The sequence below is a fragment of the Mobula hypostoma genome, chromosome 21 (genome assembly GCF_963921235.1).
Source record: "Mobula hypostoma chromosome 21, sMobHyp1.1, whole genome shotgun sequence".
NCBI classification, from domain to species: Eukaryota; Metazoa; Chordata; class Chondrichthyes; order Myliobatiformes; family Myliobatidae; genus Mobula; species Mobula hypostoma.
Genome location: NC_086117.1, coordinates 52,071,474 through 52,128,772, shown reverse-complemented (window position 1 = coordinate 52,128,772; position 57,299 = coordinate 52,071,474). Strand labels below are relative to the sequence as shown.

The 57,299-nt window shown below is 43.9% G+C and overlaps 1 protein-coding gene across 2 annotated transcripts; it reads left to right on the top strand.

Moving 5' to 3' along the window:
* Positions 1 to 29,087: 29,087 nt before the first annotated feature.
* Positions 29,088 to 56,870, top strand: tmed2 (transmembrane p24 trafficking protein 2). Of its 2 annotated transcripts, XM_063074009.1 has the most exons (5): positions 29,088 to 29,389; positions 42,885 to 43,077; positions 49,715 to 49,735; positions 50,856 to 50,963; positions 52,374 to 56,870. In XM_063074009.1, the coding sequence occupies exons 1-5, from the start codon at positions 29,204 to 29,206 to the stop codon at positions 52,496 to 52,498; spliced, it is 633 nt and encodes a 210-aa protein (XP_062930079.1). In that variant the 5' UTR covers positions 29,088 to 29,203; the 3' UTR covers positions 52,499 to 56,870. The 2 variants fall into 2 exon arrangements, with proteins under 2 accessions (XP_062930079.1, XP_062930080.1); XM_063074010.1 differs by lacking the exon at positions 49,715 to 49,735 and having other exon boundaries at positions 29,111 to 29,389; positions 52,374 to 56,866.
* The last annotated feature ends 429 nt before the right edge of the window (positions 56,871 to 57,299 follow it).

Genomic DNA, 57,299 nt, shown 5'->3' with positions numbered 1-57,299 from the left:
GAAGGCTGAAATTACGTCAGCAGATGCTAGACACACTCAGCAGTTCGGGTAGTTTCAGTAATCACGGCGTTAATGTGGGTTAAATATCGCCACATTTCGAAATGGTCCCACTGAATCTGCAAAGGTACTGTAGTAATAGGTAACTCCTTGTTCTCCAACAGTGGAGTTCTTTCTCTTTGAAACATCCACGGTGTCAAGACCCTGCAAAATGTAACATGTTTCATTCGAGTTCGCTCTCAGTGCTCTATGTTCCAAATTCGGCATGTCCAGCCTTCCCACCTCGGTCAACCTGCCCATTCCTAGTGTTACCATACCAAACCTTTCAAAACCTGTATCAACATCCTACTGTAAGTATTGTGACCAGTGGCTTCCACAGTATTTTCGATGTGATCCTACCAGTGCCCAATCTAACAGAAGTCCAATTCCCCCAATAATTTATTTCTCACAATACCTGTCTTTTGTAAGTCTTAACCTAAGCTACCAAGATTCCTATGCAAGAGCTGTCTTGGAAACTCATATGATTTAGATAATCCACCTTTTAAAAAAAAAGTCTTGGTAAAATGGACATTTTTACATTTTCCCCACACTATTCACCATTTGCCAGATCTTTTCCCACACTCAGAATAAATCAAGTTTAAGATCACCGGCACATGTCATGAAATTTGTTGTTTTGCAGCAGCAGTACAGTGCATTACATAAAAATTATTCTAAATTACAATAAAAATATATATTTAAAATCATGCAACAGGAGAGCAGAATAGTGAGGTAGGGTACCTGGGCTCGTTGTCCTGTGGAGCTGCAGCTCCTGACAGACCGTGTTAAGGAACTGGAGCTGCAGCTTGATAACCTTTGGCTCATACGGGAGACTGAGGAGGTGATAGATAGGAGCCACAGGGAGGAAACCTGAGGTCGCAGGAGGCCGGTTACTGGGTGACTGTCAGGAGAGGGAAAGGGAATAGGCAGCCAGGTAGAGTACCCCTGTCGCTGTTCCTCTCAATAATAAATGTACAACTTTAGAGACCGTTGAGGTATACCACCCGCTGGAGGGAGCCACAGCGACCAGGTCTCTGGCAATGAGTTTGGTGCTGTGGCTCAGGAGATCAGAGACGTGAAGCGGACTGCAGTGTTGATCGGAGACTCCATAGACAAGGTTCTGTGGGCACGATAGAGACACTCAGATGCTATGTTGCCTCCCAGGTGCCAGGGTCAGGGATGTCTCTGATTGGGTCCATGGCATTCTCAAGGGGAAGGGTGAGCATCCAGTAGTCTTGGTGTATACTGGCACCAATGACATGGGTAGACAAGGTGCAGAGGTCCTGAAGAGAGACTTTAGGGAGCTAGGTAGAAAGCTGAGAAACAGGGCCCCCAGGATAGTAATCTCATGCCACGCACCAGTGAGGGTAAGAACAGGATGGTATGGTAGATGAATGTGTGGCTGAGGAACTGGTGCAGGGGGCAGAGGTTCAGATTTATGGATCATTGGGATCCCTTCTGTGGAAGTGACAGCCTGTACAAAAGGGACGGGTCATACCTGAATCCAAGGGGAACCAATATCATTGTGGACAAGTTGGCGAGAGTTGTTCAGGAGGGGAATGGGAACTGGAGTGATTGTGCTGAGGATGGGGCAGTTGGTTTAGAAACAGTGGCAAAGTGTAGTGAGACTGGTAGCAAGGAGATGCTGTTAATAGGGCAAAATTGCAGTCAACAGGATGAGCTGCAATATGAAAGACGGACAAAATCCAAAATATGCAAATGAAGCTGTTATATTTGAATGCAAGCAGTATATGGAATAAGGTCGATAAACTTGTAGTGCGGTTACAGATTGGTAAGTATGACGTTGTGGGCATCACTGAATCATGGCTGAAGGATTATATCTGGGAGCTTAATGTCCAAGGATACACATTGTATTGAAAGGACAGGCAAGTAGGCAGAGGGGGTGGCATTGCTCTGTTGATAAAAATTGAAATTAAGTCATAAGAAAGAGGTGACATAGGGTCAGAAGGTGTTGAATCATTCTGGATAGAACTAAGGAACTGCAAGGGTTAAATTACCCTAATGGGAGTTGTATACAGACACCCAAACAGTGGTAAGGATGCGGTATACAAATTACAATGGGAGAAAGAAAATGCATGCCAAAGGGCAATGATACAATAGTCATGGGGGATTTTATTATGCAGGTAGATTGGGAAAATCAGGTTGGTGCTGGATGCCAAGAGGGAGAATTCTAGAGCACCTATGAGATGGTATTTTAGAGCTTCTCATGGTTGAGCCCACTAGTGGATCAACTATTCTGAATTGGGTGTCGGGCAATGAACCAGAATTGATTCAAGAGCTTAAGGGAAAGGAACCCTTAGGAGACAGTGATCATTATAGACCATCAGACATAGGAGCAGAATTAGGCCAGTTGGCCTATTGAGTCTGCTCTGCCATTCAATCATGGCTGATCCTTTTCTCCCCTCCTTAGCCCCACTCCCTGGACTTCTCTCCGTAACCTTTGATACTGTGTCTGATCCAGAACCTATCAATCTCTGTCTCAAATACACCCAACGACCTGACCTCCACAGCTGCCTGTGGTAAGAAATTCCATAAATTCATCACCCTCTGGCTAAAGAAATTTCTCTGCGTCTCTGTTTTAAATAGATGCCCCTCTATCCTGAGTCTGTGTCCTCTTGTCCCCACCACGAGAAACATCCTTTCCACATCTACTCTGTCTAGGCCGTTAGAAAGTTATCAATGAGATACTCTCTCAACCTTCTAAATTCCGGCAAGTACAGACCCAGAGTCATCAAATGTTCCTCGCATGATAACCCTTTCATTCCTGGAATCATCCTTGTGAACCTCCTCTGGACCCTCTCCAATGCCAGCACCTCTCTTCTTAGATGAGGAGCCCAAAACTGTTCACAATACTCAAGGTGAGGCCTCACCAGTATCTTATAAAGCCTCAGCATCACATCCCTGCTCTTGTATTTGAGATCTCTTGACATGAATGCTAACATTGCATTTGCCTTCCTCACCACTGACTCAACCTGCAAGTTAACCTTTAGGGTGTTCTGCACGAGGACTCCCTAGTCCCTTTGCATCTCAGATTCTGGATTTTTTATCCATTTAGAAAATAGTCTGCACATTTATTTCTACTACCAAAGTGCATGAGCATGCATTTTCCAACATTTTATTTCACTTGCCACTTTCTTGCCCACTCTCATAATCCGTCTAAGTCCTTCTGCAGTCTCAAAACTATCTGCCCCTCCACCAATCTTCATATAATCTGCAAACCTGGCAACAAAGCCATCTATTCCATCATCTAAATCATTCATATACAGCATAAAAAGAATTGGTCCCAATACTGACCCATGAGGAACACCACTAGTCACTGAAGCCAACCAAAAAAGGACCCTTTTACTCCTACTTGCTGCCTCCAACCAATCAGCCAAGAGTCTAACCATGCCAGTAACTTTCCTGCAATGTCATTGGCTTTTAACTTGGTAAGCAGACTTGTGTGTGGCCTTCTGAAAGTCTAACTAGACAACATCCACTGCATCCCTTCATCTAACCTACATGTAATCACCTCAAAGATTTCCAACAGGTTTGTCAGACAAGATTTTCCCTGAAGGAAACCATGCTGACTTTGTCCTATTTTGTCCTGTCTCACCAAGTACTCCATAACCTCATCCTTAACAATTGACTCCAACATCCTCCCAACCACTGAGGTCAGGCAAACTGGGCTATAATTTCCTTTCTACTGTCTTCTTCCTTTCTTAAAGAGTGGAATGACATTTAGAATTTTCCAGTCCTCTGGCACCATGCCAGAGTCCAACGATTTTTGAAAGATCATTTTTAATACCTCCACAATCTCTACCACTACCTCCTTCAGAACCTTAGGATGCATTTGATCTGGTCTGGGTGACTCATGTACCTTTAGGTCTTTCAGCTTTTTGAGCACCTTCTGCCCTGTAATAGCAACTGCACTAACTTCTCGTCCCTCACATCTTTCAACATCTGGCACACTGCTGGTGTCTTGCACAGTGAAGACTGATGGAAAATACTTATTCGGTTCACTTGCTATTCCCCTGACATCCTCATTTTCAAGTGGTCCTATATCCACTCTCATTTTCCTTTATTTTTTACAGACTTGAAAAAGCTTTTACTAACCACTTTGATATTGTTTGCCAGCTTGCTTTCATATTTCATCTTTTCCATCCTAATGATTCTTCTAGTTGCTCGCTGTAGGTTTTTTAAAGCTTCCCAATCCTCTATCTTCCTGCTAATTTTTGCTTTGTTGTATGCCCTCTTTTTTGCTTTTACATTAGCTTTGACTTCCCTTATCAGCCACAGTTGTACTATTTTGCTATTTGAGTATTTATTCATTTTTGGAATACATTTATCCTGCACCTTCCTCATTTTTCCCAGAAACTCACACCATTGCTGCTCTGCTGTCAACCCTGCCAGCATCTCCTTCCAATTTACTTTGATCAACTCCTCTCTCTTACCACTATAATTTTCTTTACTCCACTGAAATACTGCTACGTCAGACTTTACTTTCTCCCTATCAAATTTCAAGTTGAACTCAATGATGAACCACTGTCTCCAAAGGGTTCCTTTACCTTCAGCTCCCTAATTTTCTCCAGTTCATTACATAACACCCAATCCAGTACAGCTGATCCCCTAGCAGGCTCAATGACAAACTGTTCTAAAAAGCCATCTTGTAGGCATTCAACAAACTCACTCTTTTGAGATCCATTACCAACCTACATGTTGAAATCTCTCATGACTATACTCTTTTGACACAATTTTCTATTTCCCGTTGTAATCTGTGGTCCACATCCCAGCTACTGTTGGGAGGCCTGTGTATAACTGCCATCAGGGTCCTTTTATCTTTGCAGTTTCTGAACTCAGCACATAAGGATTCAACATCTTCCAATCCTATAACACATCTTTCTAATGATTTGATGCATTCTTTACCAGCAGAGCCACACCATCCCCTCTGCCTACCTTCCTATCCCTCTGATACAAAGTGTAACCTTGAATATTCAGCTCCCAACTACAACATCCTTCAGCCACAATTCAGTGATGGCCACAGCATCATACCCAACAACGTGCAACAAGATCGTCCACCTTATTTCTTATTCTCCATGCATCAAGATATAACACTTATACCATATTTGCTACCCTTTTTGATTCTGCATCCCTAATGCACTGGTATGCACCCTGCTGGCTGCAATTATCTCCTATCATCTACCTGCCATTCCTGACATGATGGCTGCACACCATCTTTGCTTTTTTACCATCCATCCTGTCCCAAGTCCCTTCACTCCGGTTTCTACCCCACTGCCGACAGCTCTAACAAACCTGCCCACAAGAGTATTGGGGGTCCCCCTTGGGTTCAGGTGCTACCCGTCTCTTTTGTACAGGTCATACCTCCCCCAAGAAGATATCCCAATGATCCAAGGACCTGAAGCCCTGACCTCTGCACCAGCTTCTCGGCCACGCTTTAATCTGCCAGATCATCTTGTTTCTACCTTCACTGTTCCAGGCAGCAATCCAGAAATTACTACCTTGCAGGTGCTGCTTCTCAGCTTTCTGCCTCGCCCTCTAAGTTCTCTTTTCTGGACCTCTTCGCTTTTCCTTCCTATATCATTGGTACCAATATGTACCAATATGTACCAAGACATCTGGCTGCTCTCCCTTCCCCTCCAAAATGCTGTTAAAGCAATCCGAGACATCCCTGACCCTGCCACCTGGGAGGCGACATACCATTCGGGTGTCCCGTTCACGTCCACAGAATAATATGATAGAATTCACCCAGCAATTTGAGAAGTTGAAGCTAAAGTCAGATGTATCAGTATTATAGTGGAGTAAGAGGAACTGCAGAGGCATGAGAGAGGAGCTGGGTAAAATTGATTGGAAGGAGACACCAGCAGGGATGATGGCAGAGCAGCAATGGCTGGAATTTCTGGGAGCAATTCAGAAGGCACAGGATAGATCATCCCAAAGAGGAAGACACATTCTAAAACAACAGGAATTCTGCAGATGCTGGAAATTCAAGCAACACACATCAAAGTTGCTGGTGAACGCAGCAGGCCAGGCAGCATCTCTAGGAAGAAGTGCAGTCGATGTTTCAGGCTGAGACCCTTCGTCAGTACTAACTGAAGGAAGAGTGAGTAAGGGATTTGAAAGTTGGAGGGGGAGGGGGAGATCCGAAATGATAGGAGAAGACAGGAGGGGGAGGGATGGAGCCAAGAGCTGGACAGGTGATAGGCAAAAGGGATACGAGAGGATTATGGGACAGGAGGTCCGGGAAGAAAGACAAGGGGGGGGGACCCAGAGGATGGGCAAGGGGTATATTCAGAGGGACAGATGGAGAAAAAGGAGAGAGAGAGAAAGAATGTGTGTATAAAAATAAGTAATAGATGGGGTACGAGGGGGAGGTGGGGCATTAGCGGAAGTTAGAGAATTCGATGTTCATGCCATCAGGTTGGAGGCTACCCAGATGGAATATAAGGTGTTGTTCCTCCAACCTGAGTGTGGCTTCATCTTTACAGTAGAGGAGGCTGTGGATAGACATGTCAGAATGGGAATGGGATGTGGAATTAAAATGTGTGGCCACTGGGAGATCCTACTTTCTCTGGCGGATAGAGCGTAGATGTTCAGCAAAGCGGTCTCCCAGTCTGCGTCGGGTCTCGCCAATATATAGAAGGCCACATCGGGAGCACCGGATGCAGTATATCACCCCAGCCGACTCACAGGTGAAGTGTTGCCTCACCTGGAAGGACTGTTTGGGGCCCTGAATGATGGTAAGGGAGGAAGTGTAAGGGCATGTGTAGCACTTGTTCCGCTTACACGGATAAGTGCCAGGAGGGAGATCAGTGGGGAGGGATGGGGGGGACAAATGGACAAGGGAGTTGCGTAGGGAGCGATCCCTGCGGAATGCAGAGAGAGGAGGGGAGGGAAAGATGTGCTTAGTGGTGGGATCCCATTGGAGGTGGTGGAAGCTACGGAGAATAATATGTTGGACCCGGAGGCTGGTGGGGTGGTAGGTGAGGACCAGGGGAACCCTATTCCTAGTGGGGTGGCGGGAGGATGGAGTGAGAGCAGATGTACGTGAAATAGGGGAGATGCATTTAAGAGCAGAGTTGATAGTGGAGGAAGGGAAGCCCCTTTCTTTAAAAAAGGAAGACATCTCCCTCGTCCTAGAATGAAAAGCCTCATCCTGACAGCAGATGCGGTGGAGACGGAGGAATTGCGAGAAGGGGATGGCGTTTTTGCAAGAGACAGGGTGAGAAGAGGAATAGTCCAGATAGCTGTGAGAGTCAGTAGGCTTATAGTAGACATCAGTGGATAAGCTGTCTCCAGAGACAGAGACAGAAAGATCTAGAAAGGGGAGAGAGGTGTCGGAAATGACCAGGTAAACTTGAGGGCAGGGTGAAAGTTGGAGGCAAAGTTAATAAAGTCAACGAGTTCTGCATGCGTGCAGGAAGCAGTGCCAATGCAGTCGTCGATGTAGCGAAGGAAAAGTGGGGGACAGATACCAGAATAGGCACGGAACATAGATTGTTCCACAAAGCCAACAAAAAGGCAGGCATAGCTAGGACCCATACGGGTGCCCATAGACACATTCTAAAGACAGGATGACACGCCTGTGGCTGACAAGAGAAGTCAAAGCCAACATAAAAGCTAGACAGAGAGCATATAGTAGAGACAAAATTAGTGGGAAGGTAGAGGATTGGAAAGCCTTTAGAAACCAACAGAAGGCAACTAAAAAGTCATAAAAAGGAAAAGAAGGTATGTGAGGGTAAGCTGGCTAGTCACGTTAAAGAGGATACCAAAAGGTTTTCAGATATATAAAGTGTAAAACAGCAGTGAGAGTAGATATTGGACCAGTGGAAAATGATGCTGGAGTGGTAGTAATGGGGGACAAGGAAATAGCAGACAAACTGTTAAGTATTTTGCATCAGTCTTCATTGTGGAAGACACTAGCAGTATGGTGGAAGTTTGAGAGTGCCAAAGGGCAAAGGTGTGTGAAGTTGCCATTATTAGGGGGAAAATTCTTGGGAAATTGAAATGTCTGAAGGGCGCTAAGTCACCTGGAGCAGATGGTATGGACCCTAGGATTCTGAAAGAGTGGCTGAAAAGATTGTAGAGGCATTAGTAATGATCTGTCAAGAATCACTTGATTCTGCAAAGCTTCTAGAAGACTGGAAAATTGTAAATGTCGCTCTGCTCTTCAAGAAGGGAAAGCGGCAGAAGAAAGCACACTATAGGCCAGTTAGTCTGACCTCAGTGGTTGGGAAGATGTTGGAGTCAATTGTTAAGGATGTGGTTTCGGGGTTCCTGGAGGCACATGATAAAATAGGCTGTAGTCAACATGGTTTCCTTAAGGGAAAATCTTGCCTGACAAATCTGTTGGATTTCTTTGAAGAATTAACAAGCAGGCTAGACAAAGCCTGGTTAAAGTTGGCTTTTAACAAGGTGTCACATATGAAGCTGCTTAACAAGGTAAGAGCCCATGGTATTATAGGAAAGATACTAGCATGGATAGAGCATTGGCTGATTGGTAGGAGGCAAAGAGTGGGAATAAAGGGAGTCTTTTCTAATTGGTCACCAGTGGCTAGTGGTGTTCTGCAAGGTAGGTGTTGGGACTGCTTTTTTTATGTTATATGTCAATGATTTGGATTAAGGAATTGATGGCTTTGGGGCCAAGTTTGCAGACAATATGAAGATAGGTAGAGGGGCAGGTAGTTTTGAGGAAGTAGCAGGTACAGAAGAACTTAGACAGATTAGGTGAATGGGCAAAGAAATAGCAGATGGAATACAGTGCTGGGAAGTGTATGATCATGCACTTCAGTAGAAGATATAAAACTGTAGACTACCATATAAATGGTGAGAAAATTCAAAACTCTAAGGTGGGATTCCCTAAAGGTTAATTTGTGGGTTGAGTTGGTGGTGAGGAAGGCAAATGCAATGTTAGCATTCATTTCAAGAGAACTACAATATAAAAGCAAGGATGTAATGTTGAGATTTTATAAAGCACTGGTGAGGACTCACTTGATGTATTGTGAGCATTTCTGGACCCTTTATACAAGAGGGGATGTGCTGACATTGGAGAGGGTTCAAAGGAGGTTCATGAAAATAATTCCGGTATTGAAAGACTTGTCATATGAGGAGCGTTTGATGGCTCCTGCCCTCCACTGGAATTCAGAAGGATGAAACCTATCGAATGGTGAAAGGCCTCGATAGAGTGGATGTGGAGAGGATGTTTCCTATGGTGGGAGTGGCTAAGATCAGAGGACACAGCCTCAGAATAGAGGGGCATCCATTTAGAACAGAGATGAGGAGGAATTTCTTTAGCCAGAGAATGGTGAATATGTGGAATTTGTTGCCATAGATGACTTTGGTGGTCAAGCTATTGGGAATATTTAGAGCAGAGGTTGATAGATTTTTGATTAGTCAGGGCATGAAGGGCTACGGGGAGAAGGCAGGAGATTGGGGCTGAGAGGGAAATGGATCAGCCATGATGAAATGGTGGAGCAGTGTTGATGAGCCAAATGGCCTAATTCTGTTCCTATATCTTATGGTCTTACCCTCCATTCAGAAATCTGATGGCAGAGGGTAAGAAGCTTTTCCTGAAATGTTGAATGTGTGTGCTTTCTGCCTCTTTGGCATAGTAAAGACCGGGTATGTTCTAGATGGTGATGGACCTTCATGATGGATGCCACCTTCCTGAGGCATCACCTTTTGAAGATGCCTGGATGCTGGGAAGGTTAGTGCCCACGTTGGAGCTGTCTGAGTTTACAACTTTCTGCAGCCTATTCCGATCCTATGCAGTGGCCCCTTCCCCCAACCCCCCCCATACCAGACAGTGATACAACCAATTAGAATGCTCTCCATGGTACATCTGTAGAAATTTGCTCAAGTCTTTGATGACATATCAAATGTCCTCAAATTCCTAATGAAATATAGCCACTGCCATGCCTTCCTTGTAATTCTATCAATATACTGGGTTCAGGACAGGTCTTCAGGAACTTGAAGCTACTCACCTTTTCCATCACCGACCACTCAGTACTATCTCCTGACTTCCCCTTTCTGAAGTCCACAATCAACTTCTTGTTGTCACTAATGTTACGTGCAAGGTTGTTGTTGTGACATCATTCAGCCAGCTGATCTATCTTGCTCCTGTATGCCTCCTCATCACCAATTGAGATTTCCCCAACAACAGTTGCATCACTTATGGATGGCATTTGAGCTGTGCCTAGACAAACTCTTAACTGAGCTATGGACCTTTTATAGCTCCTTGCGTGTCAACCATAATTTCATTTTGTTCTTTTACCTGTGCCAGCACCAAATTTAATGATGTACCTTTGGAGCCTTCATCCGTTGAGCACACTGTTTGTTACGATGTCTCGCCAAACTGACAAAAATTCATTATTGAGAATTATTACCTGCAATGTAACCCCCTCACTGGGCTCATAGGCAAACCTTGGCTTGATAGCCAGCTCTGCCAACAGGTGTGAGAAGGCTGCCTTTCATAATCAATCTACATTCAGGGTGGGAACGATTTGGGGTTCAACCAAACAGGAGTGTTGTGATGCTCTGGTTAAATAATTCTCAATTTGGGTGGATGCTGTGTAAACACTGCCCATACACAATTATCAGTCGGCAAGAAATAACAGATCGTACACCGCATAAAATTACAAAGGAAGTATATTTACTAATTTCAGCTTTATCAAACAGTTATTATGAAAAAGAAAATAAAAAGACCCATTACCGTTAAACCAGACCAATGTGCACATAACCATTGGAGCTTGTCCCTTCCAAAACTGGGTAGACAGGGGTCTATCTCTTTCCCCCGCACTGGATCCATGGTCTGTGTGAAAGCACCCGCCACATTTTCGAGCTCCCCTCGAAGACCATCTTGAGCAAGCTGGCTCTCCCTCAGGGGTACTGGCCCTTTTTCCTTGCAGCCATTCATCTGCACAAAGCACTTCTTGCAATGGGGACTCTCCATCCAACTGCATTCTGTGGCGTCTTTCCCTCTGTCCCGCTCCACAGCTCCCGTTAAGAGACCCCCAAACGAGACAACTGTCCTTCAGAAAACTCTCACTGTTCTGCTCTCTCCAGAACTTTCTTCAGATCCCACCATCCTGAATGGCTGACACCACATTCCTAAGTTGAACAGCAGGGCTTCTTATCTTTAGCCGAAACCAAAGCATTCTACCAGCAGGACACACTGCTTTTGCAGAAAACTGCTGAAATGAAATACTTACAGCATAGTAATAGAAACCTTAACCAGGGCATTGCACCCTCCCCCACCAAAACTAGTCATGTCCTCATGACTGTGGAACTTATTAAACCATTAATAACAACACAGTATTCAAATGAATTTCGTGATTTCAGGAACCCTCATCATTTGTAAATGGAGGAAGCATATCTTGCCATGGGAATGGACATAACACTCAGTTTCCCAGGTGCATCTGCTACGGGTTTCGTGACTCTGAGACCTCCTTATCTCATCTTCTGCTTCCCCAGCTTCAACTGCTCCCTGTGACCTTTTCTGTCTATCACTCGTACTTTCCAGAGGGTTAGGTCCCGCACCCCGTGACTGAACTTAGCTTCCTTCAGTTTAATCAGGTGCCGCTGAACACCTCCAACCTCTGCTGGTGCAAACCAGCGAGACCACTCTCGGAAAGTTGTGTCCTCTGTCACTCCAATAGTGGGGCAAGTACCCTTGGAGTAGCCAACATCAAACTTGTCAGTAGAAATGACACCTTCAAGTTCCAACATCTTCTCAGTTAACATACATCAAAGTTGCTGGTGAACGCAGAAGGCCAAGCCGCATCTGTAGGAAGAGGTGCAGTCGACGTTTCAGGCCGAGACCCTTCGTCAGGACTAACTGAAGGAACCTTCTCAGTTAATTGCCTTTTCCATTTCTTGGAAAAACTGAATGACTTTGATGTCAACTTCCACGATTCAGTAGACTGTTTCTCTTCTGTTTTCCCTGGGAAACTAGACACTTCTGTCATAGGAAAAAGATGGGCAATCGGCATTCCACGTCTGAGGGTAATGTTTCTTCCTGAGGTGTTCCTGATAATCACTGCCATCCTGTTTGCGTAGACAGCCAAAGATTTCTGCAGTTCAGGTCTCATCAGCAATCCTGCAGGTAAGCGTGACTCTTCTTCCTGATCATCAGGAGCATCCACCTGGATGGCTGAGGTTGAGCATTCTGGTGAATTTGGCGGTTCCCGTCACTCCAGCTACTCCTCCAGGATGTGACATGACAGTTCCTGATCCTGTTCATCATCCTGCTGAGGAGGAACTCGTACCTTCTCAAAAGCAGCTCAGAACCCAGGTTGAATAGACAAGGTTTTCAAAAAGTTCTCTCCATTTCTCTCCTTGCATGCTCTCATGAGCCTTCTCACAATGGAAGTATTCATTCTCACAGGAATGGAAGCTTCCCTCTTTTCAACTGGATCTGGGAAGATCAACACTGGTGTGCCAATAGTCTCTGTTACTTCAACATCTGCTTCCGAAAACTCCAGTTTCAACAAGTAACCATCGTACTGGTACTCATCAGTACTAAATCTCAAGGGCACCAAGGGGCATCAATGGTAAATGCGTCAAATACTGGTTTTAAACGGATCTATAAAGCAAAGTAACTTGAGAACCTTTGTCAAGTATGGCTCCAGCACAAACACCTTCAATTCATATGGATACATCAGAGCTTGGTCCCACAAAACCTTCAGGAATAGTGTTTTGCACTTTAGTATTTCCCTTGATGCACTGATTGGAACGTATCCTCTCTGAGACGCTTGCCCGTTCCTTTACTGGGTTCTCTCCATAGTTTTCTTCTCTGTTTGATTCCCTCCATCATTTCTTCTCTGTTAGATTAACTGGTGACTTACTTTCCAAAGATATTCCTGCCCCTCACAGTCTTCCTTGAAATGTCCATCTTCTCCACGTTTATAACAGAAAATATGGTTCCCTCTCTAGTCAAGAGACCCTTTGCAGCACAGTCCTCTGCCTCATATATTAGATTATGAGGACACTCAGTCCTCGTTTATTGTCATTTAGAAATGCATGCATTAAGAAATGATACAATGTTTCTCCAGTATGATATCACAGAAACACAGGACAGACCGAGACTAAAACTAACAAAAACCACATAATTATAACATTTAGTTACAACAGTGCAAAGCAATACTGTAATTTGACAAAGAGCAGACCATGGGCACGGTAAAAAAAAAGTCTCAAAGTCTCGATAGCCCATCATCTCACACAGACAGTAGAAGGGAGAAACTCGCCATGCCATGAACCTCCAGCGCTGCAAACTTGCCGATGCAGCACCCTGGAAGCACCCGACAACAGCCGACTCTGAGTCCGTCCGAAAACTTCGAGCCTCTGACCAGCCCTCCGACACCGAGCACCGAGCACCATCTCTGCCGAGCGCTTCGACCCCAGCCCCGACCGCCAGCAACAAGCAAAGCCGAGGACTCGGGGCCTTCCCCTCCAGGGATTCTGGATCACACAGTAGCAGCGGCAGTGAAACAGGCATTTCAGAAGTTTAACCAGATATTCTTCTGCGCTCTCACATCTGCCTCCACCAAATCAGAATTGTGCACCCTACTTGACAAATAGCAGATATTGATTACCGGAGTGGCCGCGTGCACTGCATCACGTTGCCATCTTCTCCTTTCCTACAGGTGGGTTTTGTTTCCCAACGGGCGTATCAGATTCAGCTGAAACATTAGCCGATATCCATTGAGTCTGCTCAGCTCCTCTCTCTCTGTGACATCAGCGTCACTTCAGCAGCAGAGGCTACCACTGAAGGGACTACTCGGCTTTTGGAAATGTCCCGCTGCTCAGTCGTGTTTTCCTCCTCTCTAACTTCTCTGAGTAACTCGGTAAAAGATGGAGGAGGGCACATCTCACGGGTCATTCAAATACATAGATCAATTGCGTCATGTGACAGTGCGCCCTTTACAACTTGCTCCGTCCTCCAGCAATTTCTCTCGGACAGTTGAATGCCCCCTTTGTGACACAAACAATGCAGCAGTTTCTCCAACCGGAAAAGGTAGGCAGACAGCTTCTTTCCTTCCTCCAGGAATGTGTGCCTAAACTTCATCATCAGATTAGTTGCACATTGAGCAGTGCCAAAAGTCTCAGGAGACAGGTAAGCAGTTAACAGTCAGGAGAGGGAAGGGCAGGAGTCAAATGCTAGAGAGCACCCCTGTGGCTGTACCCCTTAACAATGAGTACTCCTGTTTGAGTACTGTTGGGGAGGGGGGAACAGCCTACCTGGGGGAAGCAACAGTGGTTGCACCTCTGGCACAGAGTCTGGCCCTGTGGCTCAGAAGGGTAGGGAAAGGAAGAGGATGGCAGCAGTGATAGGGGACTCTATAATTAAAGGGTCAGACAGGCGATTCTGAGGATGCAGGAAAGAAACACAGATGGTAGTTTGCCTCCCAGGTTGCCAGGGTCCAAGATGTTTCTGATCGCGTCCACGATATCCTGAAGTGGAAAGGAGAACAGTCAGAGGTCATGGTACATACTGGTACCAACGACATAGGTAGGAAAAGGGAGGAGGTCCTGAAAACAGACTACAGGAAGTCAGGAAGGAAGTTGAGAAGCAGGACTTCAGAGGTAGTAATCTCGGGATTACTGCCTGTGCCACATGACAGTGAGTATAGGAATAGAATGAGGTGGAGGATAAATTAATGGCTGAGGGATTGGAGCAGGGGGCAGGGATACAGATTCCTGATCATTGGGACCTCTTTTGGGGCAGGTGTGACCTGTACAAAAAGGATGGGTTGCACTTGAATCCCAGGGGGACCAATATCCCGTTGGGGAGGTTTAAACTAGGATTGCTGGGGGGTGAGAACTGAACTGAAGAGATGGAGGAAGAGATGGAGGAAGAGGTGGTTGGCTCACAAATAGAGGAAGCTTGGAGACAGTGCGAGAGGGAGGATAGGCAGGTGTTAGAGAAGAGACACGCTCAAACCGATGGTTTGAGATGTGTCTATTTTATTGCAACGAGTATTATGAACAAAGCGGATGACCTTAAAGTGTGGATCAGTACTTGGAGCTATAATGTTGTGGCCATTACAGAGACTTGGATGGCTCAGGGGCAGAAATGTTTACTTCGAGTTCCAGGCTTTAGATGTTTCAGAAAGGACAGGGAGGGAGGCAAAAGAGGTGGGGGCGTGGCACTGCTGATCAGAGATAGTGTCACGGCTGCAGAAAAGGAGGAAGACATGGAGGGAATGTCTACTGAGTCTCCGTGGGTGGAAGTTAGGAACAGGAAGGGGTCAATAACTCTACTGGGTGTTTTTTATAGACCACCCAATAGTAACAGAGACATCGAGGAGCAGATAGGGAGACAGATTTTGGAAAGGTATAATAATAACAGGGTTGTCATGATGGGAGATTTTAATTTCCCGAATATTGATTGCCATTTCCCTAGAGCGAGGGGTTTAGATGGGATGGAGTTTGTTAGGTGTGTTCAGGGAGGTTTCTTGACACAATATGTAGATAAGCCTGCAAGAGGAGAGGCTGTACTTGATCTGGTATTAGGAAATGAATCTGTTCAGGTGTCAGATCTCTCAGTGGGAGAGCACTTTGGAGATAGTGATCACAATTCTATCTCCTTTACCACAGCACTGGAGAGGGATAGGAACAGACAAGTTAGGAAAGTGTTTAATTGGAGTAAGGGGAAATGTGAGACGATTAGGCAGGAACTTGGAAGCATAAATTGGGAACAGATATTCTCAGGGAAATGTACGAACGATATGTGGCTAATGTTCAGTGGATGTTTGCGTGGAGTTCTGCATAGGTACGTTCCAATGAGATAGGGAAAGGATGGTAGGGTACAGGAACTGTGATGTACAAAGGCTGTTGTAAATCTAGTCAAGTAGAAAAGAAAAGCTTACGAAAGGTTCAAAAAATAGGTAATGATAGAGATCCAGAAGATTATAAGGCTAGCAGGAAGGAGCTTAAGAATGAAATTAGGAGAGCCAGAAGGGGCCATGAGAAGGCCTTGGCAGACAAGATTAAGGAAAACCCCGGGGTGTCCTACAAGTATGTGAAGAGCAAGAGAGTAAGATGTGAGAGAATAGGACCAATCAAGTGTGACAGTGGAAAAGTGTGTATGGAACCGGAGGAGATTGCAGAGGTAATTAATGAGTACTTCGCTTCAGTATTCACTATGGAAAAGGATCTTGGTGATTGTAGGGATGACTTACAGCGGACTGAAAAGCTTGAACATATAGATATTAAGAAAGAGGATGTGCTGGAGCTTTCGGAAAGCATCGGGTTGGATAAGTCACCAGGACCAGACGAGATGTACCCCAGGCTACTGTGGGAGGCAAGGGAGGAAATTGCTGAGCCTCTGGTGATGATCTTTGCATCATCGATGAGGACGGGAGAGGTTCCAGAGGATTGGAGGGTTACGGACGTTGTTCCCTTATTCACAAAAGGGAGCAGAGATAGACCAGTGAGTTTTTCTTCAGTGGTTGGCAAGTTGATGGAAAAGATCCTGAGAGACAGGACTTGTGAACATTTGAAGAAGCATAATATGATTAGGAATAGTCAGCATGGCTTTGTCAAGGCAGGTCGTGCCTTATGAGCCTGATTGAATCTTTTGAGGACGTGAATAAACACATTGATGAACGTAGAGGAGTAGATGTAGTGTATATAGATTTCAGCAAGGCATTTGATAAGGTACCCCATGCAAGGCTTAGTCATAAAGTAAGGAGCCAAGGCCTCCAAGGGGACATTGCTTTGTGGATCCAGAACTGGCTTGCCCACAGAATGCAAAGAGTGGTTGTAGATGGGTCATATTCTGCATGGAGGTCGGTGACCAGTGGTGTGCCCCAGGGATCTGTTCTGAGACCCCTACGCTTCGTGATTTTTATAAATGACCTGGATGAGGAAGTGGAGGGATGGGTTTGTAAATCTGCTGATGACACAAAGGTTGGGGATGTTGTGGATAGTGTGGAGGGCTGTCAGATGTTACATTGGGACATTGATAGGATGCAAAACTGGGCTGAGAAGTGGCAGGTGGAGTTCAACTCAGATGGTGGTTCATTCTGGCAGGTCAAATATAATAGCAGAATATAGTATTAATGGTAAGACTCTTGGGAATGTGAAGGATCAGAGAGATCTTGGGGTCCGAGTCCATAGGACGCTTAAAGCTGCTGTGCAGGTTGACTCTGTGGTTAAGAAGGCAATGATGCATTGGCCTTCATCAATCGTGGGATTGAGTTTAGGAGCCGAGAGGTAATGTTGCAGCTACGGAGGACCCTGGTCAGACCCCACTTGGAGTACTGTGCTCAGTTTTGGTCACCTCACTACAGGAAGGATGTGGAAACCATAGAAAGGGTGCAGAGGAGATTTACAAGGATGTTGCCTGGATTGGGGGGGCATGTCTCATGAGAATAGGTTGAGTGAACTCGGCCTTTTCTCCTTGGAGCGACAAAGGATGCGAGGTGACCTGATAGAGGTGTATAAGATGATGAGAGGCATTGATCGTGTGTATAGTCAGAGGTTTTTTCCCAGGGCTGAAATGGCTAACACCAGAGGGCACAGTTTTAAAGTGCTTGGAAGTAGGTACAGAGGAGACATCAGAGGTAAGTTTTTTTACGCACAGAGTGGTGAGTGCGTGGGATGGGCTACCGGCGATTGTGGTGGAGGTGGATACGATAGGGTCTTTTAAGAGACTCCTGGATAGGTACATAGAGCTTAGAAAAATAGAGGCCTATCAGTAACCTTAGGTAATTTCTAAGATAAGGACCTGTTCGGCACAGCTATGTGGGCCAAAGGGCCAGTATCATGCTGTAGGTTTTCTGTTTTCTAAAAGCATCTTCTATAGCTCGTAAGTAATTAGCTGACATGGCAAATGGATTTTCTGCCTCTAGGAACCTCACCAGACCCTTTGAACTCTCTACCAGTCTCTGTTTTTTCTTATCACCTGAGCACTGCCATTCATTTAGTAACTGAGATGTCTGCCTTTACACCTTTCACATGAGACAACTCCTTTCCCTTACTTTGCAGAAACAAGAACAACTTGTCTTTAAAGTCTTCACCCTCAGCTACCTTCACCCCTCTCAATCAGTGTAACTTTCCTAACACTTTTATGGAACTCAGCACTCCTTTTAGCAGTTCATCAGGGCTTCAGAAATCTACCCTGCTCAGAACACAAGCAGTATTTGTGGATAATCTCCTTGAATTGCACCAAATCTTAATTCCTGCGGCGACCATAATAATATACCTTAATCACTTTCCCCGACTCTAGTTTAAACACAGGTTTAAACACACAAGCCGCTCAATCAATTATATAACAGCAGTTACTAAGCATCCAAGAAGTCACAAATCAGGGTAACCTTCTCACCAGACTTGGCTTTTAGCTAACTCTGCCATGTGACTCAGTGGTGAGAAGGCCTCCTTTCATAAACAGTACACGTCTAAGGTTGGTATGATTTGGGGTTCAACCAAACAGGGAAGTAGGGATATTCCAATTAAAGATACCTCAATTTGAATGAGTGTTGTGTACATACTACCCATACACAATTATCGGTCAGCAATAAATAACAGATTGTACACTGCATAAAATTATAAAGAAAATGTATTTTCTAATTTCAGCTTTATCAAACAGTTATTAGGAGAAAGAAAAGAAAAGACTCCATTACAGTAAAATCAGTCCAATGTGCACATAACCATTGGAGCTCATCTCTTCTGAAACTGGGTACTCAGGTGTGTATCTTTTATTCATGCGCTGGACTCCCGGTCTGTGTGAAAACACTTGCCACAGTTTGAAGTCCCCTCAAAGAGCAAACTGACTTACACTCAGGAGTATTGCCCTTCCTTCTTGGAGCCATTCATCTGCACAAAGCACTTCCTGAGGATCTCCCAGTGGCCACACATTTTAATTCCACGTCCCATTCCCATTCTGACATGTCTATCCATGGCCTCCTCTACTGTAAAGATGAAGCCACACTCAGGTTGGAGGAACAACACCCTATATTCCATCTGGGTAGCCTCCAACCTGATGGCATGAACATTGACTTCTCTAACTTCTGCTAATGCCCCACCTCCCCCTTGTACCCCATCCGTTATTTATTTATATACATACATTCTTTCTCTCTCTCTCCTTTTTCTCTCTCTGTCACTCTGACTATACCCCTTGCCCATCCTCTGGGTTTTTTCCCCCCTTCCCCTTTTCCTTCTCCCTGGGCCTCCTGTCCCATGATCCTCTCATATCCCTTTTGCCAATCACCTGTCCAGCTCTTGGCTCCATCCCTCCCCCTCCTGTCTTCTCCCATCATTTTGCATCTCCCCCTCCCCCTCCAGCTTTCAAATCTCTTACTCACTCTTCCTTCAGTTAGTCCTGACGAAGGGTCTTGGCCTGAAACGTCGACTGCACCTCTTCCTAGAGATGGCAGCAACTTTTATGTGTGTTGCTTGAATTTCCAGCATCTGCAGAATTCCTCGTGTTTGGGTTGAATGCTCTAGTTGGGCGGTCTATCATTAATTTTGTTGTGGTTATTATTCTATCGATTTATTAAGTATGCCTACAAGAAAATGAACCTCAGGGTTGTATATGGTGACATACATGTACTTTGAAGCCTGGCTGTGAAAGGGAGAGGCTTGGGCCTGGGTCCAGCAATTCCATTTCATAAAAACCCAGAAATACCAACAGAAGCTGCAAGGACCTCATTCCCGGGAGAGGAAGGAACTTTGCCTAGAAGACATCTGAAGTCATGTGGTGAAAGCCACAAGGTCAATCAACCTTCTAAAGCCCAGGACAACCACCATTGGAATATGGTTGGGGTTGACCATGGATGTTGCGTCCTTGCTCTCTATGTGACACGCAAGCCAGGGCAGTATGATATGGAGGGCAGCAGGCTTCCCCTCTCCACACAGCTGATGAAACCAAAGGAAGAGCAGAGACCAATACCGTTTGGCACCCCAGCAGTATCGCAGGAGTTGCCAGTCTGCATTGAACTCATCGTAGGACTGTCTTAGGGGCTCCAGTTCTGGATTTTTCCTTGGGGTTTACTCCTGAAGCCTTCCCCATGAATGGGTATAACTGCAAGGCAGCGGAGGTTTGAGATCAGAGTTTTCCTTCTCCTAGATGAGCTGCCAACCACGGCTGATGAGCCCGATCTGCCCGGAGTGACAGGTTTTAAGACACTTGTAACCCATCTTCGTCCTGTCTCCTGTCAGTAGGAAGGTTCCCCTGGGCTTTGTAGCTAAGCCACACGTGCAGGCCAGGAGCCAGTTTTGGTTGTTGGAGGCTAAGTGGGAGCATTTAATAGGTAGTGGGAGCTTATCCCTACTCCCCCCCTCCCCTGGTTATAAAAACCTTAAGGGACATGGAGCACACTGCGTAAGCCATATTAACATCACTAAACAAGCATTAAGACTGATTTATACTTCTGTGTAGGCTCTACGCTGTAGCCTACGCCATTGTGCACATTTATACTTGTGCGTTGGTGTGTCTGCGTCGCTCTGCAATTCACCGCCAAAATGCTAGTTGGCGGTGGGGTTTCTATGCCACTGTGTTGAGTCTCTTTTTGTACTTTGAACCATGGCGACTGAAACTGAGTGCATCATGTTGGAGTTGGAGCTAATAAATGTTGAATAAGAGTTACTTTTATTGAAATTACTGCAAAGCAGAGAAGAGAGAAGACGTCGGAGGAGATGGTGTGTACGACCATTGAACGGATTGAGAGAGAAGGAGGATGAATTTTCTGTGCTTGTCCGGCCACTGAGAGAAATGGACGAGGAAATGCACTTCAAATATTTTCAGATGTTGGCAGGTAGATTTGACGATTTGACAAGAAGAAGAGACCGGAAATGCGTAGGAGGAAATGCGATGCTACCAAGCAGACCAATCACAGTTGTTGCGGTCTGCATCACCGCGATGCATAGTTACATTTTTGTGTGTCAGGCTACGGCATAGGGTACGCGGCTACACCGTAAATTTGACGCAGAAGTATAAATTGGCCTTTACCGTGGAATCAGCGAAAGACAGGCCAAGAGGCCAGCCAAAGAACACCTGCAGACGAGACCTTGAAGCTGACATCAAGAAGATGGGCTACACCTGGGGACAATTTGAAAGATTAGCCCAAGACTCAGGCGAGCTGCTGTTGGTGGTCTATGCCTCAGTAGGGGCAGTTAGTTAACTAACTAACTAATTATATCTACCTACACTGGCAGTCTGCTCCATATATTCACCACTCTCAGTATGAAAAAATATCCAATAGATCTTCTTTAAAGCTGTATCCTCTTACTTTAAACATGTGCCGTCAAGTTGTCGACACCCTCCCCCGCCTTGCAAAAAAGATTCTGACCATTTTCCCTGCTTGTGTCCCTCATAATTTTGAACTTCTATGAGGTTGCCCCTCAACCTCCTATGTATCATTGGGAATAGATTCAGCCAGGGGTTCCCAACCTGGGATCCAAAACCCCTCAGTTAATGGGAGCGGTCTATGGAATAAAAAAGGGTTGGGTACCCCAGAAAACTCTCCTCTTGTTCACTCGAATGTAAGTATCTTCCCTTGTGAACTGCAAGAGACCAACACTCGCAGACACCCCCTCTGGCAGCAGCGAGTGAGAGGCTGGTAGACGCGCTGAACCTCGCCCTCTGCCCTCGCCTCGATGATTTCAATCTAGTCTAACCAATATTTTGTTCAACTGCTACATGACACCTCAACTCTTGTACTCAATGCTGTATCTTGTAAAGGCAAGCACACCAAATGCTTCCCTTACCACCCTCTCCACCCATGTCACTACTTTCAGGGGCTATGGACTTGCATCCCAAAGTCTCTCTGCACGCCAACACTGCCAAAGTCCCCAATTTTACTCAATACCAGAATTTCAGTTTGCAAAGTACAATACCTTACATTTGTCTGGATTAAATTCCATCTGCTATCACTCCACTCAACTTTCTATCTGATTTAAGTCCCACCGTATCTTTATCAACTTTTTACACTCTCTGTAATTCCACTAATTTTCATATATACAGCAATTTTACCAATTAGATTAGATTATTAGACAATGAAGACACGCAGTCCTCTTTTATTGTCATTTAGTAATGCATGCATTAAGAAATGATACAATATTTCCTCCAGTGTGATATCACAAAACACAGGACAGACCAAGACTGAAAAAACTAACAAAACCACATAATTATAACATATAGTTACAACAGTGCAACAATACCATAACTTGATGAAGAAGTCCATGAGCACAGTAAAAAGTTCAAAGTCTCTCAAATGTCCCAATTAGACCATCTAATCTAATCAATTATGCCATGTCCATGTGCTTGCGCAGTCGTGCCCCGATGAAAACTTACCTGGATTTCCTGAAGGCGTTCGATAAGGTGCCACATGAAAGACTTATCCATAAGGATGCATAGAGTTGGGGGTGATGTATTAGCATTGATAGAGGATTGGTTAACGAATAGAAAGCAGAGAGTTGGGATACATGGGTGTTTCTCTGGTTGGCAATCAGTGGTGAGTGGTGTGCCGTAGGGGTCGGTGCTGGACCCACAACTGTTTACAATATACATTAATGATATGGAAGAGGGGACCGAGTGTAGTGTTTCTAAGTATGCTGATGACACTCAGTTGAGTGGAAAAGCAAATTGTGCAGAGGATACAGAGAGATTTCAATAGGTTAAGTGAATGGGCAAGGGTTTGGCAGATGGAATACAATGTTGGTAAATGCAAGGTCATCCATTTTGGAAGGAAAAATGGAAGATAAGATTATTATTTAAATGATAAAAGATTGCAGCATGCTGCTCTACAGAGGGACTTGGGAGTGCTTGTGCATGGATCACAAAAGGTTGGTTTGCAGGTGCAGCAGACAATCAAGAAGGCAAATGGAATGTTGGCCTTTATTGCTGGAGGAATTGAATTTCAGAGCAGGGAGATTATGCTGCAGCTGTATAGGGTATTGCTGAGGCTGCATCTGAAGTCCTGTGTGCAGTTCCGGTCTCCTTACCTGAGGAAGGATATACTGGCTTTGGAAGCGGTGCAGAGGAGGTTCAACAGGTTGATTCTCCAGAGATGATGGGGTTAGACTATGAGAAGAGATTGAGTCACCTAGGACTGTACTTGCTGGAATTCAGAAGAATAAGAGCTCTTATAGAAACATATAAACTTCTGAAGGGATAGATAAGATAGAGGCAGGGAAGTTGTTTCCACTGGTAGGTAAGACAAGGACTAAGGGACATAGCCTCAATATTTGGGGGAGTAAATTGAAGACAGAAATGAAGAAGAACTGCTTTCCCCAAAGAGTAGTGAATCTGTGGAATTCTCTGCCCAATGAAACAGTAAAGCCTACTGCAGTAAATATATTTAAGACAAGGTTGGATAGATTTTTGCATAGTAGAGGAATTAAGGGTTATGAGGAAAGGGCAGGTAGGTGGCGATGAGTCCATGGTCAGATCAGCCATGATCTTATTGAATGGCAGAGCTCCTTTTTCTTATGTCCTTACCTTTGGAGAGGATTAAAGAACTGACATTTTGAGCTGAGACCCTTCATAAGGTCTTGATGTGAATCATCAACTGTTTATTCCTGTCCATAGCTGCTGCCAGACCTGCTGAGTTCCTCCATCATTTTGTGTATTTTCCTATGGATTTACAGTTTCCAGCATCTGTAGAATCACATGCTGTTTATGTAAAGTGGCTATTTGCTATGTCACCAAAGACACTCGCAAATTTCTATAGATGTACTGTGGAGAGCGTTCTAACTGGTTGTATCACTGACTGGAATTTTTTGGGGGAGAGGCGCTACTGAACAGGATCAATAAAAGCTGCAGAAGGTTGTGAACTCAGTCAGCTCCATCTTGGGCACCAGCTTCCGTAGTATCCAGGACGTCTTCAAGGAGTGATGCCTCAAAAAGGCGACATCCAACATTAAGGACTCCCAACACCCAGGAGGTGCCTTGTTATCATTGCTGCCATCAGGAAAGGAGGTACAAGAGCCTGAAGGCACACAATGATTCAGGAACAGCTTCTTCCCCTCTGCTATCCGATTTCTGAATGGACATTGAACTTATAAAAACCACCTACCTTTTAATTTCTGTTTTTGCAACACACACTTCTTCTTCTTCGGTTGTCCATCGAAATCCGATGACAACGTCCACTCCTTTAACGGTGAGAACTTTGATGACTATACAGTCCTATCCTGGACCCACAAGCTCTATTGCAGGTGGGACATGTATATGTGGTAGTGGTGGCAACCATGGCTGCATTTCTCGCTCTCTCTCACACACATATACAGTGGCATGCAAAAGTTTGGGCACCCCTAGTCAAAATTCCTGTTACTGTGAATAGCTAAGCGAGTAAAAGGTGAACTGATTTCCAAAAGGCATAAAGTTAAAGAATGCATATTTCTTTAATATTCTAAGCAAGAAAACTTTTTTTATTTCCATCTTTTACAGTTTCAAAATAACAAAAAAGGAAAAGAGCCCGAAGCAAAAGTTTGGGCACCCTGCATGGCAGTACTTAGTAACACCCCCTTTGGCAAATATCACAGCTTGTAAATGCTTTTTATAGCCAGCTAAGAGTCTTTCAATTCTTGTTTGGGGGATTTTCACCCATTCTTCCTTGCAAAAGGCTTCTAGTTCTGTGAGATTCTTGGGCTGTCTTGCACGCACTGCTCTTTTGAGGTCTATCCACAGATTCTGGATGATGTTTAAGTCGGGAGACTATGAGAGCCATGGCAAAACCTTCAGCTTGTGCCTCTTGAGGGAGTCCATTGTGGATTTTGAGGTGTGTTTAGGATCATTATCCTGTTGTAGAAGCCATCCTCTTTTCATCTTCGGCTTTTTTACGGACAGTGTGATGTTTGCTTCCAGAATTTGCTGGTATTTAATTGAATTCATTCTTCCCTCTACCAGTAAATGTTCCCCGTGCCACTGGCTGCAACACAAGCCCAAAGCATGATTGATCCACCCCCATGCTTAACAGTAGGAGAGGGGTTCTTTTCATGAAATTCTGCACCTTTTTTTCTCTAAACATACTTTTGCTCATTGCGGCCAAAAAGTTCTATTTTAGCTTCATCAGTCCACAAGAATTGTTTCCAAAATGCATCAGGCTTGTTTAGATGTTCCTTTGAACACTTTGAATAGAACTTTTTGGCTGTATATATATGTGTACACACACACACACACACACACACACACACACACACACACACACGTACACTCATAATTCATTTTTTTTCTCTTATTATGCAGACATCCCACCCTGCAAAAACTCATTTCAGGGAGGTATCACCACCATTTCAGGGAGGTAGCACCCCTGCCCCCCGCAACCCCATATCTCCCCCTCCTCCAGGTCGACCTCCAAGGGTGCATGTATACAGGACATTTGATAATGAAAGAACACAATTTCTTTGATCACATATTGAAACTATTTACACACACACATATATATCACAGATTTTACTTTGGACAGCTTCCCCCAGAACTCATCAACTGGCAAACTTTTGTAGTTTGGCACCAGTCCTTCCAGGTTTGTTGAGACATAATCCAGGACTTCCAAGTGGAGCTGTTCTCTGGCATCTGCCTTGATCACATTTGGAAACCTCTCTGCCAAAGTCAAAATCTGGTCTGGATTCACCTCATCTTAGCTCTCTGTATTGACCACTGACAGACTTTTCTAGATTTGGTCTCTCATTGGGAACTTCTCCGAGATTTTTTGAAAGCATCTGACATAGAATGCTCTGGCATCTTTGAAGAACTGCTTTGTCTTGTAAGGGGGGATCTCCTGTGCTTCCTCGCTTAGCAACTGCCTCCTTGCCAGGTACCCAGTAAAAAGCTCTTCATATGGGTGGTGAATTTCAGGGTTGCTCACATCTATCTCCTGAATGTTCTGTTCTCTCAATACCTTTGGCTCGATAAATCTGCTAGCTATGTCATGCAGGAGCTCTTCTACACTCTGATCCAACTTGCAGAGGACAGGTGCCTTGTTTTGAAAAATCAAATTGAATTTGTCAAAACATTGTGTGACATTGTGGAGAAAGCATGTGTATATTTTCATTTGGGGGTCTTTCAGCCACTTCTGAATATGAGATAACTTCTGATTCTCACTCTTTGACTCAAAATATGAAATAAAGGCTGGCCATTGGTGGAGCAGATGGTCCAAACCTTTTCCTAACGAAAGCCCAGTGTGTAGGACAATGCTTTTGTACTCTCTGCTGGGCAACATTGCAGAACTCTTGAAACTGCATTAGGTCTTCTCTTCGTTTGGAACTTTTCTCAAAGTAGTAGTAGATGGCAATGAGCAGTTCTTCAGGTGACATTGAGAGCTCCTTAGCAGCAGTTTTGGCACAAATGTTGACCAAGTGACTTGGACAGCCAGCGCTGTAAATATGAGGGGCCTGTGCTTTCACTCTTGATAAAACAGATTTGTTCTTGCCAATCATCACGTTGCAGTTGTCACTGCTAAATCCTACACAATTAGACCATTCAAGGCCTTTGTCATGCATGGATGATGCAATACAGTTGATATATTTTCAGCTTTGGCATCATTGCACACTGGCATGTCTACAAATCCAACTGTTACCTAATCCTGTGTTTCAATCTAGTACCTGGCTAAAATGGCACATTCCTTCTCACACATGATATCGTTGCTTTCATCAGCCACAGTACTGTATGGCCTTTTTGCTGTCCGGATGAACTTGTACAGATCCTCTGAACATTCAGCTTCCAGTGCCATGTTCACAATTGCTGCTGTCTTGGTTGATCAGCAGGCATAGTTTTTGCTATTTCTGTACTTATATTATATTATATTATCAATAGACAATAGATGCAGGAGTAGGCCATTCAGCCCTTCAAGCCAGCATCGCCATTCACTGTGATCATGGTTGATCATCCACAGTCAATACCCTGTTCCTGCTTTCTCCCCATATCCCTTGACTCTGCTATCTTCATCATGGAGTTGTTTTTAATTCTATTACAACTTTAAGCACGTCTACAGGGAGTTTGGCCTCATCATGTAGGACATCAATAGAGTGGCTCCTTAGCAGCTAGCCAGCTAGTTTAAATAACGTTAGCTATGCTAATGAACGAATAACACTTGTTAAACTCACCTCAACATGTCTTTTACAGTCATTTGGGCAATAGAAAAGTCACTGTTGCAAACAGTGCAGCGAGCAACACTGTCATTATTTTGACCCCTATTAGGCAGGGGTACACTTTAGTGTAGTCCGGGGTGAAGTGCGTTTTATATATTTTTTTTAAACACTCTGCCGTGGCGGTGCAGGACACGAAACTGAACTGATGGAGAGACAGAGGTCGACTGTAAAGCCCGCCCACAGAGAAAACTGACAGGTCTACTGAGCACAAAGAGAGACCAATTAGGATGATTGCTTCTGCTCTCGATCTCGCTCCTGCTCTCGCTCTCCCTCTCAAAAAAATCAATTTCTGGGATATTGTATATAATTTGCCGGTGTCAGGGAGCTGCCATCAATATGCGGGAGACTCCCGGGACTCCCGGGAGAGGTGGGATGTCTGATTGTGTTTTGCATTGTACTGCTGCCACAAGGACAACAAGTTTCATGGCATATGCTGGTGCTATTAAACATGACTCTATAACTGTTGAAGCAACACACATACACAAGATGCTGGAGGATCTCAGCAGGTCAGGCGGCATCCGTGGAGAGGAATAAACAGTCAGTGTTCTGCCTTGGTTTGCGTTGTTCTGCTGAATGAGGCAGCCATGCTATGTTGGTGTAGTGACACTTGCAGACTGTCTCCAGCACATCCTTAGGTTGTTAACATTAACAATGCATTTCACGATATGTTTCGCTACACAAGCTTTAATATATGTGAACCTGAATCAAAATTTGAACAGAGCATTAAAGAGTGCAAGGCAGCATTGTGTCTGTTCAGCTGTCTCACTGCTCCAGCGACCTGGGCTCCATCCCGACCTCTGGCTTTCCATGCTCTCTCTGTGACCACACTGTGAATCGCTCCAGAGACCTCGGTTCCATCCTGACCACTGATTGTAACTGGAGTTTGCATGTTCTCCCTGTGACTACACAGCAACTTCTTCCAGGGATCTGGGCCCCATCCCGACCTCTGGGGGCATCTGGAGTGTCCATGTTCTCCCTTAGACGACACAGCGTATTCCTGCAGGTGTTTGAGTCTCAGAGAGCACAGAAACCCGACTTTCGATCAAGGGGTCCGTGTACCAAGGGTTCATTAAGGTTGTTACAGCTAGAGGTGGTAGTGGGAATGAGCTCTCACTGCCTATTAAAATTTCCCAATGGGGTGCATCTCAAATAGCCTCTGATGACCAATTCCAGCTTCACGTGTTGCTTAGCACTAAGCCTGGTAGAACCATTTCCACTGCCAGTGTGAGCGGTGCATACGAGCTCAGTTTCAACGCTTAAGAGAAGTTTGATTAGGTACATGGATAGTAGGGGTACAATCCTGGTGTGGGTCGATGGGAGTAGGCAGTTCTTGGTTCTTGATCCTCCAAAATATTCCGCATGGGATTTAAACTGGAGGTGGTGGAGGGTGAGTTTAAGAAGGAGATTTTTGAAGAAGAAACGCTGCCTTAAATTTAATTGGGTTTGGTTGTGTGACAGTGAAGATTATCCCATGCTTTAACTGTGCGGGGGGGGGGGATGAATTGCTGTACACATCTGACTTGGTAGTTAGTATTTCAAACTGAGTTGAGTGCCCTCGTCTGCTCCTAATAGGTTTGGGTGACTGACTGTTTATTCCTCTCCATGACCTGCTGAGAAAGTGCTGAATTCATTGAGGGAGAGCTTCCCAGGATTAGAGCAGAAAACACAAAAGTGTTGTGGTCAGGTTACAAAGATAAGTCAATTGAGATGAAGACACAGACTGTAAGGGGAAATAAATAAGTTGGATGAAAGTAAGATGCAGGGGAAATGACGACCTGCTTTGAAGGAACCGGGCTCCGGTTGACAGACGGACCGCCACCCTCCTCCATCTTCAGTCCTCACCAGCGCGCAGGCGCAGTTCGCCTGGGAAAACGAGGGCCAACGCACTGCGGAACGGTGAACGGAGAGCGCGCAGGCGCATTAGGTAGCGGGGTGACCCGGAGGCGCGCAGGCGCAGTACGCGGACAGAGGGGCCACGCATGCGTGTTGCGGTACGGCGGGGGTGACGTGGCAGTGGCTGAGGCGGGCTCGGCTCTGCTGGCCTCCTCAGCGCGGACTCAAGATGTTGACGCTCGGCGAGTGTTCGGTCCTGTTCGGCCTCCTCACTTACCTGTGCGGCGCCTCCGCGTACTTCGTCAGCATCGATGCGCACGCCGAGGAGTGCTTCTTCGAGAAGGTCACGTCGGGCACCAAGATGGGCTTGATCTTCGAGGTGGCCGAGGGCGGCTTCCTGGACATCGATGTGGAGGTAACGCGAGCGCCCGGCTTCCCTAGGCCGTAGGCCTAGTTAGTGGTAGGAGGGTCAGTCTGCTGTGCCCCCCTTGGGGACGGCGGCTCCTCGGGTAACGTCCCGTGGCTGGAAGGCCCGAGTGTGCGGACCCGGTCTTCCCTCACCAGTGGCCGGGCTCAGGTACATTGGGTTCCCCGCCGTGCTCGCGGTCCTACAGCAGCCAAGCAAATTTGTTCATCATGCTTCTGCAGGAACTTTGTCTTATTACTTCATTCGGCACATGTACAAAATGCTGTTACTAAGGAAAGTAACTTTGATTTTTCTGTAATTTGGTGAAGTTTTGGTGTAACTGGTTTCTAGTTGACAGGTCATCATAGAATAAAGACAAATCCCCTTGTTCCAATCAGTGCAAGGACGAAATTACTTGTTCATAAAGTATCTCCCGTAATTTGTGCGTTACTCGCACTCCGGGTATTGAAGGGTTAAAAGGAAAAGAGACGTGGATCTTGTCAAGCTAATTTGCAGAGGAGTTTTGCAGACCTCTGGGCCCCGCTAAGTTACCCCCCCATCCCCGCCCTCACTTCTCAGCTGTTCCAAGTAAATGTTGTTATTGAAGAACATAAATGTCACCCTATGCAACTCTGAGATTCATTTTCCTGCGGGCATACTCAGCATTTCTGTAAAAAAGTAACTATAACAGAATAAATAAAAGCTCAACCGGAGTGCAGAAGACGACAAACAGTGCAAATGGAAATATAAATAAATAGCAATAAACAACGAGAAGATGGGATAACAAGATAGAGTCCTTAAAGTGAGATAATTGGTTATGGGAGCATCTCAAGGATGGGGCAGGTGAGTACAGTACTGTACCTCCCAGGTCTTGAAGGTAAATGTTTCATTTTGACTTAACCAGACAATAACTGCCTCTGCAAATCTAAATACTCTACAAAACATAAAATGTCTGTAAACTTGTTTTATTTATTATGTAGACTTTCTGGCAAAGAGACCATATGTTATGTTAAACATTCCTTGAATCGTGTATTTGCAACATTTTTATTAACTTGTTAATTGCTGTTATTCAGTATAGTGCAAGTTTATGTTTGTCGATGAGATGGTGGACCTTTGGTTCATTATTTGGGCAATATTGAAGTTTAGTGTCACCGGCATATGGTGCAAAGTCTGTTGTCTTTGCGGAAGCAGTACAATACAAAGCATAATAGGAAAAGTGAATTACATTAAGTATATATGTTATATAGTAAAGTAAATTACAAGTAATAAAGTAATGAGGTAGTGTTCATGGATTCATTGTCCATTCAGAAGGGGAAGAAGCTGTTCCTGATTTGTTCTGTGTGCGCCTTCAGGTTCCTGTACCTCCTCCCTGATGGTAGCAATGGTAAGATGGTAGGTCCTGGGTGGTTGTGGTCCTTCAGGATAGATGCTGCCTTTTTGAGGCGTCACTTCTTGATGTCCTGGATACCATGGAGGCCAATGCATATGATAAAGCTGACTTAAGTTTGCTACTCTCTACAGCTTGCTTCGATCCTGTGCAGTAGCTCCTGCCCCCTCCCCCCATACCAGACAGTGATGCAGCCAGTTAAATGCTCTCCACTGTACAAATGTAGAACTTTGTGAGTGTAGTTGACTCTGCAACTACAACATTGCAGAGGGCACTTGCCAGAAGCGGAAACAAATCTGTTAATTTGAGAGCCCTCTCTTTGCGCCATCTTTTGTTCCCTCTTTTTCCATCAGAATATTAGAGTAGTGTCTAACTTTAGATCAGGGGTTCCCAACCTTTTTTTATGTCATGGACCCACCCCTACTATTAACCAAGTGGTCCGTGGACCCCTGCTCTAGATGATGTATCAAGACCAACGTATCTAAAGTTTGAGTCCTTCAATGTTTGATTACAGAAATGAATACAGATCCACCTGCAACTGGAAAGTGTTTCCACCAGAGTTTATCACAACTCTTTCATAAAATTGGAAAGCTGCGGTCAAAATGCTGACAATTCAGTCTTTAGTAGTAACACTGGTGGAGTGACCACATTGACCCATTATCTGACCATTCCTCATACTCTTTGAATTTCACCCTGCGTTATCAAATACTAATCCAATTCCATTTTAACAGTAGCTGAGCACTCTCCTTTCAATAAGGATTAAAAAAAGATGAAACAGGGAAACAAATTATGTATTTAAATTAAATACAGTACAAATGAAAACACTAACAATCCTTCTGCAGTACAGTTCTAATACTTATCTACAGAGGAATACATCCTCGTCATGTTCTTTTGACTGTTGATGTGCAAAGCCAGCACACACGCACCTAGTGCAGATAATGGACTGCTTTCATACAATGCTTTCAACGATTGTATCTTCCAAATCTTCATTTTCATTGCAACATTCAAGGTGAATGATGATACCTTCAAATTCTTCGTAGTTTCTATCTTATTGAAGTAGTGAAATAGTTTCATTTTCACTCCCAGCTGTTTCTGGCATCTCCAAGCCTGAATGCTTGAAACCACAGTGAGCAAAACGGTTCTGAATTGTCTTGCTGGTTATCTCTCGCCAACTATCAGTGACAAAACTCACTACTTTTTAAGCACATACACACACAATTGACACCACTTAAAAACTGTTTGCTTTAAGCACAGTGTAGTGTCTTAATGGCTACAAAGTGCACATATCTGACGCTAGTTAGAAACTGGCAACAATCTCCTGTTCCAATTAAGTAGCATGGTGTCCCAGATTAACTAAGGGAATCCTGGCTAATTTTTGAATAATTTTTGTTCTTTTAAGAGTTGACCCAAGTAAGTGGCTACCCCAATTAACCGATGGCTAAGTTGACTGGAATCTACTGTATTTCTCAGTCATAAAGTACAGCAGAGAAACTGGTCCTTCAGCCCATCTAGTCCATGCGGAACCATTTAAACTGCCTACTCCCATCAACCTGCACTGGGACCATAGCCCTCCATACCCCTACCATCCATGTGCCTATCCATACTACTCTTAAACGTTGAAGGGATACAGAGTCTCAGGACTCACACCAACATGTCCAAGAACAGTTATTACCCCTCAAACATCAGGTTCCTGAACTAGAGGGAACAATTTCACTTGCCCCATCGCTAAACTGTTCAGTTTATGGACCCACTTCCAAGGATTCATCTCATGTTCAATATTTATTTTGTGTATTTGCACCATTTGTTGTATTTTGCACATTGGTTGTTTCTCTGCATTGTTGGTGCTGTCTTTCATTTATTCTATTGTGCCCACAGGAAAATGAATCTCAGGGTTTTATATGGTGACATGCATGTACTTCAATAATAAATTTACTTTGTACTGTTAAATCCATTTAAAAGGATAAAACAGAACTATACTTGATCTGCAGGGGAACACTTTGCATTTAGTGACCACAGTGCCATTAGTTTCAAAGTAAATATGCAAATAGATTCTAAATTGGAGAAAGGCCAATTCTGATGGCATCAGAAATGATCTGGCAGTTGTGGATTAGAACAGGTTATTTTCTGGCAAAGATGTACTTGGTAAGTGGGAGGCATTGAAAGTGAAGTTTAGAGAGTACAAAGCTTATATGCGCCTGTCAGAATAAAAGTTATTCTGATATGTTAAGAGCAAAAGGGTTGCAAGGGACAAAATTGGTCTTCTGGAAGATCAGAATTGTTATCTATGCATGAGGCCAAAGGAGATAAGGAAGATCTTAAATTACTTTTTCCATCTGTATTTACTCAGTAGACGGACACCGAGTCTTTAGAAGTGATGCAAAATGGCATCAACTTCATGGACAGATTACAGAGGAGGTGGTGCTTGCTATTCTGTGGCAAATTAGGATGGATAAATCCCAGGGCGTAACAAAGTGTTCTGTTATACCCTGTGGGAGGCAAGTGCAGAAAATGCCAGGGCCCTAGCAGAGATATTTAAATTATCTTCAGCGACAGGTGAGGTACCAGAGGATAGCCAATGTTGTTCAGCTATTTATGAAAAACTAAAAATAAACCAAAAAATTTTAGGCCAGTGAGCCTGACGTCAATTGTGGGAAAGTTATTGGAAGGTATTCCAAGGGACCGGATATAGAGGTATTCAGAGAGATATGAACTAATTAAGGGTAGCATGGCTCCATGCGTGGTAAGTCGTGTCTAACCAATCTATAGAATTTTTCAAGGAAGTTACCAGGAAAGCTGACAAAGGAAAGGCAGTGAATGTTGTTCACATGGACTTTAGCATGGCATTTGACAAGATCCTGCATGGGAGGTTGGTCAAGAAGATTCAGTTGCTTAGCGTTCAAGAAGAGTTAGTAAATTGGATTAGACAATGACTTTGTGGAAGAAGCCAGAGAGCGGTGGTAGATGGTTGTCTCTCTGACTGGAGGCCTGTGACTAGTGGAGAGTCTTTGTTCATTTATTTATTCAGAGGTACAGTGTGGGACAGGACCTTCCCACCTAACGAGCTGCATCGTACAGCCACCAACCAGTTCAACCCTAGCCTAATCATATAACCTCAGCCATATTTTCAGTCTCCCTCCTATATGCTGATTTGTCACCATCTTTCTTCGGCCTACAATAGTAGCATCATCAGCAAACTTAAATATGCTGTTGGAACTGTGCTTAGCCACACAGTCATAAGTGTAAAGTGAGTAGAGCAGTGAACTAAGCACACAGCCTTATGGTGCAGCTGTGCTGAGGGAGATTGTGCAGGAGATGCTGTTACCAAGTCAAACTGTCTGGAGTCTGCAAGTAAGGAAATCGAAGATCCAATTGTACAAGAAGGTATTGAGGTCTTGAAACTTGCAGATTAGTTTGATGGAGTGATAGTATTGAATACTGAGTGTACTGAGTAGTTAATAAAGAGCACCTTTGCTGTCCAGATGTTCCAGCATTGGGTGAAGTGCCAATGAGATGGCATCTGCTGTGGATTTGTTCTGCTGATAGGCAAATTGGAACTCCTCAAGCAGGAGTTAATGTTCTATCACCAACCTCTCAAAACACTATCACTGGGGTGAAGTGCTGCTGGACAGTGGTCATTGAGGCAGGTCACCATGCTCTTGAAGTAATTCGATTCAGCAGAGCCGAGGCAAGGAATGATCTGAGCCTTGACTTTAGGGCCAAGCTGAATTGGTAAGGTCAGTTACTGGCTTTATCAAAGGAACAGAGGGCAAGGAATGAACCGAGGATTTGGTGATTTTAGAGCTGGGCCAGATTGAAATGGTCGGTGTCTGCGACACAAGACTTCCCATTTTGGCTTGTTGCTCTGTGCTGGACTGAAGCCTTCTTAATCAGCTGCAATAATGCCTGGCATTGTGAACTTCATTTCTGAATGCTGTTCGCTGTATTTGCATGTTATTTTTCTCTGCATGCTGAATGTTTGATGGTCTTTTGTTTTTAATGGGTTCTATAGGGGATCTTTGTTTTGTGACCCTCTGAAAGGAGACAAATCTCAAGGTTGCATAAAGTATACATACTTAGCTAATGAATGTACTTTGAACGTTCTGTCTACTTGCAGTATTCATCGCTGATGTAGATGACAGAATTTGTCGTTGAAATGTTGGTTAAAATTGAGACTTGTGCCCAACTGGAAGTCTGAGAAAAGTTTCTCTGTGAGAGGGAAAAATTCTCTTTGATTGTCTTAAATGAGCGACTTCTTATTTTAAATTGTGACCCCCTCCCTCCCCTCTTTGAAGTTCCAGATTCTCCCACAGGAGGAATCATCTTCATGTCCAACCTGTAAAGACTCGGGATCTTGTTTCAGTTGAGTTGCCTTTTACACTTGTAAACTTCATTCATTCATTCATAAACACCAGAGATTCTGCAGATACTGGAAATCCAGAGCAGCACACACAAAATGCTCGAGGAACTCCGCAGGTCAGGCAGTATGTATGGAGAGTGCACAGTTGAAGTTTCAGGCCGAGGCCCTTCATCAGGACTCGAAGGGCGGAGGGAGGTGCCATTCGTTCGTTTTGTGCCATGTCATATGACGTGGGTGATCATGGTCTTTCCAAGACCGTGATTGTTCTTGACAAATTTTTCTACAGAAGTGGATGGCCATTTCTTTACAAGATGAGTGACCCCAGCCATTGGAAATACAGGTCCTATGAAACGGTTCGTATGCCAGACTGTCATAAAGTGAATAAGCAATTACCATTTATTAATATGGGAAAATTTTTTGAGCGTTCTCAGACCCAAAAGATAACCTACAAAATCATGCCACATAACACATAAAACCTAAAATAACAGTAACGTATAGTAAAAGCAGGAATAATATGATAAATACACAGCCTATATAAAGTAGAAATACTTTTCTGTAGCACTGTCTAGCGCAGCGAAAATCTCATGGCAGCGCTCTCGGTGGAAGTGCTCTCGGCAGAAACACGGTGGAAGTGCTCTCGGCGGAAACACTCTCTCCAGTAACCTTTTAGCTATGAAGCTGCCAAATCATACCAAATAACACACAAAACTACACAGCCTATATAAAGTAGAAATAATGTATGTACAGTGTAGTTTCACTTACCAGAATCGGGAAGACTTAATTGCCAGTTTCGCCACAGTTAAACACTTGCTTATACGAATAACCACCTTCTGAACTTATTTTCTTCAGTTCAGCTGGGAACTTTTTGGCAGCTTCAGTATCAGCCGCAGCACTGTGTCTGGTAAACGTTAAACTATGAAGCTGTCCTCGCCTCAGAAACTGATCAAACCACCCATGACTACCTTTAAATTCCACTTTCGCAACACTTTCATTACCATCGTCCAGTGCTTTCTGCTTCAGTTTATTAAAAAGACTGACTGATTTCTCTTTAAGTATAAGGAAACTTAATGGAACACCACACTTTGTACACCCATCAATCCACTCAAACATTAGACTTTCCGTTTTATCCATTATTGGATGCTGACTAAGAGAGACGACTTTGCTACGAGCAGAACTAACAGTAACATTGGCAGCTTTCAAAATTCTTTCTCTCTATGTATAAATAGTGCGAATGGTGGACGCAGGCAAGTTCAACGCATGGACAATGTCCTTACTTCATTCACCACGATCAAAATGCTTAATTATGTCTAGTTTTACGCTAAGTGTAACACCCTTATGAACTCTTTTAGGCTTTTCTGATACCGTAGAACTCATCTTGCTAACGGATGCACAAAATAAATCGAGATAAAGCACATGTTTAAGCAATGGCGGCTAGAATGTGGTTCTGGAGGAGGAGCTTGTCTGTTTGGGCGCGTGCTGCCTTTTTTCGTAACAGTGAAAACACCTGTTAGCGAAAACGGGTAACTAATGTAGGTCTTTTGTAACAGCGAGGTGTCATAAAGCGAACGTTTGGAAAACGGGGGCCACCTATACTCTTCAGAGATTGTCTGCCTGGTCTCTGTGGTCACATAACTAAGACTTGGGATACGACCATCCACCACCTGCTCCACGTGACCTTGATTTGCAGGGTTAAACAGTGCTATACCTTTTGCCCAAGGGTAACCTGTAGGCTGGTGGAGCGAAGGAGTACCTTGCGTCTCCTTTGGTAGAGACTCAACTTCACCCCGCCAGCCGTTAATCAGAGGATATTAATCCTACAGGGGCTTATCTACCCCAGTGTTATTCTCCAGACCACTTGGAATACATTTGCATCCTCCCTGTGAATGAGGGTTTCATCCAGGTGCTCCAGTGTCCTCCCGCAGTCCAAAGATGTACGAGTTGGTAGACTAATATAAATTGTCCTATGATTAGGCTAGGGTTAAATAAGAGGGTTTCTAAACGATGTGGATCAGTGGGCCAGAGGACCTGTTCCGCACTGTATCTCTCAAATGTATAAGATAGATGTCAATTTAATTTAGTGTCTCATCCTTTTCACGTGAAGCTATTGAAATTGTTCTCTACTTTGTAGTTTCTCTCATTATTTGCAGTTCTAAGTTTAAAAGCAAATCCTGCAAAGCATTTTTTACATTTCAATCTTGGAGACTGTAAGAACTGAATCCAGCACCCTGGGTTATCTGCAATATTGATCTGCCTTAATCAGTTTCTGAGGTGCTCAGAAATAGGTTCTCCCTTCACTCAACCAGACAATCTACAGTTGTGCTAGAAAGTTGGTGAGCCCTTTGGAATTTTCTCTATTTTGGCATAAATATGACCTAAAATGTGATCAGATCTTCCTGCAAGTCCTAAAACTAGATAGAGAATCGAACTAAATAAATAACAAAAAACATTATACTTGTTTATTGAGAAAAATGATCCAATATTACATGTATTTGTTGGAAAAAGTATGTGAGCCTCCTAGGATTCAAATGGGAAATTAGAGTCAGTTGTGAGTGTGGGAGGCCCTGTCCTATTTAAATGACATAAACCTGAATCTTCACTATCAAAGTCTGATCTTTACCACAGGGTTTTTGGAAGTATGCCATGTCTCAATCAAAGGAGATTTTTGAGGACCTCAGGAAAAAAAAGTTGATGTTCACCAGGCTAGAAAAGGATACAACCCTGTTTCTGAAGAGTTTGGGCTCCACTGGTCTACATTCTGGCAGATGGTATGCAAATAAAGGCAATTCAACACTGTTGCTGCTCTCCCCACAAGTGGTTGACAAACAAAAATCTCTCCCAGGAGCAAGGCATGTGATAATCCAGGAGGTCACAAAGAGCCCTAGGGTGACATCTAAGGAGCTACAGGCCTCCCTTGCATTGGCTAACGTCAGTGTTCATGAGTCTACCATCAGGCAAGCACTGAACAATGGTGTGGATGGTAGGATTGCAAGAAGGCCACTACTCTCCAAGAACATTACTGCCTGTCTAAAATTTGCTAAAGACCAAGTGGATAAGCCAGAAGGCGATTGAAAGAATGTTCTGTGGATGGATGAGTCCAAAACAGAACTTGTTGGCTGAAACGAGAGGCATTATGTTTGGTGAAAAGCAAACATTGCATTCCAGCAGAAGAACTTCATCCCATCTATGCAACATGGCAGTGTCATGGTTTGGGCCTGCTTTGCTGCCCGGGGACCAGGACAGCTTGCCATCATTGATGAAACTATGAATTCTGAATTGCACCAGCAAATTCGACAGGACATCGTACATCCGTGAACTGAAGCTCAAGAGAAAGTGAATCATGCAGTAAGATGACGACCCTAAATGCACTAGTCAGTCTACCAAAGAACGGTTAAAGCAGAAGAACTTCTGTCGTTTGCAATGGCCAAGTTAAAGTCCTGAGCCTATAGAAATGTTGTGGAAGGATCTGAAGCAAGCAGCTCATGCAAGGAAGCTCATCAGCATCCCAGAGTTGAAGCAGTTTTGTAAGAAGGAATGGCCTAAAATTCCTCTTAAGCCAATATGTAGGACTGATCAACAGTTATCAGGAAGATTTGGTTGAAATTATTGCTGTTCAAGGAGATCGCACTGGTTACAAAAAGCCACGGTTCACGTACTACTTCCAACAAATACATGTAGTATTGCATAATTTTTCTCAATGAAAAAGTACAATGTTTTTGTGTTATTTGTTTAATTGGGTTCTCCTTATCTACTTTTTGGACTTGTGTGAAGGTCTGAGAATATTTTAGGTTATACTAAAGCAGAAATAGAGAAAACTAAAGGTCACAAACTTTCTAACACCACTGTACCTTGTTATGGCCATGCAGTGCATTTTATAACACATTTGGTTACTGCTTTACCTTTTACTATCTCACTGCACTGTTTTCCGAATTGTTCTGTATGGGCGATTTTTTTCCCCGTACCTCAGTACATGTGAATTATACGTGGTGCAAAACACTACTACTCACTTCCCCCATTTCCTTAGCTTGCATTGTTTTAATCACAGGAAAACCCAGAGAAAAAATATTCATTACAATCTCCCATTTCCCTTTGTTCTACGCACAGATGGCTCTGCTGAACTTTTGGGGCACCTGTTCTCTTGCTAGCCACCATTTTAATATACTTATAGAATCACACAGGATTTTGCTGCACCTTGCCTGCCCAGTCCTCTTTGCCTTCTTAACTAGAGGCCCAGTACCACTTGTCAGTCAGGGTTCCAGAAACCTGCAAGTCTTGTCCTTCACCTTAACAGGAACGTGCAGTGGTTGTAAAAGCTCTTCATTTTTCCATTGTTCTTTCACCACAGCCTATCGATATTTGTTATCTTTTGAAAGTTACAGAGAATCTGCTTTCACCGCCCTTTCAGATTTTGCATTCTACATCACAGCTGAATGTTACACAAGGAAAAGAACACTCCATCTTTTGCAGAACTATGCATTCTGCAGTTCCTATTATGAAGCCCCTAGGCATTTTAGGCAATATAAGACCATAAGACATAAGAGCAGAATTAAGCCATTTGACCTATCGAGTCTGCTCTGCCATTCAATCCTGGCTGATCCTCTTTCCCCTCCTCAGCCCCACTTCCTGGCTTTCTCCCTGTAACCTTTGTTGCAGTGTCCAATCAAGAACCTATCAATGTCTGCCTTAAGTACACCTAACCACCTGGCCTCTACAACTCCCTGTGGTAAGAAATTCTACAGTTTAACCACACTCTGGCTAAAGAAATTTCTCTGCATCACTGTTTAAATGGCATGATGGTTTATTCAGGCCCTTCTGTCCTGAGGCTGTGCCCTCTTATCCTGGACTTCCCCACCATGGGAAACATCCTTTCTGCATTTACTCTATCCAGGCCTTTCGACATTCGAAAGGTTCCAATGAGTTTCCCCCCCAATCCTTCTAAATTCCAGTGAGTACAGACCCAGAGCCATCAAACGTTCCTCATGGTGATCCTTTTATTCCCGGAATCATCCTTGTGAGCCACCTCTGAACCATCTCCAATGCCAGCGCATCTTTTCTTGGACAAGGTGTACCATACTGTTCACAATACTCCAGGTGAGGCTTCACCACTGCCTTAAAGCCTTAGCATCACATCCCTTCTCTGGTATTCTAGACCTTTTGAAATGAATGCTGACATTGCATTTGCCTTCCTTGCCACTATCTTTAAGGTGTTCTGCACAAGGACTCCCAAATCCCTTTGCAACTTAGATTTTTGGATTTTCTCACCATTTAGAAAATAGTCTGCACATTTATTTCTTCTACCAAAGTGCATGACCATGCATTTTCTAACACTGTATTTCATTTGCCACTTTCTTGTCCAATCTCCTAATCAATGAGTCCTTTTTCCACAGTATTACCTGCCCCTCCACCAATCTTCATATATCTGAAAACTTGGCAACAAAGCTATCTATTCCATCATCTAAATCATTGATATACAGCATAAAAAGAAGAGGTCCCAACACCGACCCCTGCAGAACACCACTAGTCACTGGCAGCCAGTCAGAAAAGAAACTTTTTATTCCCACTCGCTGCCTCCTACCAATCAGCCAATGCTCTAACCATGCCAGCCATTTAGCCCATTGAACCTACTCTGCCATTTGATCATGGCTGATCCATTTTCCCCCTCAGCCCCAATCTCGTGCTTTCTCCCTTTATCCCTTCATGCCCTGACTAATCAAGAGCATATCAACCTTTGTCTTAAAAATAGCCAATGTCTTGGCCACCACAGCTGCCTGTAACAAAGAATTCCACAGATTCACTACTCTCTAGCTGAAGAAATCTCTCTCATCTCTGTTCTAAATGGACATCCCTCTATTCTGAGGCTGTGTCCTCTGGTCGTAGACTCCCCCATCGTGGGAAGCGTTCTCTCCACATCCACTCTAAGTTGTTTAACATTTGATATATTTCAATAGGTCCCTCCCCCATTCTTCTGAAATGCATTGAGTACAGGCCCAGAGCCATTAAACGTTTTTCAAATGATAGCCGTTTCATTCGCAGAATCATTTTTGTAAACTTCTTTTGAACTCTGTCCAATGTCAGCATTTCCTTTCTTAGATGAGGGGCCCAAAACAGTACTTGCCGCATGGATGCTGAAATTACAGCTCAGGGAACTCGGAACGTTAGACTCCACTAGAAATGATGGTGTATTCAGGCCAGTGCACAGCATGCCATGGATTCTGATTAAAGATCTGATAGATCTGTGCCCCACCGCTGGGCTGTAGAGTTTTAGTAAATTCAATCAGTAGCCATGCACGTGCTTGATGGTTTCTCATTCTGTCAGTTTTGTTATCTGTGAGAAAGTGAGTCTGGAGAACTAAATTACTGTATGTCTGGTGATTTGGTTGTTTAATTTAGAGACTCTTCATACTGATCAGATTGTCAGCTTCCCCACAGATGTGCAAGTGAAACTGCTTGTATGTGTGTGTTTACATCACCTTTTCAGTATAACTGTATCATGATTTGGTGGTTGCTCTTTTCTACTCAGTACTTTTCTTTTTATGTTTTAGTTAAGGGCTGTGGTTCCATCTCCACATCTTACGTCAAGTCAGGACCTCTGATTTCAGCCAAGAGACTAAACAGGGATTGGAGATATGCTGTCTGTTTCAAAGTACATTTACTGTCAAAGTATAGAACCTTGAGATTTGTCTCCTTACAGGCAGCCTCAAAGCAAAGAACCTGTTTAAAAAATACCGTCAAACACCCAATGTGCCGGGGGGGGGGGGTTGTTGGTAGACAAATCGTGCAAATAAAAGTAAGCAAATGGCACTGAGAACAAAAGTGAGTCCATGGACACAAAGCCTGGAGCAGGCTTTGGCCTCAGCTCAGAGCAGAGGAAACGCTGCAAAGCAGCGAGCAGAAACTGACCCAAATCTTGCCTCTTGTCCAGACACCCGCCTTTTCAATCCATCTGGCCCAGTGTTTAAATCTTTCAAATATCAGGTAATCCTTGTCGCAATTATATGCTCTGGGCCTGGACCCTGCCACCAAGTTTTGGCCCCTACCCGGCCTTTCTAAATTAGACTGGCACTTAGGTTGATCAAACTTCGCTCTTAGTTTAGGTGGACTGGCCTTGAATTCACCTCTCCTCGCTCTGACTTTGCCTCGATCCCACAAGCTTCGACCCTCAACTCAGTCCTGTCTTCACTTGCCTCTCCATTATTTGCTGTGATCATTTGCCATAAGTTTTATTAGAGAAGGTATTTATTAATAAAGTATTTAGTTGTATTCTTAGTTTTGTTTGCCGCCGGTAAGTAGTCACTGGGCTTCACCAGCACCATCTTAAACCGGTCGAGGGAGAGGGGTGATTACACACTGTTGAAAATGTCATTAATTAGATCTTCTAATACCAATTAGTTACTTCTCGTCATTTCGTCAAAGGCAATGGAGAGTAGGCAGGAAAATGGGGTTGTGGACAAAAAATTTCACGATGTATGCCGGTGATATTAAACCTGATTCCGATTATAAATCATTCATGATGGAATGGTGGAACAGACTTGATGGGATGAATGGCTTAATTCTGCTCCTGGTCTCATGATCCTGTTCACTGTTTAATTAGCTGATTGGGGCAATGACAAATGTGCATGTCTTTATCCACATGGAAACTGCAGATAAAGCTGCTTCAATCTGTTTTATGTCCTTTGGAGTTGTATCAAGTATCTGTCTTCCTTCCATGTACATTTTGACTGTCATACTTGCAAGAACTTCAGTGGTTGTTTTTTTTTTTGCAGATTACGGGACCTGATGGCAAAAATATTTACAAGGGGGACCGTGAGTCCAGTGGGAAGTACACTTTTGCTGCGCACATGGACGGGACGTATAAATTCTGTTTCAGTAACAGAATGTCTACCATGACCCCCAAAATAGTCATGTTCACGATTGACATTGGAGAGGCACCGAAAGGACACGACATGGAAACGGAAGGTGGGATTTCGCAGTTGCTGTAGTAGAGTGGGGCCATTGGATTGGTAACTGGAATGTTGGTAGAGATGGGCAGCGATGGGACAGTACAGGAATAGGCCATTCGGGCCACAATGTTGTGCCAAACCAGCTAGAAAAAACAAATCAAAAACACCAAAGCACTAATCCCTCGTACCTACAAATCCCTCCGTCTTCCTTACGTCCACGTGCCTATCAAAGTATCTCTGAAAAGCCTTTAATTTATTTGCCTCTACCACCAACGTGGGTTTTATAAAGTTGCAACGTTAACTTCTGGCTTTTGAACTCAATTCATTAAACAGGGCCACTGTCACACTGCTGCACACCATTTATTGTTGCAGTATGTCAGATTAACTATTACCATAAGATATTGAAGCAGAGTTGGGCTATTTAGCCCATCGAGTCTGCACTGCCATTTCGTCATGGTCGATGGTGTACAAAGGCTGTTGAAAATCTAATCAAGAAGAAAAGAAAAGCTTACCGAAGATTCAAAAAAACTAGGTAATGATGGAGATCAAGAAGATTATAAGGCTAGCAGGAAGGAGCTTAAGAATGAAATTAGGAGAGCCAGAAGCCTTGGTGAGCAGGATTAAAGAAAACCCCAAGGCATTCTACAAGTATGTGAAGAGCAAGAGGTAAGACGTAAGAGAATAGGACCAATCAAGTGTGATAGTGGAAAAGTGCGTATGGAACCGGAGGAGAGAGCTGAGGTACCTGATGAATACTTTGCTTCAGTATTCACTACAGAGAAGGAACTTGGCGATTGTAGGGATGACTTACAGCAGATTGAAAAGCTTGAGCATATAGACATTAAGAAAGAGGATGTGCTGGAGCTTTTGGAAAGCATCAGGTTGGATAAGTCTCCAGGACCGGACGAGATGTACCCAAGGCTACTGTGGGAGGTGCGGGAGGAGATTGCTGAGCCTGTGGCATTGCATCATCAATGGGGATGGGGGAGGTACCAGAGGATTGGAGGGTTGCAGATACTGTTCCCTTATTCAAGAAAGGGAGTAGAGATAGCCCAGGAAATTATAGACCAGTGAGTCTTACTTCAGTAGTTGGTAAGTTGATGGAGAAGATCCTGAGGGGCAGGATTTATGAACATTTGGAAAGGCATAATATGATTAGGAATGGTCAACATAGCTTTTTCGAAGGCAGGTTGTGCCTTACGAGCCTGATTGAATTTTTTGAGGATGTGACTAAACATATTGATGAAGGTAGAAGAGTAGATGTAGTGTACATCGATTTCAGCAAGGCATTTGATAAGGTACCCCATGCAAGGCTTATTGAGAAAGTGAGGAGGCATGGGGTCCATGAGGACCTTGTTTGTGGATCCAGATTTGTCTTGCCCACAGAAGGCAAAGAGTGGTTGTAGATGGGTCATATTCTGCATGGAAGTCGGTGACTAGTGGTGTGCCTCAGGGATCTGATCTGGGACCCCTTCGTGATTTTTATGAATGACCTGGATGACGAAGTGGAGGGATGGGTTAGTGAATTTGCTGATGACTCAAAGGTTGAGGGTGTTGCAGATAGTGTGGAAAGTTGTCAGAGGTTATAGCAGGGCATTGATAGGATGCAAAACTGGGCTGAGAAGTGGCAGATGGAGTTCAACCCAGATAGGTGTGAGGTGGTTCATTTTAGTTGGTTAAGTATGATGGCAGAATACAGTATTAATGGTAAGACTCTTGGCAGTGTGGAGGATCAGAGGGATCTTGGGGTCGGAGTTCATAGGCACTCAAAGCTGCTGTGCAGGTTGACTCTGTGGTTAAGGTGCATTCCATTGGCCTTCATCAACTGTGGGATTGAGTTTAAGAGCCGAGAGGTAATGTAACAGTTGTACAGGACCCTGGTCAGACCCCACTTGAAGTACTGTACTCAGTTCTGGTCACCTCACTACAGGAAGAATATGGAAACTATAGAAAGGGTGCAGAAGAGATTTACAAGGATGCTGCCTGGATTGGGGAGCATGCCTTATGAGAATAGGTTGAGGGAACTTGGCCTTTTCTCCTTGGAGTGACAGAGGATGAGAGGTGACCTGAAAGAGGTGTATAAGATGATGAGGGGTATTGTTCGTGTGGATAGTCAGAGGCTTTCTTCCCAGGGCTGAAAAGGCTGTCACAAGATAGGACACAGTTTTAAGGTGCTTGGATAGAGGAACAGAGGAGATGTCAGGGGTAAGTTTTTTTTTTACACAGAGAGTGGTGAGTGTGTGGAATGGGCTGCCAGTGATGGTGGTGGAGGTGGATATGATAGGGTTTTTTAAGAGACTCCTCAATAGGTACATGGAACTTAGAAAAATAGAGGACTATGGGTAACCTGGGTTAAGTTCTAAAGTAAGATGTTCGGCACAGCATTGTGGGTCAAAGGCCTGTATTGTGCTGTAGTTTTTCTATGTTTCTGTGATCCAATTTTCCTCCCAGCCTCAGTCTTCTACCTTCCCCCGTGTCCCTTCATGCCCTGACCAGTCACGAACCTATCAACCTCTGCCATAAATATACACGCAGACTTGGCCTCCACAGCTACTATGTCTAAGCCCTTCTGTAGCCTCTCTACTTCCTTAAAATTACTTGCCCCTCCACCTGTCTTCATATCATCTGCAAACTTTGCAACAAAGCCATCAACTCCATCGTCCAAATCATTGATGTATAAGGTAAACTTAAAAAGATTCTGTCCCAACACAGACCCCTGTGGAACACTACCAGTCACCCGCATCCAGCCAGAAAAGACTCCCTTTATTCCAACTCTTTGTCTCCTGCTTTATCCATGCTAGAATCTTTCCTCTTAATACCAAGGGCTTGTAGCTTGTTATGCAGCCTCGTGTGTGGCACCTTGACAAAGGCCTTCTGAAATTCCACGTACATGTCAACCAATTCTCCTTTATCTATCCTGCTTGTTGTTGTTTCAGATAATTCCATCAGATTTATCAGGTAAGGTTTTCCCTTGAGGAAACTATGCTAACTACAGCCTGCCTTATCTTGTGCCTCCAAGTACCCTGAGGCCTCGTCCTTGAGACTGACTCCAACAACTTCCCAACCACTGAGGTCAGAGTAACTGGCCCTCTTCTGCCCCTCTCCCTTCTTGAAGAGTGGAGTGACATTTGCAATTTTCCAGTCTTCTGGAACCATTCCAGAATTTAGTGATTGTTGAAAGATCATTACTAGTGCCTCTACAATCTCTTTAGCCACCTCTTTCAGAACCCTGGGGTGTATACCAACATGCCCAGCTGATTTACCTACCTTCAGATTTTCCCTAGTTACGGTAGCTTCACACACTTCATGACACCTGGCACCTGGAACTTCCACCAACATGCTAGTGTCTTCCACAGCAAAGACTTATACTTGTTCAGTTCATCCACTATTTCCTTGTCCCCCCATTTTGCCCTGATTTTCTGCCCGAATTCAGTTGCATTTTGCAGCAAATGAATATTTTCATTGTTAGAACAGGCCAGAAGGGGAAGAGCTCAGTGACCGGTGGCCAGTTGCTGACCAATCCCATCACCTCAGGGGCTGCAGGGTCGTTGTGGGTGGTGAAAATCCTGCCCTGGCCCCTTCTCCTTGGTGTCTAAGACCTGGGGTTCACCTATGTAAGTTATAGGCACATGAACAGGCCATTCAACTCAACCAATCTGTTTACGTGTCTCTCAACTGCTTCCTGTTGCTATTTGATGTTCTTTGATATTTGGAGGGTTTAACAGGAAAATGTGGATTGTGCAGAGTTATATCTGAAGTACCATGTAAAGGCTGTTTGGCTTTGCTTTTGTTGTTTGGGTAGTGGGATAGTTTCAGAATTTCTTTACCCTAAACCAAGGTTCTTAGTTGCAAGGCAGGAAATTATTCTGAAGGAACTGATGTGTTTTGAATTTCACTTTCTGTCCGGTTGCTGCTGTTTCCGTGTTTGTCTTTTCTACCCCAATGGTACAGCAGGCAGGGACCATGTGGGTCAGAGTCGCAGAAAAACATGGGTCAAGGTCGCATACAGCAATTGGTCAGAGTCACAAAAAGGCGTGGGCCGCATGCAGACCTCTTGCTAAAGGGTATTTGTGCACCAGTTGGGGTCTTGTCACAGTAGACACCTTTGTTTCTGGTGATCTGTTTTAAAGAACAGAATGTTTTTGTTGAAGTGTAACAATGAAGTTTGTGTTTCTGCAATTCTAGTTATGTGGCTAGGCGCCTGCGTTTGTGTATGGAAGATTGTTCAGTGTGAGCTCCAGTGGTCTGAGAGAGATTCAAGTATCAAGGGTTGTAATGAACAATAACTAACGTAAGACTCATTGGGTAAATTGTAATTTATTGTGCAGTTATTCTTTGCCCAATTGATTCACCAAAAATCTTAGGATATGATTTAAGGTGTATAGGAGTAGAAAAAAATGGCTTAGTCCTGGCTAAAGATTCAGAGGATTCGTAGTGTAAGATTTCCCTTGTGTGTGTCTGGGCTTCAGAGAGATGAAAGATGTTTAATTACCTGCTGCTGCATACAAGAGGTCTGATTTAATCCGAGAAACCTATTTTTAGAGTGGCCTTTACCATTTGATTGGAATCTTATCCCAGTTTGGTGATGCAATAGTTGAAGTGATGGGTCTGATCTCTCTCTTGTCACTTGGGATTAAATGTTGAAAAGAAGGGATTGTTCGGGTTCTGGTTGAGAGTTTTAAATCTTCACTGACACGTGAGGTCCTAGATGTCTGGAGGACAGCAAATATGGTTCCTCTTCTCAATGCAGGCAGCAAAGAAAAGCCTGGCAACCACAGGGTTTTCCCTGTGAGTGTAACATCAGTATTAGGGAAACATTCTGAGGGAGAGGATTAATGATCGCCTGGAAAGTCGGGGACTGACCAGAGACAATTAACGTGGCAGTGACTGCCCGTGGGCTGCCAGTCTGACTTTGCCTGGTACATTCTTGAGAGCACAGATGTGATTTACATGGATTTCAGTAAAGCTTTCGACAAGGTTTCACTTGGGAGACTGGGCCAAACTGTTGGGGTTCTTAGGGAGCCTCAGCAGGCCGGGGAATTGGATCCAAAATTGCCCTGGCAGTCGGATACTGAGGCTGATTCATGGTTGTTTGATGTCATTTCCAATACGCATTTGTAACGGAGAAAAAATAACTGTTACTCTGGATCCAAATCAGCATAAAAAAACACAGTAGTATAAAAAGTAGAATAATTAAGAAAAATACCACAATAAATATAAATACATAAGATGGCTTATAGACTGACTGTCCATAAAGTGAGACTAGGCACAGGTGTCTGTACCTTAGGTGACTCTGACAGGAAGTGAAAGTAGTGGTGGTTTGGGGTGTGGAGGGGTGGGTTAGTGTGTCTGATGGTACTGTGGTGGCGTTTCACAGACAGCAGTGCTGGCAGCCTTCTTTAGAACAAATGTAAGTGACTTGGATGTGGATGTAGGTGGCGTGATCAGCAAGTTCGCAGATCAGTGAAGTTAATGTTGTGGAGGGTAGTGTTCAGTTCCTGGGTGTTGGTGGAATGGGCTGAGAAATGGTGATGTTCTATGGGTGTATTATTGAGGTTGGAACATGTATCAATGGTAATCACCTTGGGAGTATTGAGGAATAAAGGGCCAGTCTAAATGTCAGTGAAGGGGGTGCTGCAGGTAGATAACATAGTTAAAAATCATAGAACAGCAGATTCTGCAGATGCTGGCACCCTCATCCAGCCCTCTGCCTTTTTCACCTATCACCTCCCTCTGGTGCCCCTCCTCCTTCCCTTTCTCCCTATCAAATGCCTCCTTCTCAAGCCCTTTGCCTTTTCCACCTATCATCCTCTCAGCTTCTCACTTCATACCCCCACCCAGCTTCCCCTCACCTCTTCTAACCGGAAGGTAATGGTGAGGGTTAAATTTTCAGCCAGAGAGTGGAATGCATCCTGGGAAACAGGTAGAAACAGTTGCCTAAAGCATTTAGGAGGTGTTTAGATAAACTAGTGAAGGCTGTGATCTCAGTGCTGGAGGATGAGGGTTAATATGAATGGGTCAGTATGTTGGTGAAGGGCTGAGTGTCCTCTATCCATGACTAACATCGATGAGTTTATAGCTCTTGGTGCTAAAGCAAGCCAGTGTGTGCCTATTAAATGTTGCCTTGATAGAGTGGGTGTGGAGAAGATGTTTCCTAAAGTGTGAGGAGTCTAAGACTGGAGGATACAGCCTCAGAATAGAGGGAGTCCATTTAGAACAGAAACGAGGAGGAATTTCTTAAAGCCAGATTGTGGTGTATCTGTGGAATTCATTACCACAGGCAGCTTTGGTGGATTCTTGATTAGTCAGGGCATGAAGAGATACGAGGAAAAGGCAGGAGATTGTGGCTGAAAGGGAAATGGATCAGCCATGATGAAATGGCAAAGCAGACTCAACGGGCCAATTCTGCTCCTATATATTATCTTATAGTCTTTAGCAGCTGTTTGTAAACATTCCTCAGGCATTTTCACTTTGGTGCCTGTGTCTACGTACATCTGCCAGTGCAAATGTTGAACTGCATAAGGCTACATTTCTGAAAGCCGAGGACACACATATAATATCAGGACATTGAATTCATTGCCCTGTTTTGCTTTCTGTTTCTTTACTTTGGAGTTGTATTTATCCCTTGTCCTTCTGTTTACCTTTCCCTTCAGGTGATGGGAATACTTGGGATGGTATGTCAACTTAATGTTTTTAATGCACCTCTTTGCTGTCTTTTTTTCTCTGTATACAATTCCCTAATTCTTGGCTGATGCAACTGGCTTGTGGAATCTCCATTTACATTTGGGAATGAACTCTTTCCCTCTGGATTACAGGAATCGTTGTGGCATTTCCCAGTGTTGTGTGTTGGCTGTGTGTGCTAACGATACTAACTCAGTGATAAGGTGTGAAAATGGGCAAGGCGACTGATGGTTTGGAAGCTTTTGGCAGCAGAACTACAAAGAATCAGTTGTAATAATGTCCTTAATCACAGCTAAAATCCTTGTAGCTATGACAGATTCACTGTGGACATTTTGGGTCACACACTTTGATTTACTTTGATTTTTTTACTTTTTGGCATGAATTTGGCAATCATGGTCTTTCCATGACCATGATTGTTCTTGGCAAATGTTTCTACAGAAGTGGTTTGCCATTGCTGCATTCTTTGGCAGTGCCTTTCCAAGACGGATGACCCCAGCCATTATCAATGGTCACATAATCAGGACTTGTGACATGCACTAGCTACTCATAAGACCATCCACCTCCTGCTCTGTGGCTTCACGTGACCCTGATCGGGCGGCTAAGCAGGTGCTACACCTTGCCCAAGGGTGACCTGCAGGCTAGCGGAGGGGAGGAGTGCCTTACATCTCCTTTGGTAGAGATGTATCTCCACCCTGACACTCATTTTTGCCTTTTCATTAACGTGCATTTACTGCAGTCTTTTTACCATGATAATATTTTGCTTATTATTTTTTTAAAATCGTGACCATGTGATGAATGTCAGTATTGAGCAGCAAAGATTTGCCACTGTAAGTCTGTTATTTTTTATAGCTATTTTTATCGTACCACAGAATTGAATCTTGTTCACCATTTGATAAACCTATTCTTCTTTCCAACATTCTCTCAAACTTTTTATATTTTACAAGTTGTGGAAGTCTTTTCCCAAATTGGGTTTTGCTTGTTGTGTTTGAGGTAACATCTGCACGCTGTGGAGCTTTGGAAGGTTGCCTGTTTGCTGCGAGGAATGGCTTTAATAGACCAGAGGGTAACAGCAGGATATGGGAGGTCTCATGTTGATCTTGTTTCTCGCTAAAGCTCACCAGAACAAGTTGGAAGAAATGATCAATGAGCTGGCTGTGGCCATGACGGCGGTGAAGCACGAGCAGGAGTACATGGAAGTGCGCGAGCGGATTCACAGAGCAAGTAAGTGCATCTCTGCTTTAGTGCGTTGCTTAGTGTTAACCTTGTTTCTGGGCTAGTTAATGATTTCCCAGAGGCTGATCCTACCTGACCCTTAGTGGAAGGTTTGCTATACAAATGGCTACGCTATCGAGCTCGAACATTTATTATTGCCCAGGGTGTCGGAGTTCAATACCGCCGTCCTTTGTACGTGCCCTCTAGTGCGTGCTCTGGTTTCCTCCCACAGCCCAAAGAAGTAATGGTTAGTATGTTAGTTGGTCATTGTAAATTGTCCTGTGATTAGGCTGGGGTTAAACCGGTAGTTCGTTGGGCGGTGCAGCTCGATGAACCAGAAGGGCCTGTTCCATGCTTTATCTCTAAAATGTAAAAAGAAACTATCATCTGTGTAAGCAGAGTTTTAGGAATACAAAATGCTGGAGGAACTTGGCAGGTCAGGCAGCATCTATGGAGAAGAATAAACAGTTGACATTCTGGGCTGAGACCCTTCTTCAGGACTACAAAGGAAGGGGGCAAAAGCCAGAATAAGAAGGTGGGAGGAGGACAAGCTAGAAAGTGATAGGTGAGACTGTGAGGGGGAAGGTGGGTGGGAGAGAGGGAATGGAGTGAGAAGCTGGGAGGTGATGAGTGGAAGAGGTAAAGGGCTGAAGGAGGAGGAGGAATCTGATAGAAGGGAGCAGACCATGGGAGAAGAGAAGGAGGGGCGGCACCAGAGAGACTGATAAATGTGGTTTCCTAATGTGGCTTGTTGGGTATAAACCAAAATACTGTATTGCTGGTTCAGTGTCCGGGGCAGAAGAATGCAAGAGGAGGAATAGCAGTTTACAAGGTCCCACCAGTGCCATCGTCTCTGACTTCACTTTCTTGACTGATCCCATGATTTATGATTTCCTCTGGTCTATCATTTGCTAGTTTGTCCCCTTAACTGTCATCATGTTGGTGTAATTCCTCCCGTCTGTCTCCATTGGAATATGGCAGCAGAATAAAATCTGGTCGCAGCACTAGCTGCTGTGCAATGGATTACAAAGAATGAAAACACTTCTGGTGTGAAGGGAGAGGGGTATTCATGATTCCTGAATTGTGGATATATCAATATGATCTGATAGTGATTTAAAACCCAGTTTGGTAGTTTGTTTTATTGTGGTTTACTTAAGGAAGGATCTGCTGACGTTGGGAAGAGTTCAAAGAATGTTGACGACAATTATTCCGGGATTGAAAGGCTTGTCATCTGAGGAGTGTTTGGTTCTGGGGCGTACTGGAACTCAAAAGATTTCGGGGTGGCCTCATTGAAACCTATCAGATGTTGAAAAGCCTCGATAGAGTGGATGTGGAGAGGATGTTTTCTCGATGGTGGGAGAGTCTCATAGTTTTATGGTCTTAACTTGCTCAATGCTGTTTGTTCTGTTTCCTGCACAGTCAACGACAACACAAACAGCAGAGTGGTGCTCTGGTCATTCTTCGAAGCTCTGGTACTAGTTGCTATGACGCTTGGACAGATCTACTATCTGAAGAGATTTTTTGAAGTCCGAAGGGTGGTCTAACCACGTGCAGACATTCAGCATGGAAGAAACAGTTTGAAAAGTATCTGGTCACAACCGCTTTTATTACGTTGTCACTTGACTGAAACCCTTTTGCGCACTGTTAATGATCTTTTACTGCTGTTTATATTAACACCCTTTGAAGTATGTTGGGAGTCTGTGGGTTTAACAGAATTTTGTAGAGGCCAGGAGTTACATTGTAGGAGACTTTTGATGCTCCAATCAATTCAGATCCTGAAAAATCAAAACAAATTCCTTCTAAGTACGCTTTAATTTGCTTCGCTGGAATTGGTAACATTACTGATGGGCTTAAAAAGCAAAGGCATTAGGTACATGAGTTACTGATTGAGATGTGACTAGTGTGCGTACACCTTAAAACTCATTCAGTTTTCTACAATTTATTTTCAGTTACAGTTTATCATCTTGTTTCGAGGACATAGTTTTACATTTGACAGCAATCTAGGGGCAGCACTGTCAAATTGCTTCACAGTGCCACAACTGTACAGAAAATCTTTACTCTAGATCAGTTTATACCTTAGAAAAGATCGTAAATCCCTTTTACTGTTTTGGAAATCATTTTTGTGTAAGTTTCCTTTTGGAAGATTATTGGTCCTTGTAAAGTGGTTGTATATTTGACGCTCTCTGGAAATTTACAGTTGGTTCAGTAGCTGAACTGTAGGTTTTTTTGTATACTGTACAGCCACTTCAATCATGTCTCTTGTAGTCTTTCTTTGTCATTTCATTCTGTTTTTCACCACTGAAACCAAATTTGCTGCTGGGAGTATGAGGTTATGAGTGTAGATTATAAACATCCACTTTAATTGCTTTGCGGTAATTGGAAACATTGGGTTAAATTGGAAACACAGGAAAACATTAGGAATATGAGCTACTGTGACTATAGAATGAATAAGTTTAATATGCTTGGTCTTTTGAAACATCTCTTCAACAATTTTCTGCAAGTTATTTCAGGTTAAAGGTTTACCTTTTTGTTTTTGACGTCGCGGTTTAACTTTCTCTCAGTAAGCTAAGACAACCCAATCCACCACCTGGACAGTTCACTGTCGGGCTTACTTACATTAACTAAAGAGAATGTTACCAGATTCCAGAAGTGTTGCAATTTAACATGATCACTGGTGGGTTGTACAGTGACCCGATTCCATTGATGACCTCTGACCTAGCAGACAGATTGTCCGACTTTGGTTGTGATATGCACTGTTTGTTTTGCTGTCTTGTTTCGCTGTTCGGAATAATTGGCTGGGGTTCTCCCTGCCCTCTTCATTAACTGTACTCCTTGCCCAGCTATGATGAAATTCCCCAGAGCAGTGAAGAGATTTTGGGGAAGGGTAACATTTATAACAATAAAATGCTATAACAGTGGCACAGATATTAAAATATTTCATGCTAGAGTTTTCAGTGGAATATTACTATCTAAATTGCCAGTCAGAGCTGTTCATGTTCAGTCTTGGCACGTCTGCACATCCTCTGTGACTGGGTACGTTACTGTACAAATGGACCCTGTCTGTGCAGCCTTATTTTGTCCAGGATACTTGGGCAATACCTTGGAATTGGACTGGATTTTCTGCCTATGAAGACTTATGATTGAAAATGCTTGTGAGATTGTGAAACTTTCAAAAGATCGGGTTTATAAAACTTAATCTTAAAGGAAATGCTGCTGTGTCTGCTAATTCTTTTCCAGTGTCTTTTAACTCACTGATGTGACTGATGTAAATTAAAGTTTGAATGTCTCCAATGAAATAGCCACATGCTAATGTATAGTTAATACTACATTTGCTTTTAAACCTCCAGGGGAGGCTGTGGAGTTTTCGGTGTTTGTTTTCTGTTCTTTGTGAATGTGAGGGACTTGTACTTGTTTGGTTTCTAGATTCCAATCTATATAAAAGTACTTGGTAAATCTTGTGGCCATGTTCTTTGACGATTTACAGTGTTCATTATCAGGTATCCGTTTGTATGAGCCAAATGTAATTTTTAAGAACAAAGAGGCAGGCCTGCTTTAAATACTGACAGGGCAGACATCTAGTCCCGTCCTTCACCCTTCCGCTGAGCGACTCTAGACTCATGCATGATTTAAATCAATATTAACATGTTTGCTGAAAGTGTTTTAATTTATCAGTGGTATCATTGGATTGATAACCTGATTAAACAGTCGGCAACTCGGTAGCACTTTCCCAGTGTTTCATTGGTTAGCTCTATCTCAGAGTGCGAAGAATGAGGCGACAAATACAGAAAAATGACACTAAAATGGTGAGGGGCTACACACCAAAGGGAGGTTTTGGTCTTGATAAGAAGTTTCAGATGTTCACTGCCATCTCTGTAGATCGGGGTCTTCAGACCCTTTGGTTGATGGTTGGAGTCCATGGCGGAAGAGACCATGATTGATGCAGTAAGCGAATTGGTTAGTGCAATTGTAGTTAATAGTAGAGTCCGTGGTAAGTTTGTATGATCGGCTCCACAAAGTTCCTGTGATGCGGCAGTTTGAAGCTCTCTCACAGTCATTGGCTTATAATGGCCGCATGACTGAATTGAATTTCGTCCTCTATGTTGTTGATTTCCACAAAGTGCACAAGCCTGCCTTTTTGATTTGTTTTAAAGGTCCAACCAAGATGGCAAAACATCGTCCATTTCCCTTGTTTCACCAGAATTATCTGGGCTACAGCTGTTTCAGAATTTGATTTTCAGGCCCTCTTTCCAACAATCTTTGTAGCAGACAGAAGCAAGCAGCATTTAATACCGGAAAGAGTTTCTGCTGTGTAACTTGTCAGTGCCAGTATCTGAGGTCAGTGATGGAACTCCATTTGCCTCTGCCATTGAGATGCATGTAATCAGAGTCAGCTTCTTGAGAATCTGTGGCTGCTCACATTTGATTACCCAAACAACATATTGTTCAGTGTCAATGTAGTCTGAATGTTTGATGGTTCGTTTGGGAAACACTATTGCAGCTTGAGGTAGTCTGGAGTTCAGAGTTCAATTCTGGCACTGTTCTCTGTACGTCCTCTGTGCAATGTGTGGGGTTTCCTCCCACAGTCCAAAGACGTACTGAGTAGGTTAATCGGTCATTGTAAATTGCCCCTGATTAGGTTAGGGTTAAATTGGGGACAGTGCAAAATAAATGGGAAATGGCTAATAAACCGTTTTCCTTATAACATTTTATTTAATCTCTGTCCTGACACATTGATTCGTACCAACCACAAGCCTGGTTGTCTGTCTGAATAATCCTACTACTCCTTGTAGGACAAGCATATACCATTAATTCACATGGTGTAGTGTGAAGGAAAGATATGCATTTATGCAGTACCATCCACCTTCTGCCCCAACGTACACAGCTAATGAAATCACTTAAATGTTAGAGATGCAGCAACTGGATTATGTTCTGTGGCTCCAGAGATGGCAGCGTCACCATGGCTATACGACCAGCTTTCTGACATTGGTTAAAAGAGTAAATATTCCTGTAGCATGAGGTAGAGTGCTCTTGGCTTAGAATGAGAGATTGCTGGGGATTTTATAGAATTGTGTGAAGTTGCTGGAGAGACTTGCCTGACCACTGAACCAAGTTGATCTGTAGTTCAGGGATTGAAGCTAACAGTGTGTGCTGTTTGCTTGTTATTGAAGCATTGACTTGTGGATCACCGTGTAATGTCTGAAAATTTAAATGCAGATGCATGTTTAACCCTTGCAAGCAGCAAATGTATATGCAAGAGCAGGGGTTCCCAACCTTTTTTATGCTGTGGACCAATACCATTAAGCAAGGGGTCTGTGGACCCCAGGTTGGGAACCCCTGTGCTGGAGGGTTACCTTCTGAAACCTGTGTTTAAAACAAAATACCTGTTGAAATTTAGCCCACTGAGACATTTATCCAATGCATCTCAGTTTACTGTTTCCCTTCTATACGACTGGGATCCTTTTTACAGATCAGGTTTTGTACAGCTGAAATGAAGCAGACCTGGACCAGTTACTTTTTTGTAATAAAAACTGGAATTTAAAACAAATATCTAGATAATTTCTTGATTTTACTTACTTGCAATTGTCTACAATAGTTTCATGCTATTCAATCTTTCTTCCATCTTTATTTCACTCTGGTTCTTATGGTGCTTCAGTCAGAGCTCCCACAACGTCAGCCTGTGCTGGATGTTGTAGGAAGTTTCTGCCCACTATGTTTCCAAAGGGCTGTATTTAAGTGTTGACTCAAATGTGCCTTCCAATTTTGGTTATTTTTTTGTTTAATAATAAACAGAAGAAGTTCTGCAGATGTTGGAAATTCAGAGTAACACACAAAATACCGAAGGAACTCAGCAGGTCTGGCAGCATCCATGGAAATGACGTTCGACGTTTCGGGCTGAGACTCTTTGTCAGGACTGGAAAGGAAGGGGGAAAATGCCAGAATAAAAAGATGGGGGGAGGGGAAGGAGGCTAGCTGGAAGGTGATCGGTGAAACGAGGTGGGTGGGAAAAGTAAAGGGTTGGAGAGGAAAGAATCTGATAGAGTGGGTCATAGGACAAAGGGCAGGTGGAGGTGATAGGCAGGGGAGAAGAAGCAAGTGGCCAGATAGGGGAATAGAAAAGGAGAGGGGGAGGGAGAATTATTTTTACCAGACAGAGAAATCGACATTCATGCCTTCAGGTTGGAGGCTACCCAGATGGAATATAAGGTGTTGCTCCTCTACACTGAGATGGCTTCATCTTGGCACACAAGGAGGCCATGGACTAGCATGTCAGAATGTATTTAGTTTAATTTGGCAAATACACAATGTACTGGAGAAACTCAACAGGCCAGGCAGCATCTATGGATG

Excerpts from the sequence above, each read along its gene's own strand:
- tmed2 (XM_063074009.1), top strand. The coding sequence starts at position 29,204 with ATGTTGACGCTCGGCGAGTGTTCGGTCCTGTTCGGCCTCCTCACTTAC. Across the intron at positions 49,736-50,855 it reads TGATGGGAATACTTGGGATG|CTCACCAGAACAAGTTGGAA; the intron begins GTATGTCAACTT and ends TTCTCGCTAAAG. Across the intron at positions 50,964-52,373 it reads CGAGCGGATTCACAGAGCAA|TCAACGACAACACAAACAGC; the intron begins GTAAGTGCATCT and ends TTTCCTGCACAG.